The sequence below is a fragment of the Trichosurus vulpecula genome, chromosome 3 (genome assembly GCF_011100635.1).
Source record: "Trichosurus vulpecula isolate mTriVul1 chromosome 3, mTriVul1.pri, whole genome shotgun sequence".
Lineage (NCBI taxonomy): Eukaryota > Metazoa > Chordata > Mammalia > Diprotodontia > Phalangeridae > Trichosurus > Trichosurus vulpecula.
The window spans coordinates 298,665,740-298,737,828 of NC_050575.1; the positions used below are offsets into that span (position 1 = coordinate 298,665,740).

General features: G+C 39.6%; 1 protein-coding gene across 1 annotated transcript; it reads right to left on the reverse strand.

Annotated features, from left to right (window-relative positions):
• Nucleotides 1-598: 598 nt before the first annotated feature.
• LPL (lipoprotein lipase) lies at nt 599-36,084 on the reverse strand. The gene is made up of 10 exons (XM_036751182.1): nt 35,823-36,084; nt 16,870-17,039; nt 14,021-14,200; nt 12,884-12,995; nt 11,450-11,683; nt 9,655-9,897; nt 8,692-8,812; nt 7,905-8,087; nt 5,999-6,103; nt 599-2,704 (listed from the first exon to the last, which is right to left on the reverse strand). Coding segments are annotated over exons 1-10 (1,443 nt in total). The 5' UTR covers nt 35,917-36,084; the 3' UTR covers nt 599-2,703.
• Between the last annotated feature and the right edge of the window lie 36,005 nt (nt 36,085-72,089).

Genomic DNA, 72,089 nt, shown 5'->3' on the forward strand with positions numbered 1-72,089 from the left:
CCAGATTTGAACTCAGGTCTTCCCGACTCCGGGCCCAGGCTCTATCTACTAAGCCACTGAACTACCTCCAAGGCAAATGAGGTTAAGTGACTTGCCCAAGATCACACAACTAGTAATTGTCTGAGGCAAGATTTGAACCCAGGTCTTCTTGGCCCCAGGCCCAGCACTCTATCCACTGAGCCATCTAGCTGTCTCTGCCTCGTACACAGTAGGTGCTTAATTGATTTTTGTCAGGTTGAGTGGGCTGTAACTTTATACACATGAGGGTTACTGTGCCAGAAACCTCTTTTCTGAGGTTGTATTTCTTTTATTTCAGAGGAAAATTATACCAATTCAAAAATTTTTTCTAAATAAATAGAAGTCTGAACTTAGATTTTATGGCAACTTAAAAGTTTTTCTAAGTAATTTTGAGGAGCATATGTTGGAGAAGGCTTTGTGTAGGTATCACTATGGCATATTTTTGGAAGCTATGTTTCCTAATATATCTGAGCACAGAGAAGGTGATACACAAATGTGGTTGAGTCGAATCAGCTCTACAAATCAATGAATCCCCCAATGGGCAGAATAACATTAAGGAAAATAATGACTTGCACTGTGGTAGAATTTTGTCCATTTTTATTAAAAGCAGGATTTACTTTTTCACAGAGTTAAGAAGGTCTCTTTAATGAAAAGCTCAGTCTACGGCATTATTTCAGAAGGCTAAATTTGCTTCAGTGAGACAATGTCACTATTAAAAAGTATTTACAAAGTTAGCACCCCACATATATAAATGCAGATAGCCTTGATATTCTTGTCAAAATATACAAACTACCTTGGCACACACACACACACACACACACACACACACACTCACATATTTACAGCTAATAAATAACATATAAAGCCAAATCATATCTTGCATGAATAGGCACCCTTAGAAGCTGGAGTTCCAAGTGTTGTAGACTAGTTCAGTATAGGTTTTAACTCAAATTTATTCACCTTTGCTAAAAAGTAGGCTTTGCTCCAATTAGTCAGTTATCAGTGAAGGGGAATGCCAGCAGCAAACCACTCCTCCCTCTTATTTGTGCACGACTCATCCCAAACCAGTTCTTAACAACTTCAGCCTTACCCTACATTACTGAGGCCTGACTGTGTTTCTGAATGGAGACCTAAGACCCGACAACTCTCAAAAGCATCTCCATTCTAAGACATTCAGTGCATCAGCTTCTTTTTAACCTGCCATACTGTAGGAGTGGTAAACATAAAATCCTATGGGGACATCTACCTAGGTGGAGGGGAGAGGTTCATAAGATGAATTCCCCAGCAGCCATTTCTACCTTTGACCCTTCTCTCTTATTGTACACAAAAGCCTTTTTAGAAAAAAAAAGAGATCTAGTTTACACATAATTGTTTATTAACTCTCTGCTGATGATTTGAAAACCTTTGGTGGCATTCGTAGGTGGCTATGGTGATACAGAAGCATCATCTTCTCATACAGAGCATTTTTCCTTTTAAAAAAAACAAGCGCTTTTTAATAGTCCTACTTATTGTAATTAGAAATGAACAATTTAGGGAAAATGGCTTTTCAGAGATTTGTGTGAGTGCAGACCACAGAGACAATATGGGGTCCATCATCAGAACCAAGGAACAAAGAGTGATTCATCTTTATTAAGGTTCTCATTTATTTCCAAAATGCTGATTGAGATGTGCTTGACCCAATGCATTTTTGGAAAAAAAAGCTCTTATCTAATGCTCTCTAATCAGCATCAGAATGGACAAAACCATCACATTCTGAATAATTTCACTTTTGCAAAAAAAAAAAAGGTAGTAACACAATTATCTTGCCATCTTCCTTCTACGCTCAAGTTCTGAGTGACATCAGAGGCTTCGCTGGCTGTTTCCAAAAATGACTCACTTTATAGTCTAATATAAGCTAAAATATAAAATTTGTACAAATATATATCCATGGAGATACATATATATGTATATATATATATATGCACACATATATATTTTGTTCAAGATAAACCAGGTAGCCCAATAGGAAATAAAGTAATCAGACTTTTTGAGAAGCCCTTTGAGTGTAGACTGAAGATGGATATATGAATAGTTTTCAAAAGGTCCAGCGCTCTCTTAATTAACATTCTTAGTCATTCTCTCTCTATGTTCACTTAGTCCTGGTTGATTCATGAGCCATATCCCTTCAAGAGTCTTTCATATGGGGGGCGGGGACTTTTAGTCAGGCAAACAGATGGGTCTGAACCAGCTGTGAGCAAACCACAGGAAACCCTTGGTTCTACTCCACGAAAACGTTAGAAAACTGCAAAATACCTCACATACGGAAAATTTACAACAGACTAGTACCATAGGGTATAATTCATATTTTATCTCAGTGGTCCAGATTTCACATCTTTCACAATATGGGCTGTCTTTTCATCTAAGATCAAGTGCTATTTGGCCACTGTATTCCTCAAATTAAATATATTGTTTTTGATTTTTGTTTGGGGGTGGCTGTTTTTTGGATGTTCTGAGACTGTCTCCTCTAATAACTAACAAGGAAAAAGAGCTAATGATAATAACACAGCTGGCATCATAAATACTTGGATGAATCCATTTCCGAACACCCAGACTGGCATTAGGACTTAGTTTAAAATACGACTTTCTTCATTTGCTTCGTTCCTTGCAGAATAAGTACAGTTCTTCTTCCTTCAGGCTAGTACTGTTTCTGAAAAACAAAAGGAGGGAGAACTTCTGGTCATATTCAGTAGCAGAAACATAAATTTACAATTGGAACCAGCATTAAAGATGATCTAGTCTAATCATCTCATTTTTACCAATGACAGAAATCGAAGCCCAGAAATGGGGAGTTTAATGTTACCCAAGCAGTGACCTGTTTGCTATTCCATTCTGGAAATATTTATTAAGTGCCCTCTGTGTGCTAGACAAGAAAGACAGTGCGGTGTGGTGGACAGAATGATGTAACCTTGAAGTCACAGAAACCTGAGTTCAGATCCAGCCTCTGACACCTGCTGGCTGTGTGACCCTTGAAAAGTCATTGAACCTGTAGGTGCCCCCAGGCAAGTATCCAAGAGCAAGCATCAATCTATGCTGTTAGAGAGAGTACTTCAGTGAGAGCTCCCTAGCCTGGAGAAATCACAAGGGTCCAAAAAGAGATGTGAAAGTTAATGCTTCACAACTTTCTGTCGTGGGATAAAACAATGTTCAGCTCAAAGGCTGCATGGGAGGTGGCTCCCACCTACCTTTCAAGGCTTATTCATACTTTTACACGTGTTCTGTTTCTGTCAAAGTGATCTGCTATCTATTCACTGTCTATACATCACTACATTTCCACCTCCATGCTTTTGCAAAGATGGTCCCCCATGTCTAAGATCTTCTCCCTCCTCCCCACTGCCTCTCAGGGTCCCTGGCCTCCTGCAAAGCATTCCAATCCATGCTTAACAAAATACCTTGTGCATAGCAGGTCCTTAAGAAAATGAACTGAAGGGAGAAGGGTATAATTAATGAGTGATGAGTCCAGAGCACAAAAAAGAAAAAGGGCTTACAGCCCTTCAGTTAAGTTCCTACTAGCAAAGAACACTTCTTAGAGAATAACATCATGTTAATTTATGCAAAAATTTAGGAAGCACTTCTCATCTTTATGCATAGACTAATGGTTAGTGCCTAATTCTCTGTCTGAGCTGGAAGATAAGACTTGTGGTGAGGTAGTTCAGTTCAAGGAAAACTAGAAACTTAAAATTCAAGATAATTTTAGTTAAGTTTCTTGGGGGGAGGGGGAGTTTGATTCAATTACTTTCTAGTTCAAGTTCAGATGCTTCAGTGGAGGTGTCTTTAATGTATCTAAAACTCCAAGGTCTAGAAATAAGATAGGGGTTTTTACTAACATCAAACTCTCTAGAGTGCCCACAATGCTTGAGCTCAGCGTGGCAATTCCTGATACTCTGTAAATAACTAGAAAGATAGCATCAGTCTCTCTTGGATTTAGTTAGATTATTAGAGAAAACTTCATTTGACCCATTCATTTTTACAGAAAAGGAAACTACTTTATGGAAGTTAAGGGACCTGCCCAAGGTTATATGGGTAATAATCTAAAGCAGATAGATACAACGGAAAAGCATGCTGGCTCTAGAGCCAGACAACCAAGGTTTAAATCCCAGCTCTTTGAGCTATCACCTGGATGACCTGGGAAAAGTCATGCAAATTCTCTGAGCCTCAGTTTCCTCATCTGTCAGATGAGCGAGTTTTAGATGAGATGCTCTGTAAGGTCCTCTTATAACCCTGTATCTATGATCCTATGATGAGAACTGTGATCCTTTGACTCCAAAGCCCAAAGGTTCTTTCTGATACACAGTACAGCCTTTTCAACTAACATCTATTCACCCCTACTTGTTTTTCTTCAAGCTTCTATAGATGTCTGCTCTTTTAGTCATATGTAATTCTTGAGAGAAAAATGTAAATGTGTATATCGTGGCTCATTTAAAGAAACCTACAGATAGGTGCTTGTTTCTATAAATGACCGTGTGGCTGATGACAAACTTGAAGAACCATCTAGGGCTGTTTAAAAGCAAATATGGAGTTACCTCTGGCTTTGATAAGCAGAATAAACAAGACAATGAACTCATTATATTTGTTGAGTGAATGAATAAATCAATCAGTGATGTGATACTAGTGGCACATTCCCACTTTGAAAAAGAATGTAATTTATCTACCCAAGTCAACAAGGTTATTGGCATTACTATCAATCCATATTGATATAGTGGTTGTTTTGAAAGGCCTTACATAGGGCTCTTTGACCCATATGATCCGCCCCCCATTCAAAGATAGATATGCCCATATGCATATGGGATAGCCAAAACAACATATTTAACCTGCATGCAGTTTTCATTCTCTGCATAAATGTAGAAGGAGAAGGAAGGCAGGTGAGCAGTGATAATTTTAGGGCGGGGCTGGTATTTCCCATTGTTTGTTAGGTCATTGGTTTATGTTACATTTTCTATACTCTCTCCCCTTTAAACCTGCATCAAGGGTGCGCTAGAGCCAACTCATACTGGCTTGTGGGAGTTGATTGTTAAATTTTCAGTCTGAGCATTCTCACATCAGAAAACCCTACAGATTAGGGCTTGGTTTATTTTTGTTGTTGCTGATTGTCTAGACTTAAGAAAGTGATGGGAAAAAATGTTAAAAATTCAGACTAAACTTAAAGTGTGTGGACTATATTCCCCCATTTACCAGCATACTTCTGCCTGTGGCCCACAAGGATTTGGAAACTGGCAGGAGAATATATAGGAAAAAGAAAATAGTCTATGTCAGGAATTCAATGGCATTGTTGGGGAAGGTCACGCATTTGATCTACACCTAAAATGGAAAGTTCTTTCTGGAAAGACTCTGTTGATGACTCTCATGTAGATTGTACTTAAAGATAAATAAGAGGAGAGCCAAAAAAATTAATTTGGCAAGGAATGAAAAGAGAAAACAAATAAGACTCTACCACTTCCGCCACCTTTGGATATCTAGAAGAAGGGACTTGATGGCTATTCCTTTGTGTCTTTCACTGTGGCTTAGGGCAAGAGATATGGTGCTATGCTCCTCTTTAACATGCTATTTGAAGATCAGCCACTCACATTCACAAAATAAGCTGGCTGGGCCTTGCTACCCACCCAAGGGTATTCCTAAAGTACCTTGGAATTTGTAGAGGAAAAGATATTAGTATTTTTTTTTCCCTTAATGACATCTATGAAAATGGTCCTAGAGAAGGAAGGTAGAACAAGAAAAGAATTGGGTGGGGTACAGTACAGTAAAGAAGGAAATACTAAATGCTAGTAAGAATATTTTGGAACCTGGGCAAATTAACAAACCATTGCCATGACTAAAAAGCTATGGTGTCCTTGAGAGGTCAAATGAAGAGAATTCCAGAGGGAGGTTTGGTCAGGGAAGTGGATAAAACTCTTTGGAGATTACAAAATGTAAGAAAATTCTCAGCAATATATTTTGTGGCACTTACCAGACAGCCTTTTTGTTCAGTGATTTGTCATAGCATTTCACAAATACCACGGGTTCTTTTCCTCTCTTCAGATGGGAAGTTTTTTCTCTGGAACAGAAAACGACCCTACAAAGGAAAGAGGAGGTGAGTGCGTACTACCCATGGGAGCCCATGAATTCCACACAATGAAATCAGCCCAAAGCAGTCAAGTCAGCTTCTACAACCATCACAATAATCACCAGTCATCTAGGCAATAGGCTTCTTTTGTTTTTTCTCATTCGAGTTGGGTTATCTCAACAAATGAGCAGATCACAGAACTACCAAATTCCAGCATGGAGGATTCCAGATATTTGAATATAGGCTTTTGGCTAAACAAGACTTCCAGCAAGGGGTGGATGGGGGCAGGGGGAGGGGGGACCTCCCACCTCCCAAAGCAGACCATTCCATTTTTAGATAAATGTAATTATCGTTAATGGTTTCTTCCCCTTTGACATACAACATTAGTTTCTTTGCAATTTCTACCAACTACTTTTTGTTCAACGCTCTCAGGCCAAGAAGAACGAGTCTATTCTCTCACCTGTGTGACAGTCTTTCAAAAACCCCAATACAACCAAGTCTTCTCTTCTCTAGGCTAAACATTGGCAATTGCTTCTACTGCTGCTCATGTGGTGTGAACTGGAGGTCCCTAGTTATCTTGATTGAGAGTCGAGTTTAAGTCTTACCTCAGATACATTCTGGCTGTGTGACTTCGAGCAAGTGACCTTTAATTGTTTCCTTTCTGATCACTACCTCCTGGCTTCCCTGGCTTCCTTCAAGTCCCAGCTAAAACTGTACCATCTACAAGAAGCCTTTCCTGATCCCTCTTCTTTCTAGCGCCTTCCCTCTGTTGATTATCTCCAAGTGATTTCGTGTATATCTTTTTTGTACAGTCATTTGTATGATGCCTCTTCCATTAAACTGTTAGGTCCTTGACAGAAGAGACTTTTTTTTTGCCTTTCTTTATATCTCTGGTGTCTCAATACCTGGCATATAGTAGGCATTTAATAAATTCTTGTTGACTGACTTAATCATTCAGTAACCCATATAACTCTTGAAGACTACAAGTTGTAGAATGGGCACTGATTCACATTGGTAGAGGGAATTTCCTCACCAGAAGTTCTCTCGTCTAATGAAATCACAGGTGTGAATTATTTTAAAAAAACATTAAAATCCTACCACAAGTTCATCTGAAAGTGAAATTGTTAGGGATAATTATGCTATCCTAAAGTTTCCAAAAGTTTTATGGAAAATGTTTGTTAACTACATGAAATCTTGTAAAAAATTTAGCTTCCTACTCTAGCCATTGCAGATACAGGGGAAAATCACTGGATTCCATCTTTTCCACACAGTGTCTACAAGGAATCACGTGCCAGAAAAAGTAGGACCATGGAGCAGGAAGGGAATCGGGGCTTCTGGATTTTTAAGTCCGACTCTCCTATCGATTTGCTGGACCAAACTCGTGGTATAGAATTGGGAAATACAACCCCTTTCCCAGCATGTTTGTGAAGGAATCATTCTAAGGAGGATTTTTAATGAAAACAAACCCATTTATAGTACTACTGAATGCCTGGGCTCTAAGATCATAGAGTATGAGCCAGAAGAATTCTTAGGTGTCTCACCCAACACCCTCATTTTGCAGATGAAGAATGGAGGCCCAGAAAGTTCAGGTGACTTGCTCAAGGTCACATGGTTAGTGGATGACAAAGCCAGAATTCAAAAGTAGGTCTCTTGACCATAAAGTCACTGTTCCAGATCACCTTCAGGATCAACTGCCTATCTCCCTAGAATGAATGCACTCGATGGAGTAGATAATCCTTAAACACCTTCCCCTTCACAATAAAGTTAAAGGGAGCTTGAAATGAAGTCTGATAAGATTAAATATAGTTACTTTTTCTGAGTTTCTCCTGCTTTGACTCTGATCTTCTGGATGCCAAAGCCAGTGCTGCTCCACCAGTCAGACCAGCTGAAGAAAGAATCACTTTTCCACTGTAGTTTCACCATGAGCAGTTCTCCAAGGTCTATCTCCGTGTAAATCAGGAAGGAGTAAGTCTGGTTGGTGGACATTTCAGGCCTGAGTAAAAATTCAGCACACACTAGGTTAACACATGCTTTGGGATCCATCTTCAAAGAGAAAGACATCTGACCTACTAAATTCATGGGCAACACCCACTACATTTGGCGTATCTCAGGCAGCATATTTAAAGGTTTTATATTTATATAGATTTTTATACTTCAGCTGCACAAGCCTTAGTTTGTTCATCAGTAAAATGGAGATAATAGTATATAATATATTTGTATATTATATATATTATATATATAACTTTACAAGATTGTTGTGTCTCAGATATGATAACATATGCAAAATATTTGGTATGCCTTAAAATGACAAATATCAACTATTGTATTATTATATAAAGGTAAGAAATATATTTAAAGTAACAAAGAGAAAACAGTTCCTAGTTTTTGGAAGAAGTACTCTATATAAGTAAGTAAAAAATTAACTTCACTCAGCACAGAGCAGAGACTAAAATTCTAGTTTCTTGAACCAGAAGTTGGGATTTCCTGGTTTACTAATACATTTTTGTTTCTCTGGACCATAGTTATACAAGGGAGCTCTCTGGGATTATTTATTTGTATGTGAAACAAGTTTACATGAAAAGAAGTTTGCTACTTACAGAGTGACAGAGATTTCCTCACTCTCTGCTATGGTGCCATACAGGGAGAGCAGCAACACCTGGTTTGTCTGAGTTATACTTTCAGTCCCAAGAAAGTGTAACTTCACCTGATAGTGGAAGACTGGATGGGAAGAAAACAGAGAAGAATTACTGATTAAATGTTCCTGAAGGGCCCACAGATAGACAACTTGGAATTAGACCAAACATACTACTGATAATGAAACAGGAAAGATTTATTAGCATGTATGTGGAATTCACATCTGTCTGGATTATCGGTGATATGATAAGGAAAATGTAAAGAAGAGGTAGCCAGGATGTAGGTAAAGAGTATGGAATTTGGAGTCAGATGACCTGAGTTTGACTACGGGCTTAGACTTTACTACCCATGTGACCTTGGGCCAGTTGTCTATCCTCTCTAGTCTCAGTTTCCTTAATTGTAAAATTAGTGGGCTGAATTAGATGACACCTCAGGTGCCTTCCAGCTTTAAATCTATGATCCTTGAAGGCATAGAGGCAAATTTTCGAGAGGAAATTCCCCTATAAGGAAAAGCTTTTCAAAATGGGTTTATTTAAGGGAATACACTAAAATATAACAAATATTTGTTGAGTTCCACGTGAGAAAGGGAGGAATGGAGGAAGGGGAGGAGGGAGGGAAAGGGAGAGAGAAAGAGAGAATGAATATACTTAATGGTTATCAAGTATAGGAAGGAATAACGCATGAATGACAGCAAGCTGGCTTTGTGTCTCCATTGAGGAAAGGTCAATGCTAAAATTTTGGCAAGAATTCACGTTATACCGTAGTGGAAGGATGACACAGGGCATATTCCTTATTGATGGGGTTTGAGATATATATACATACATATACATATAGATAGATAGATAGATACACACACACAATTGAGTAAGATGGCCAGAGATGATGATGACTTGATGTTATCATTTCTTAGGAAGAGCCTAAGCTACCTTTGTAGGGCATCTGAGAACGAGTCTTCAGGTACATTTTGCTGCTTCTCTTGGCTCTCACTTTATTGATCTCATAGCCCATGTTGTTGCAACGGTTCTTCCTACAGCTCAGGCAGAGCCCCTTTTCAAAGGCTTCCTTTGAACTGCAGCGGTAGGCCTTGCTCGGATTTTCTTCGTTCAGTAGAGAGTCAATGAAGAGATGAATGGATCGCTCATGAGAACATTTCACCAGCTGATCCATATCTTGAAAAGAAAAAAAAATCATGAAAAAAAATACTATTTGAAAAGAAAATCTCACTCTCTAGAAAATCTATGCATCATGCACTCCATTTGCATGTCTAGATTTGTTTGTGTGTGGTGCTGGGTAAGATAACCTCAGGGTCCCTCCTGTAATTACCTGACTACATCTATCAACTTTCAGTGCCCAACTGACATTTCAATTTAGGAAGGAAGAGTACTATTCATACAAGGATGGAAGTAAGTTTTACAGAATTTATCATTATTTTACAGGGAAAATCCCACCTTTTCTTTTCTTTTCTTTTTTTTTTTTTTTTTTTTTGCTTCAGGACATTACTAACAGTAGAGGCAGTGTGTGCTAGCGGATAGAATACTGGGCTTGACATCAGGAAGATCTAGATTCAAATCTTGCCTCTGAAATTTTCAAGCTGTGTGACCCTGGGTAAAGCCATCCTCTAGTTAGGTAACGACCGAGGTACAGCAACAGAAAGAAGGCTGGACTTGGAATCAGTGAACATGGGTTTGAATCCTGGCTTTGCTATTTATTACCCATGTGACCTTGGGCAGGTTGCTTAGCCTCCCTGGGTCTCAGTTGATCTGACAATCCTCTGTACCATAATGAACTCAGAATCTGAATTTTAGACGTTAAGGGGACCTCAGAGGCCATCTCAGGCCTAATCTACTCAATAACAGCTGGATAGTAATTTGTGCTGGTCCTATACTGGGAGTTCCCTATACCACGGATACCATAGATCTTTCATGTCTGTTCCCAGAAGGCTTAACAGAGCATGGTGCAGTTATATGACTCCATGCCAAGATGTCAAACTATGCCTCCTTCTTCTGCCAAAAGTCCTGAGTAAGGCAGAACCAAATTGAAGAGTAATTGGGAGATGCTTAACAAAATGAATAAAAAATACAATACAACATAGATAATGTTAATCTGTGATTTTCTAAGTCAACGTGTAGCCAGCAAGGATGTTTCTATTTGAGTTTTACACCAACGCCCTAGAGAACTCCAGAGGCAATAAGAGCTTCTCCCTATAGCAATAGTTCTAAAGGAGATGATTGAAGGTATTATTAATTTCATTTTGCAGGTGAGTAAACTGAGATTCAGATCAGTTAAGTGACTTGTCTGAGGGCACATAATCAGTAATTGTTGCAGGTTGAGAAAGCCTGTGAGGTGAGAGTCCAGAGAAAGGAGATCGTTATGAACTCTGCCAATGAATGGCTATTGGACTTAACTAATAAAATGGGGTGGAAAACCAGAATTCTATTTCCTGCTTCACCACTGTGATCCCTGTTAGCTTAACATTCCATGATTCTGCACTGTGCAGAATTCAGTTAAGACCCTCATTTGACCACATTAAGTATAGAGGTTGGTAGATGGTACAAGAAACTGGATTGACCAAGCATTCTTCAAGAAGCTATCTTATCCCATCTGAGCTGGCCCTGGATAACAAAAGAATTCACTTTCTAGAGGATATGAAGGATACCCTTGTCACCAAGGTAAAAAACAAAAATAAAAGATAGGCTTAACCTGTTTCTGGTTGACATTTACCTCCCAGGCCTTTTGTTGCAATTTGATTAATAGCATCAAAAAGATTACACCCCGGTTGAAAGAAGCCTCCATTAGGATAAATGTCAACATGCCCCACTGGCTTCTGGATTCCGATACTTCGGCCAGGCGATCCACGAGTGAAGGTGTGCAATACATCTACAAAATCGGCGTCATCTGGAGAAAGGCGACTGGTAGCTTCAGCGTATTCAAAAGTAGGTCCAGCAGGATCTAAGCCTAAATGAGATAAAACCAAAAGTCACCAACTATTCAAATTTGTTTTTTTCCCCCCAAGACTGCTTTATTTTGCAATTAAAGTCGACAGTGAATCCAAGAATTAAAATTTAAGCAGCAGCAGTGTTGAGGGCACCAGTTGAATAGTCAGTCAAAGGACCTAGGCTGGAACCCTGGCTGTCACTGGTACCTCAGGTAAATCAAGAAACCTCACTGGGCCTCCATTTTCTCATTTAGAGGCAGCTGGTTGCACAGTGGATAGAGCAGTGGGCCTAGAATCAGGAAGACCTAAGTTCAGATCTGGCCTCAGATACCTACTAGCTGTGTAGCTCTGGGCAAATCACTTAACTCCTGTTTGCCTCAGTTTTCTAAATTGCAAAAGGGGATATTAACCACACTTTCCTCATTAGGTTGTTGTGAGAATCAAATGAGACAATGTTTGTGAAAATTGCTTAGTGCAGTGCAGTAGGTGCTAAATAAATGCTTATTCGCTTTTCGCTTTCCCTCTGCCATTAGCCATGGCCCAAATCTGACAGTACATCTTCCATCTCTGTGCAGATGGAACAGACGACTCCTTCCCCTCTCCATCCCTCACCTCCTCTGCCTGGAAGGCATTCCCCTCCTCACCTCTACCTTCCAGAAATGATGGCTACCTTCAAGCCTCCCTTAGGTCCTACCTTCTACTCAAGTATTATCTTAATCCATACAGTTGCTAATACTTCCTTCTCTGTGCACATATTATTTCACAAAAGTGAACTGTCCATTTTAAGTGCTTGATAAATGTTTGCTGAATTGGATAATACAGACTCAACTTCTATTTAAAAATAGAATTTATCTATCATTTGTCTCTATAGCAGGATGACAAAGTCTGGCCCATAATTTAAAATCCAATTCAAATGCTGCCTCTTCCAATCTTCTCCCCCTCCCCCAATGAAAAAATCTTTGCTTTCTTTTGATGTTTTTGTTAGATTTTGTTCTCTGGTTTCTTGTCTGGGCCCTCCACAATAAAAGATAAGCAAGGCAAAGCAACCCATGACCCACAGCACTGCTATAATAGAGTGTTTCTGCACAACCTTTAACATGCCCTCCCCATCTCAACCCCCAAAATACAAATGATCATGGCCTCTGCATTACTCTGACTCTCCTAGGGAATGATTCCCATCCCTGCACTTAGGGCTCAATCAGAGAGGGCCGACTCCTTACCAGTAATTCTGTTAACTTTCTTATTTGTTAGACTTCCTGCAATGCCAGCAGCATGGGCACCAAGACTGTATCCCAAGAGATGAACATTATCCGATGGGTAGTTGAACTGTTCCTTTAGAAAAAAGAAGAAGAGAAAAATATGAATTCCCAGAGCTCTTGGTAAAATCACAAAGCCAAAGGAAACATGGTATGAACAGCCATGGCAGTGAGGAAAAAAAAATGAGAATTAATCCCAAGTGAATTCAATTCTTTTTAATTTTATATGTCACAGATGAAAGAGATAAAAACTCCTCTTGTTAGTTAGGACTTAATCCTTTCCCCCAGGGTTGTCCAAATTTGAGGAAGCATTGGTTGGTATCTGTTTTGAACTTTTTTTTTCCTCTTTAACTGGCTTCCTCCTAAAGCCTTTTCCCTCTTCACTTCTCTAGTTTAGACCAATTACTTGTCATTTCCAACAATGGTCCAACCTTTCATTTTTACAGGGGAAGAAGCTGGGTCCTAAGGAGGGAAAATGTCTGACCCAAGAGCACATGGCTAGTTAGTTGCAGGGCTAGAACCCAAGCACCCAAGTCTCCTGACCCCCAATCTTTCACTCTCCTCCATACTGCACGGCCTCTCCTGACTCCAATTGTCCACCCTGACTGGTCCTTTCCAGAGTGTTGCCATGGTGTTGACCCCAAGGTGCTTAGAACAGAAAGGCTGCCAAAGACCAGTCTAAGGTAAATTTGTGAAGGAAAACAAAATGGCCCTCTTTCCCTCCCAAGGGGAATTTGAAATTTAACTATGGAATTTTAGGCGTTAAGTCAATGAATAGGGTATGGGTTGAGGTCAGTAGTGGGGAGGTTCTTTCCTATGTCCCTGAAATGACTCCATGTAGGGGAGAGGGGGCTGCCTATTCCACCTACTTAATCTCAAATCTGCATGCTGGGCAGGGAAGGGCAGGACAGAACTACATTTTTATCAAATAGTTTCACAAGGCTGAAAGATGACAAAAAACTTGAACTTTTAGAGAGATTTAAATTGCTCTTGAGGGATATAGGTACAAATGAAAAAGGAGGAATACTGACCAGCGGTCAGCTCTGGCACCCATAGCTAAGAGAACTGCATGCCATATTATATCCTTTTACATGTGCTTACCGCCAGCCAGTTGATAAATTTGGCAACATCTTGTCCCACCAGCTTTGTGTAGCCAGCAGATATTGGATAATGCTGCTGGGCTCTTGTCAGCCAATCGACTACAATGACATTGGAGTCTGGTTCCCTCTTGAACAGAGCCCCCACAAGTTTGGGCACCCAGCTCTCATACATTCCTGTCACCTAGAAAAGAAAACAAAGGTTACCCATTAATATGATATCTTCTTAAAATATCAACAAAAAGGGTGATTCATTTTAAAAGTTACTCCCTAAACATAAGCAGTAAATAATTTGTACGTGATATGATATGATACGATATACTATAATAGAATATAATAGAATATATGATAATTTGTCAGTAAATGATGTCAGGTAAAATAATGATCTCGTATCGGTTGGTAACTCGTGTGACTGGCTTGTATCATGCTAAAATGGCTTTCATTTTTTCCTATGGTACAATCAGCTCTTAAAGGAATCAAGAAAGCTGTGTTCTAGAACCATCTCTGCCACTAAATGGACCCATGTGGCCTGAAGCAAGTCCCTTCCTCTCTGGGTCTCAGTTTTCTCATCTGTAAAGTGGAGGTAATAAAACACGCCATACCTAACTCACAGGGCTGTTAGCACCCTAATATCATAGATTTAGAGCTGGAAGAGATATCTAATACAGATCATCTAACACAGGCTTCCTTATTTTACAGATGAGGAAGCTGAGCTCCAGAAGAGGTAAAGAACCGTGAATGGTCATATAACCTGGTGTTATTCAGGGACGAATAGAAATCTTATTGAACCCTCTCTCCACAATCTGCTGATTGATTTTCTTTGCATTCCCTCTGAATGAGCACGTTCAGCTTCTTAAACTTAGTTTTTAATAGGCCTGCCCTTCCCTTGTCCTCAGTCTTCCTCTCAGATGGGGCAGTGGTACCCTCTGCAGCAAAGCTGCCATTCAGGAGGGGATGATGTCAGACTTGCAGAATGCAAGGTTAATCATTCCCAAAGGGGATGAGACTCTTGTCCCCCACAAAGAGGTCCCTGTACTTCGGTGCTTGTCAGGCAGAATCCAGGCGAGTGGCTGGGCTCCAATACAGCTGCTTCTAAAGGGCTTTCTGTGCCTGGTTGTGTGTGTGCTACATACTAAGCATTCTTTCAGCTTCTGCATGATAGGGCTGGCAAGATCCCTTCAATTCCCTGCTTTGCACAGAAATCAGCTTCCCTTTATGCGGGTGTCAAGTCTAGCAGGAGAATCCTGTCTGCCTGCGCTTGACCCCAAGGTGCAAGAGGTTCCTTGAAACAATCAACCTTTTCAGATCAGATAACCAGTAAATAGTAAGCAACTCACCAGACATTCCCCATGCCCAAAGTGTCTGATAGAGAGGCCCTTATCAATGGAATGGGCAGTGAGGTCACAAAATGGGTAGAGAAATGGGTCTGGTGTCAGGAAGACCCACATTTAAATCCGGCCTCAGACATTTACTAGTTGGGTGACCCTGGGCAAGCCACTTAACCCTATTTGCAACTCCAGTATCTTTGCCAAAGAAAACCCCAAAAGGGGTCATGAAGAGCTGGATATGACTGGACACGAATGAACAACAAAATCAATGGAATAATGATCAATCCAGTCTCAAGGTCATGCAGTCATATAAGCAGGGGCTCATTGTGGTTATTGCTCAGTCGTGTCTGATCCCATTTGATGTTTTCTTGGCAAAGATCCTGGAGTAATTTGCCATTTCCTTCTCCAACTCATTTTACAGATGAGAAAACTGAGGTAAATAGGGTTAAGTGACTTGCCCAGAATCATGTAGCTAGTAAGTGTCTGAGGCCGGATTTGAACTTGGGAAGATGAATCTTCCTGACTCCAGGCCTGGTACTATCCACCGTGCCACCTAACATACAGTAAACATTTAATGTGTTTGTCGATTGACTGTCTGAACCTCTGTTTGCCTTAATCCAATGGAGAAGGAAATGACAAACAAGCCTCCATAGACAGTATAGTCCATAGGGTCACAAAGAGTCTGACATGACTGAACAGACAATCTCTATATTATTTTTTGCAACCCCTTTGTTTTACAGATGAGGAAGCCAAAGGACAACAAGTTACATGGCTCCTGACTCCCAGGAGTCCCAGTGCTCCCTTGTTTGGATAAATAATAAAAGTCCCAGGGCTCACTTGTTTGGATAAATAATAAAAGCAGTTTCTGTCAATTCAATGAAATTAATTCCTAAACATCAAAAATTCATCTTCTACCTTAAAACTATTTCAAGGTACACGTTCATATTTAACAAGTTAATATATTTTCTAAAAATGTAGTTTATCCTGTTAACAAGATATTTTATGGTAGAATAATAAACCTACTATATTTGTGGACTATGTTGACCATTCTCTCTTGCTCACACAAAAATTATTACAATAACATTCAATTTGTGTTTATAGGAAAGGTTCTGAAGTTCTATAGTGAAAGAAAAGGTGACCAGACCCACATTTGTTCATTCTCCTGGCTCTATTTTCCTCATAACCTTTTAGTATCAATTTCAAGGACCATAAGCCTTGAAATTATGGAGAGATTGCCTCATAACTTAAAAAAAGGATCATCACATAAAAATCATTTTAAAATGGGCAATGAAATGGCCAGGTGTCTTGAATTAGCAAAAAACAAACAAATAAAAATTAGTGCATGGCAAATTAAAGTGCTTATTCTCTTTTTGGGAGCAAATTTATGAGCATGTAAAGAGTGCAATTAGCACATACTTGGAATATGTCAGAGTGTTCACAAAACAGCATGCTTTTTTGGTTATTTACTTTGACTCTGGGGTTGTAGCAGCTCGGGAGAACCCCTTCCCTGGGTGTGTTCTCTTACCGTCCATCCATGAATCACCATAAAGGTTTTGCTGCTATGATTGAAGTTACAGTCGGCCACAGAATTGATGTCCCCAGGAACAAGGTGGCACCTATCCTCAGCTATTTCTTCTGGGGTCCTCAGTGCAAACTTGCTTTCAATGTCTGCAAAATCCTCATTTCCTCTTCTTCCTGTCAGTGGAAAAGAAAAAAGGATTAGCATTGTGTTTGAAAGGACCTTGATGTGAGCCTAAGGACAAAGAAATGATTATTAATGGTGTCACTCCTCTGCTCAAAATATTCATGGTGGCTCTCTACATCTACTCAGAAGAATGTGGTGGAGTAATGGATCGAGCGCCAAGCCTAGAAGTCAGGAAAAGCAGAGTTAAAATCCAGCCTCAGACAACTTACTAATTATATGACCCTGGTCAAGTCACTTAACTTTTGTCTGCTTCAGAGTTATTGTGAGGGGCAAATGAGATGTTTGTAAAGTGTTTAGCATAGTGCCTGGAAATAGTAGGTGTTCTACAAATGCTTATTCCCTTTCCTACAAGATAAAAAAATTAAACTCCTTTGAATGATATTCAAGACCCTCCAAAGTCTAGCCACAGATGAGCTTTCCTGAAACAACGTTCGTGGGGCACTCCACCTTGTTTCCGAGGCTCTAAGAGTGACAAGTAAACATCAGCTCTAAAGTTCAACAAGGAGGCTATGGGTTCAAAGCCCAGCTCTGCTGCTTCAAATATGTGCAATCTTAGCGACGCCCTGTCCCCAATATGTTTCCTGGACTAAATAATCTTTAAAGTCTGATCAGATACAAAGTCTTTTAACTTACCCAAACTCTGACAGCCATCACGAAGCAGAGCTGGAATTAGGGTGCCCTAATTCTCTGACTCCAAAGCCAGTGTCCTTTCCACCACCATTATCATCATAACCGTGATAGCTAGCATTTATATAATGCTTGAATGTTTGCAAAGCACTTTACAAATATCATCTCATTTGATCCTCACAACAACCCTGAGAGGTAGGGGCTATTACTATCCCCACTTTACAGATGGGGAAACCGAGGCAGGCTAGCATCACACATATAGCAAGTGTCTAAGGTTGGATTTGAACTCAGGTCTTCCTGATTCCAGGTCCAGTGCTCTATCCTTTCAGAGTATCTGGGTGAGTCAGAATGGTTGAAGGTAAAATCCATTCACAGGAAGTTTCTTCGTGGAATCCACCAATTTGAAAACGATGTTTTGAAAACAAACAAAAAAGGAAAACAATTATTATTTTGTTAATTCAATTAAATTAAAAACGTTTATGGAGCACCAAGACAGGCATGAAAAAATCAATGCCTTTAAGAGCCACAGGAGTCATTTTATAGGGTTGAACCTGGTCCCTTTCTCAAAAACTAACAGTTATGCCTTTCCCCCTAAACATCCTTTCATATTTCTACCTATGCAGCCTTCCATAGGAGGTCAAAATTAAGGGAAAAGAAGTTATCATTTCTTAGTAGTTAATACAAAATGGAGGCACCTGGGAATGAGAGACTATTGGATGCATCTTCTGACAGGGGTAGGCAATTGAATTAAGTGTCAAGAAAGCTTCCCTTGGTATCAGATAGGAGAGACAACATGGCTTGGTGGACAGGCAGTGAAACTTGTGAGCCAGGGTAACCCAGTTCAAGTCTCACCTCTGATATTTATTGTCTGTGTGGCCTTGGACAAGTCACTTAATCTCTTGGCAATTCTCCAGTTAATCAAAGAACATTTATTAAGGACCTACTTTGTGCCAGACACTGTGCTAAGACTCTAAGTGTCAGGGAAGGTGCTGGCCCAAATCAGCAAAGTTCCCTATATAATGAAATGGCAGGTCCAATTTCTTTCCCCAATGTAGACATAGACAAAAATATACCAAAGTGAAGATTCTGAAGAGGAGCTGTCAAACCCCTGACCTGAAGTTTATAACCCAAGGTCAGGTAGACAGAACCAATCACATCGATAGGGGAAATCACAGACTTTTTTGTCATCTGTAGCCAAATGATTCCTTTCCATTTATTGCTAAGCTGTTCTCCAAGAAGCTAACAATAACTATACGCTCAAAATCCACTACCATTCCTGAGCTTTAGCAGGAATAGTGGCCTTGGAATTCGAGTAAGCACTATGTCAATTCCCATTTATTTTTCTAACAGGAACAATAGAATACTTGTTAATTTAAAACATAATTAGACTTGTAAAGAGAGACCTGACCAAGATCAATAATCGCTCTGATAATAGAAACCCAAAGACTACCAAGGGATCTCAACAAATTTATCTTAATGTTATCTTAGGAAATGTCCAGTGTTTTCACTTGCAATAATCTATCACCCAAGTCTAATATTCTAATACGTGATTCATGATCGGCACCAAATTTCCACTTGAAAACCAAACGCAGCGTTTAGCATTCAGGGTCAAAAGCCATTCTTGACAAAGAGATACCCACATGGCAAGATCTGGACTTTAAAGAGGACTCTGTTCTAAACCATGGTGAAAAGCCAATCTTTAACACAATCTTCATTCTAATAAAGGCCCCAACAACATACTTGAAATAGCTGCATTCAAATTCAACAAACATTTATTAACCTCCTCCTGCCTACCCATCAGTGTTGTTGATAAGAAAACTCCTTTTTCCAAGCTTCATGTAAATAAGAGTCTCCAGGAAGCAGTGGAAAACAGAACTGGCCTTGAGTTAGGAAGATTTGGGTCAAGGTAGATGTCTGAAACTTACCAGCTGTGTCTCAGAGCAAATCATTTAACTTCTTAGAGTTCCCAGATAACTCTCTAAGTGTGGCAGCTGTGCTTGAGTGAGGGGGAGAGTTCCCATCAAACCAGAGAATTTGTTTAATTGAATTCAGGAATCAGGAAAATAATGGGCACTGACAGGATATATTTGGATGTGGAGAGAATTCAGTAATCTCCCTAAATAATTTATCAACATCCAAATGAAGGGCATGTTCCATAACATAGTGCCCTCTACTACTGTGTGGGCTCTCTGAGCACAGAGGTCATGTATTATTTCATCTTTGTACCTTCTCAAGCTATGAACACTGTGCTCCGTAAACAAAAATAGTCCATGGTTTTCCATGTGTTAGTAGAACATTCCCTGCATTCTGGATCTAACGATTCAGATTTGAGTCTCCTTTCCCCAAACCAAAATAGATCGTAGCCATGCTCACTTGCTTTCCTGAATTCAGTTGGTTTGTTGGTTGGTTGTTCTTGAAGAGGACCAATGACATCACGAGCGTGATCCTATGGCTTTATAGAATTGGATTTAAGTGTACAACAAACCTATTAGGTGCAAGGCTCTATGTTAAGTTACTGGGATATGATACTTACACAGGCAGGAAGCCTAGAGACTTTTGTTTGGCCAGGTTTAAATCTGTAATAAACATTACATATTCTGGTAATCCTTCGAGAAGCCTGAAATCCAACTGCAAAACATAACTGCCCCATCTTTGCTTTGGCACAAAGGAAGAGATGAATTTCTTCTGGTGATAGAACAAAAGCCAAAGGGTTCCATTTAATCCATTACCTTAGGGAAGAGATCTGGGACTTGATGTCGTTCAGTGATTAGAATGAGGATACAAACTTAAGCAATGTACACTAAATCATTCTACTTCTCTGTGCCTCAACTTCCTCCTCTGCCTAAAAAAGCATAAGTTGGACTGCCTGATCTTTAAGATCTTTTCCACCCATAAAATCTACGCTATGATAGTCATAACCACAACAGGATGATTAAGGGAATGCTTGCTACAATATGAGCTCTCTAAAAGCTGAATGGCCACCTCAGAAGGGAATACATGTCTCCCTTCAAGCAAGAGCTAGATGGCCACTTGTCAGATAGGTACTTGGAAAGGGATATCTGTTCAGATAGGGGTTGCACTAGATTGTCTTGGAGGTCCCTTCCAACTCTGTGATGCTTATTCTGTGACTATGACTGGTTCTTGCCTTTCCCCCTAAATAGTTATACAACCTGTATAGGTCTTGTGTGTGATTGTATAAATGGATAAACTACTTGGAAGTTCAACATCTTATGATCCACAGAGAAAACTTTCTGCCTTAAAATGTTTTAAAAACCTTACATAGAAATGTTGCCTTAAATTTTTCTTTGAAAATTATAAAACTATGGACTATTTTTGTTTATGGAGCATAGTGTTCATAGCTTGGGAAGGTACAAACCTCTCCACTATTAAGTTTTAATTCTATGCCATTACCCCTAATCATCAAACTATTTATGAAAAAAATGCTCATTTTTTTTCTTGAAAGTATTTATTGGATTTGAAGTGTTGGTAGGAATTAATCTGTAAGTATTTATTAAGCAGTTGCTATGCATTTGACATTGTACAGGAACTAGTGAAACAAATATAAAATCTACCCAGTCTCTGCTTTCAAAGGGCTTACATTCTACTGGGGATATTTACAACAACATGTGCATGAGTAATCAGAGAATATAAGAGATGAGGTATTTTGGAGAACACAACTATCTTCCAGATGATCATTACTATAATTCCTTAAAGATATCTTAGTTGCTTAAAAGAGTGAAATACGCTTCCCCAAACCTTCCATAATCCTAGCTTAGGCCATGTCTAGATAAAAGGAAGGAAGGAAAGAAGGAAGGAAGGGAGGGAGGGAAGAAGTGTTAAAAATGAATATTTTTAATCATGAGCTGTAGATGTAGAGCTGAAAAGGCTCTTAGAAGCCATCCATTTCATCCCCATAATTTTACAAATGTGGAAACTGAGACTCAGAGATTTTAAGTCACTTGCCCAAGTTCATATTGAGTGACAGAACTAGAACTTGAACCCAGGCCCTTTTACTCCAGATCCAGGGAGTTTTCTCCTGTACCACAGTCTCTAATAAGTTATATAGTAGCTGAGTTAGTTCTGCCACCAACTAATTGTGTGACCTTGGGCCAGTCACTTCACTTTTCTGGTCCTCAGTCTCCCTGTCTGTGAAATGGGGGAGTTGGACTAGTCAATGTTTAAGTTTCCTTCCAGCTGGGTCTCAGACCAAGAATGAAGCCTTTCTACATAAAATGATGAGAGCTTTCTAGCTGCCTTTTGTAAAGAGCAGAATATTAGGGTCAAGAAGTTTGCTGATAATCTGATTCCAAATTTGTTTGGACTAATTTTCATTCAACCTCTAACAAAGAAAAGTGAGGAGACCATCTACAGGAGAGGACCACTAGAGAGAGAGGTCATTAGGCATGGTTGAAAATCTGGCTTTTTAGTGACTGACATTAGGGCTGCTCCAGACCTACAACATCCCCTATTTCTGAAATAAGTAGCTAAAGGGTTAAGAAAGTTAATGAAGATAAAATTCTTATCTCTAGGCAGACAGTAATTCAGAGACAAGAAATGGGGTTGATATATAAATCTAAGTAACAAGGAAGTTTAAAGAGGAAATACCTAATTTATTGGAGCTTAGTATAAGAGCTGGAATGAACATTGGCAGTTATTTGGTCCAATTCCCTAATTTTACAGGTGAAGAATCTGAGGGTCACAGATATGAAGTGTCAGGTGCCATTCAAACCATTCTCCCTCCCTTCCCCCTACCCCACTAATTCAAATTCAACATTCTTTCTACTAGGAGAGGGGTTCTCAACCCAAGGCCCATAAACTTGTCTTTAAAAAATATTCTTGATAGCTATATTTTTCAATAAAATTTGTTTCCTTTTTAATTCTATGTGCTTTATTAAGAGCATTATTCTGAGAAGGGTTCGATACTGGACTGCCACACAAAAAGGTTAAAACCCCTGAGCTAGGGGGTACAGGAAACCAGTCACTGCTAGGCTTCCAAGCCCTGGATGGCTTAGTTGGGCTATAAGTTCTTTTCAGTGAGAAAGAGAAATGCAGATTGCTAAAATCGCCATTCATCTGTAGCCTTTTGGATACAAAGGTCATTTAAAACACAATTTCTTCTTGGGTTGCTATGACCTCTCTGGTGAAGACAAAGTATTTAAACAATAAACAATTTTTTTATTTGCTGTGGCTGAATTCATAATCATTTACACAGACTGTATCTGCCACTTGCCAGAGTAATAGAGCAGATAACTCCAAATAAAGGGATAACTGGGGGATGACAGGGAAATCAGTCCAAATAGGCATTTGATGGAATTGGCTTCATGAATTCAGCACTGTCTCAAGGCATCAAGAGCCCAAATTAAATATCTGTTTTAATATTAATTATTCTTTTTTTCCAGAAAAAAGCAAATGTCTATTAGAAAGCAGCAACAAGTCAGTTCTTCACCAGTTAAATCCTTAACAAGTTGAATTACCTAAGATTAAATTTCTTACATCATTGGAGAACAGGGAAGGGATAAAGAGTGAATTAAGATACAGATTTTAAATCCTACTATATTTATCTAATGAAAAAGAAGGTACTCATTCTAATGCTTCATCTGTCTCCCAGATTAAATACGAGAAACATGTTTTAAAAATCCAAGCCAACATATGCAAACTAAATAACTCCATTAAGAATGGATTTTTATGATTGGCAAACCTTCTAAACTCCTTTCTATTTATTATCAGATCACCCACCATCTGGAAAAAAAAAAAAAACTTGGATGAGAGTAGAGGGAGGAAAATGGGAAAAGTCCCATCAGAAAAATTGAAACCCAAATCTATTTATTCTCTTGGGTCAGCAAACCCAAAGAAAGTCTGAAATTTTTCATATAAAATGAAAAAAAAATCTAGAAAGCAAAAATGATTTTTGCCAAAAATATAGGCAGAACACTAATTAATTTTGAGTCCAACAGGTACTGTCCCTACTTGTCTATATAAAATCAAATAGTCATGGAAGAGGGGAAGCATATATAAACTAGGGGGAGGGGAGTATATCTATATATGGCTCTGGAATTACCCTGTAACATGGCTAAACCAGTCTTTTCATCCTTGAAGAGACAATATGGCAAAATGTAAAAGGAGCTGGATTTGGAGTTCGAAGGCATGGGTTTGAAAATTGGCTATCCTTAAAACCTGTGTGACCTGGACCAAGTCACACAACCTCTCTTGGCCTCGGTTTTCTTATCTCTAAAATGAGGGTGTTGGCCTCCCTTAACTGAGATCCTACGTCAGTCCTTTATCCAATCAGAATCGTTGAACTCAGAGTCATTCAAGGTTGCTTCCAAAAGCTAGGTCCACTCTGCTGTAATTTAGGGCAAATGCCAGTCCAATGTTAAAACAAAGTCATCTTGAGCAAGTCTTCACAACAAGGTTTCACATTCCCTCTTTGGTGGCAGACACTTATTTCACCACCATTATTAATAAGTGTTCACAAGATCTTAGGTTTGTTCTGAGACTGTAACCTTCTTTGGGGTGGGGGTGGGGAGTCCTTTTTTCAACTTTGTATCCTCATTGCCTACAACATAGTGGGCACATAATAGCTATAGTTGAGTGAAAAATGAACATGTTGGCTCGATTCAACAAGCTCCAGGAGACTTACGCCTACATATATGACCACCAAAATAACTAAGTATATCTAGAAAGATTAAGCATTCAAGACTGTGTACTCCTGCTAATTATACCCAATTAGTCATACATGTAGTAAGATGTGGTCTATACCTTTAAAATAGCCACAGACAACAATACACAGAATTAGTCGTGCAAATTCAAATTTGTTCAGAAAAATGCTGGAGAATGGAGTTTTCACACTGATGGGGCCATCAAAAAGCTGCCGACAAAAATCAGGGGCCAGGAATCAAGAGATGTAATAACTATGGAAATGTGTAACCCTGGGCAAGTCATTTTCTCTTGACTTCAGGTCCCTCACCTGTAAAAAATGAATAGGTTGCTTTGTATAGCAGGATGGTCACTGAGCGTGAAGTCAAAAGAGGAGGATTTGAATCTCAGCTTGGACACTTACTACCCGAGTGAATGTAGGAAATCACCCTACTTCTCTAGTCCTCAGTTTTTTCATCTGTACAATGAGAGGGTTAGACTAGTTGAACTCTGAGGTCCCTTGAGGCCTCAAGTCCCACGAGCTGATGAGCACTTCTATAAGGGCTCTCCCCACTCTAAAATTCCGTGGACATTCTTGAAATAAACTGGACCACCATCACTTACTTCAAAAGCCTTCCAAATATGTCTCCCACTTTGGGAACGGAGGCACAGTGCAAATGCAAGCATAAAAGGGAAATGCAAACCCACACAGAGTTTTTGACAAAGATTTGTTGTTCTTCAGTGGGGTCTGACTTTTTGTGACCCCATTTGGGGTTTTCTTGGCAAAGATACTAGAGTGGCTTGCCATTTCCTTCTCCAGCTCATTTTACAGAAGAGGAAAATGGTTAAGTGACTTGCTTAGGGCCACAAATGTCTGAAGTCAGATTTGAACTCGGGAAGATGAGTCTTCTTGACTCCAATCCAAGTACTCTATCCACTGTGCCACCTCACTGCTTTCCTCTCCTCCTAAGGATTTATAGCCAAGGTAAAATGCCTTATTTGAATAAAGGGATTTCTGCACACTAAAATAGGCTACGATTATTATATATCAATACTCTAAAACCTTCTCACTGACAAGAATTCTAAAGTTATGGGACCCAGAATGTTGCCATCTTCCTGGTCTGCTCAACTATTCATCCTCTGATGTCTTTCTCCCCACAGTCCTGCAAAGAAGTGGCAGTATTATAAAAATAATTAGCAACTGTTACCTCATATCTCAAATGGTCCTTCACCTTTTGAAATGAGGCCCAAAGACATTTGGCTAACTTTCATTTTGAGTGCTTGAATTCCTTAAACGTTAAGGTAAATTACAGACGGTCTTCATAGTAATAAAGTACATGTTTGGAGTTGGAGGAAAAAAATAAACTTTCGAAAAGTTAATCAAGTTATGAGAGCCTTAAACAAGAGTTTTACAGAACTGGGAATGGATCTTTCTCTAGATAGTGTGGAACATTTTATATTATTTTATATCATCTTTGTGATTTCAATCAAGGGCCAGGGCCTGAATTAATGATCAGCTGGAGCTGGGCTTCTTTGTTCTCTCAAGTTTACTCAGACAATATCTTTTCTCTGTCAACAAGGCCAGATATGGCTGACCTAAGAACAGTCTTTCCCCTGCTGACCATTAGGGGATGAGACCCTAATCCTGGCAGACTACCTCGCTTAATATTCTATGCGTATATACTTCAACTGACCCTTGTCAACACTCTTATCTTATTGTATTTACAAATCTATTCCATTAAGGAAAATCCTCTTCTTGTATCATGGTTAAACATACATGGGGGTCATAAAAGTGAGGTAACACAGGCTTGCTGGGTCTGCTAAAATAACATATATAAGTTTTCTTATTTCTTTGTTCAGATAGCCAGAACTTATGCTTTGACTCCTTGTATGTACAGGTAAGCTAGCTTAGCTATGCTTTAAGGGAAAATAATAAACAACACGGATTTTTCTAACACCTAGCTTGTTTGCCTCCTTCAACCAACTTTCAGGTTTAACAGTTATAGTGCCATGACTCGGATGGAAATGATGGAAACGGGACAAAGCAGCCCAACCTTGCCAGCGCTTTAGGTGCCACAGGATTAATTTTTCCTGGAATTTTGGCCTTGACAAGGTTGGGGTAAGTTGTCTCTCTTCCCAGCTTCCAAAAAGGACTCTCACAAAATTGGCTGAAGTCCAAAAAAATTCCCTTTAAGCTAGCTCTGGGGGCAGGGATCAAATCTGTGGTAAAACACAGATCTGCAGGCAAACGCACATAGATCCCCTGGAAACACTGATTGATCTAGAACATTAGCTATGGATCAGTCAAAAACTAGAAGTCCAACTGTTCCTCCACTCCCTCCACTCTATTTCTCAACCCCTCCCTCCCTTCCTTCCCTTGGAGGCCCAGATCCGGGGGGAGAAAAACTGCACTTTGCTGTTACCCCCTCCCCCTCTGCCTCCCAGTACCTACTCTAACCAGAGAGGGGTAACTCTGTTCTGCTACCATTGCCTTCTCTCTCTCCTCCCTCCTCCCCTTTTCCCCCTTTCCCTTAAGGGCTCTGTTTTTGCCTTCTGCCCTATTCCTGCTTCCTTCCATTAAAGGCTCTAATTATGGGGAGGATAAATGCATTTTATCCTTACTCCTAGTCTTCCCTTACCTGCCCTAGTCCTCCTCCATCTCCCCTTTCCCCCTTCCTAAAGGATAGGATATGGAGAGTCAGAAAAATCAGGAAGGCCAAGGCTTCCCCAAAGACCATAGGGGTGCTAATAGCCAACTCCTAAAAGCTTCTAATTCTTTGTTGTTTAAACTCTGAGCTCAGTCTGTATTTGTTCTGTATTTGTTTTGTTAATTGTCTGTTAATTGTCCGTGTGAGAGCATGTGCTCTATGTCTATACCATGTAAAATCTGAAACACAGGTAGCCAGAGAATTCTAAGGCTGCAGTTATGGAAACAGAGACTCTTTTTTAAAAAATGTCAGGTCTGACCAACTGGACTTGAAGAAAAAATAGAGCTGAAACATTTTAGCAGATTCTGGGATTGATTATTCATTAAAAGTTTGGAAACTGGTTAGTTGGATTTTGGGAGAGAACTCCTGAGACTGCGAAATCACTCCAGGAGCACACTTGCTGAAACACCTCCTCCCAATGCTGATCACTTATCATTCCCACTCCCTCCCCAGAGTTAAGAAGGAATCTTTTCCCTTAGATTTAAGTGCAAAAAGTTTTTAAGGAGTGAGCAAAAGGTGAAATTTACTTGAGTTACAATCATTGAGATCTTTCACCATTGTTGCCCTGTCTCTGACCGAGCCAGGGCTGCAGTAAAAGTTAGAGCAGCTAAAACAAACTCCTTTCATCCCAGATCAGGTTAGGAGAAGAGAATGCAGGAGAACTGTAGGGAAAACTTAAATCACCCTTCCCCACGTGGCAAAAGGAGGAGAAGGGCAGAAATTCACAGACTGACAGTATCATGACAGTCCTGTGCTCCTGGGTACGTTTGTAGCCTATCCTTTTTTGGCAAAGCTTGGAAATGTCACCCAGGTCCTATGCATTCTGCCCACTCTGTCCCCAGCTGCTGCAAACTGCCCTAGGCTCAGTAACTTCTGCAGTTGTGGGGGAAGGGCGAGGTAGATGGATTTGGACTTTCTGCTTCCCAGAATTGTCACCACTGGGATACTAGCTTCTGCTCTAGGTAACTTCACACTTCTTTGTTCCAGTTGCAAAACTGTATTTTAATCTCTGTTTGACCTGTTTCCTGATTTGTAAAGGGAAAATAATAATGATAGTTGTTATGGGATCAAAATGATAATGATTGTAAAATGCTTAACATAAAGTCTGGTATACGTTACACACAACATTATTATCTCTCTCTGATTTAATGTAATTGTTAACTTTTGAAGTGGTTTTTAAATACCAGAAGTAATAAGCTGAATAATTTCTATATGTGGTAATCTGGAAATGCAATTGATATCATCTGAAAACTATTGTTTCTGTATTTCTAAAATTCTCTTAGATAGTGAAATTTGAGAAGACCATTGTGTGGTAAGAAGTGATGTTATAGCAATTTTAATGAGATTTTGATACATGTGAATTGGGTTTTTAAAGGGATGTAAAAAAATTGACAATTTGGAGCTATTATATTTGGTTATAACAAGAAATAATTAATGATACTGATATTTAACCATGAGAATAGACTTTCCATGTGAAAAAGTTTTCTGTTATGAGAATATATCTGGTGATTTAAAGTTATAGTTTCAAATGATGATATGAAAGATTCTCTGTGCAAGAAGATTTAGAAATGCATTCACCTAAACTGATAAATGGGTTGTTTGAAGTTTTAAAATGCATAATTATGTTAGGGCATTATTACATTTCTAAATTGTGTAATTTGGCAAACAGATGTATCAGCAATATTGAAGAAAAATGTGATTTTATAAATAATAATCTTTTACAATGCTAAGAGTATTGGGCCTTAGAAATTAAAATGTTACCACTAGTGATTATAAATCCAGATTTGATTTGCTCATCCAACTAAGTTATAGTCTGTTTTAAGTTTTAAATACATGATAATTGCTTGCGGTGTACTTAGATTTCTAAATTTGTTATATTATGCAATTTGGTTAAGATTGCATTATGTATATTGATAGAGGAAAAACAGTTTCTCTTATAATCCAGATGTTATTAGATTAATAACTGTGCCTAATTAAGAAATTGAGGTTGTTAACTTAAACAAGGACTTTTGGAACCACCTAGCTATGAATTCTTATCCATTTTGTGTAAAGTTTCTGTGTAGAGGAATTCCTATGGAGAAAGTTTTTAAGGTCCTGGTAAACTTTGTTATTGTGATAAGGTTAATTTAATTGGGTATGTAATTTATAGAAACTAAGTGTCCTCCACATTACAACACCTTTTTGACTAAGGAACTTTGTAATATCTAGGAATTCTGTGCAATATTTGAGAATGAGGACATTTGGCACCAACTTAGTTAATGTTAATGTTTAAGGATTAATTTGCTTTAAGGAAAAAGAAGGAGATGTCTATCATTTTAAAACTTTCTAAATAATTTTCTTCAGAAAAGTTTAGTGAGTATTCCTTTTAACATCAGGATAAATTTTAAACTGCTTTTAAGGAAGGGAAATAATTCTAGAAATGTTTTGAAAAATGTTTTTGTGATTTTAAGCAAGAGTTAGAGCTTATCAATGTGTATAAGATTTGATTCCTAAAGTGTTCCTTTCCTCTAGAATTAGTAAACAGGGGACATAAATCCATCAACCTGTGAGGTTGGTCATTAACCTCTTTGCTTTGTTTAAGCTGGAATGGATTCCAGTATAGACAGTTATGTCAGTAAAAAGTGTTAACTTATGAGTTGTCTTGTCTTATGGTTGAAATGTAAAGGAAGACTGAATAATGGGTTTGAAAGATTTGGAAAGGTAAATAAAGGTTTGATTGGAAATATGAAAGGCAGATAAGAAGGTTTGGGGACAAAGGGAAGTTAGCTAAGCCTCTCCTGTCCCAAGAGAATACTAGTTTCAGATGGTTTGAGTAAGTTCAGAAAGAGTGTGAGAAAGTATTTTAGAAAACAGAAAAGTTATGAAGCTTGATTTGATTATTAGCTCAATGAAATTTGGGACAGTCCTATCTGAAGGATATTTATTTGCTATTTAAGATTTTATGGGACTACAATTTAATATTGTTTTAAGCTCTGATTACAGGGATGGGTCATATGAAGCCAGTAGTAGAATGGCAGGTATTACAGGCTGAGAACTTTAAAGGCGGATGTCTGTGCCTGGTAAAAAGTTTTGAAGATGACCTTGGACACAGCCTAGGTAGGATCTTCCTGACTCTATTTCCCAATTCTGCTATTTCCTTTCTGAAAAGGAAAATCCCCACCTACTACTCCTAAGCCGTGCTTTCAGCACCTAGTGACTATATGATTGGCTATCAGGTATGATTCATGCCTGGAATCAAACAGAGCTAAGGAAGTTCTTTCCTTCCGTTAAGATATATGACATTGTCCCTCTTTATTTCATAGCAAATTTATATTATCAAGAAGTTTTGTAAGCACAATGCTAAATCTATTAGGTAATAGATGGATATTGGAATATCTCTGAGTTATTATAACGGGATGCAGGAATGAATAGCTTACAATTTTAACCTGTGTTCATGGCCAAATAAAAATTAAAATAATCCAGAAATAACATCCTCCAAAAGGAGGAAATGATTAGACAAAGTAATAAGATAAAGATGTAATGTGATAAAACATCTAATAAAAAAAAAGGGGATAGCAAATTTTGAGAAAAAGACATAGGATCAGATTGATTACCCCAAGAATTATATACAGATGTGTATGATTGGCTCCAAAATTTATCAATCATGGAAATTCAAGCTAATAAGTGTGTGTTGGTAATAAGATCTTAAATTAGGATTTTCGCACAAGAAAATTGTATAAGATATTATTACAAGTGAAATTATATCTTCTTTATTAAGGTGTCTGTCTGCTGATTTTAAAAGGAAGATGAATTCGATTTATGGTTGGACCTTCATATTTTAAAGGATTCTTATACCAGGTACAAAATTTAGGTAAGGATAGAAACAGCGGATGATATATAAACTGAAATACTCTGAAGTTTCAAAAAACAAAGGAGATCTAAATTTAAGTGATTGTACTAAGTTATATTAAGTAAGAATTATCTGAGATTTCTAGATCTGAACCAGAGAAGCAGAACTCTCTTTTACTATCTAGGGACCAGATAACTACAAAAAAAAAAGGTGCTGCTTTAAATGGACATTGGGAATATGTAACTGGGATTTAAAGTTACTTTATATACAAATTATGCAATTAATTGCTGCAATTAAATCAGAAACATTTTAAGCTTTGTTAAGAATGGCTTGTGGGTTATTTTGTAAATGCCATCAAAGAGACATGGTATGACTAAAGTTTATGATATTATATGTACTGTGTTACTGGGATACAAGGAAGTTTATGATGTTAGTCAACATTGTTAATAATGATTGCATTATCTTGTATGGTTCATGTTTAAGTTTTCTTGGTTATCTAATATGTAAATGTAAAACATGTGACATGCAAATTTCCCCCTCTCAATACCAGTCTATTGTGAGCCATCTAAGTGGTTTGGTCTGTACCTGACTCAATGTAATTGTGCAGTTTTGTGAATTATGAGAAAAATTTTATTGTAATTGTTTAAACTCAGCCCTGTGTGGCTGGGATACTGAACCATTTATTGTATTTGTTTGAACTTAGCCCTGTGTGGCTGGGACCTATGTTGTGCTGTTTTTCTCTCAGTTATCAAATCATATATGTTCTGGGAGCTCCTGTTAGGTCTGACTACTTCTATAGCTGCCAATTTGTGGATATGGACTCCTTGATCCTTCTGTCACATATGAGGACTACCCCTGCTCCCAAGTGGACATCTAAACCCATAGGACACCTTGCCCTCCAGTTTCAATGGAGCCTGAAGGGGAAAGCATCAGACGCAGGCAACTCTCCCAAGAGCCAGGACCAGAACCTGAACGAAGAACTGCTCTTTCCCTTTCTGAGTCCCTTGCGTTCCCAAGACTATTTGCCTATGTCTTTAGTATCTTTAGCCATTATGCTCCTACCCTGATCCCCCTTGCAACTTGCTCCCTCTGCTTGTTTACAATTAGTTTACAATTACTGCCCATCTCTGGGGATGTCCACCCACAGAAAGAAAAAAACCTGAATCCACCTAGATAAGGATTTTTTAGAACTTTACCCCTGAGGAAGATAGGGTTTTTTCCATACCTTAATTGGTCTTCAGATAAAGTTTTCAGCTTACCTTTGACCAAAAGGAGGAAATGTGGAACATTTTATGCCATTCTATATCATCTTTGTGATTTCAATCAAGGGCCAGGGCCTGAATTAATGATCAGCTGGAGCTGGGCTTCTTTGTTCTCTCAAGTTTACTCAGACAATATCTTTTCTCTGTCAACAAGGCCAGATATGGCTGACCTAAGAACAGTCTTTCCCCTGTTGACCATTAGGGGATGAGACCCTAATCCTGAGAGACTACCTCACTTCATATTCTATACGTATATACTTCAACTGACCCTTGTCAACACTCTTATCTTACTGTATTTACAAACCTATTCCATTAAGGAAAATCCTCTTCTTGTATCATGGTTAAACATACATGGGAGTCATAAAAGTGAGGTAACACAGGCTTGCTGGGTCTGCTAAAATAACATATATAAGTTTTCTCATTTCTTTGTTGAGACAGCCAGAGCTTATGCTCTGACTCCTTGTACGTACAAGTAAGCTAGCTTAGCTATGCTTTAAGGGAAAATAATAAACATGGATTTTTCTATCACCTAGCTTGTTTGCCTCCTTCAACCAACTTTCAGGTTTAACAATAGTCAATTTTATTTCATGTAAGAAAGGAATATACAGGACTGTGAGTAAAGGGAAGGGGTAAATTTCCCCCTCTACCCCATTCCAGTCTCTTCCCCTTCTACTCCTCTCCTTTTCAATAAAACTATCAAATTTAATTATATTTCCTCTGCCTGGGCCTCAGTTTCTTCAACTGTCAAATGCAGAGTTAAGCTTGATGATCTCTAAAGTTCTTTAGAACCTTAAGATTCTATCATCTATTATCTAATTAATCATTTGTCCAACTATATAGCAAGCAAGAGAGGCAGCCTAGAGCAGTGAGTGGATGGGCCAGTCGCACAGTCAGGAAGATCCAGGTTAAGACCTGTCTCTGACAAATACCAGTTCTGTGGCTTATGGTAAAAATCCATCAACATCACAGTGCCCCAGGCAACTGTCTAAAATGGAAGTTTTTAATTTGAGATCTGGGAACTTACTTAAAAAATTTTAAAACTATTTCGACATAATTCTTTCGTAATCATCTATATTTTATTTTAGGCATTTACAAACATTCTAAGAAGGGGGCTGAAGGCTTCACCAGACTGTATGATACACATACAGAAGATTAAGAAGGATCTCTGCTGCCAGACAAGAAGTTAAAGATGAGGTGGTGGTCTACCTTGGTTGAAGAAGTTTCCATACTGGGAGCTTCTTGAACCAAAGAAGTCACAGTTCTCCTCCCCCTCCCCCCCCCCCCCCAAATGTAACAAGGGGACATCAGAAGTAAGTAAATACTTGCAGAAAACTCCCCTCCTAATTGGTACAACCTAGATTCTCTGACTACAAATCCCGAGGTCATGCTAAAAGACATAGTGGCTAAGGTGTTGCAGTAGACAGAGCATTGGACTTGGAATCAGGAGGACTCATCTTACATGAGTTCGAGTCCAGCCTCGGAAATTTAATAGCTGTGTGACCCTGGGCAAGACACTTAACCCCGTTTGACTCGGTTCCTCCTCTGTAAAACGAGTTAGAGAAGGAAATGGCAAAACCACTCCCAGTCTTTGCCAAGAAAACCCCATAAAAATGGTGTCATGAAGAGTCCCACTGGACTGAAACCACTGAACAACGAAGGTAGATCAAACCATTATTAAGTACTGGCTCTCGGTCCCCTTTGCAAGTGACTGTTAATTAGATCTATGCACTGAGTGTGGCAGGTGAGGCTAACGTAGCTACTCTGGGGCTGGGGGACAGAGCCTGGGGGGAGTGCTGTCACCTCCTCTGGAACAGCCCCTGCAGCCTTTCTCGGTCCCGTACGAATTTGAATTCATAAAAGAAACACCTTGATATCTTAAATGATTGTTAACACTTTACACATTGAAAGCATTAATGGCCCTTTCAGCAACCTCCTAACCAATTCCTCATTTTACCGAGTATCCCCTGGAGCAGTCAAGAACTTACCAAAGTATTATGATCTTTTAAACCTAACAGTAAAGTTAACAGCTAAAACGGCTGTGAGTTTTAGTACACACACACTTTCCGAATGTATATGGGGGAGGAACCTTGTCATTTTACCAAAGTTCTTATTTTTTGTAGAATTCGAATTCAACCCTGTTTGCATCCAGTACCTTTTCTAGCGTTTTTCACGAGTCAGACATGGGGCTCGAGATCTTTCGCTTACTGTATTACTTTTTGAACGGAGCCAATCACAAAATAAGTTTCTAGCCCTGTTTCTGTCTCTGTTTTTCTCTCTTTCATACATACACATAGACACACAGGGAGAGACACACCACATTCTAAGGCCAGACTAGCTGAACTGGATGTCAGAACTCTTAATTGCAGCACGTGGTCTCGCAGAGAGGGGTGGGAGGGGGCAGTATAAGAAGTAAGGGATTAGGAAGCCTGATTTCCCACCTCCCCACCCCCCTTTTTTTCTTTTCCAGAATAACGCCTCAATTACCCGGGTTGTGTAACTCTCTTGCGGGCAAAGCCTTGAACCTGGAAGAAACACTCCCTGCTTCTATTCAGTTAAAAGACAGACGCTTAGTGTCTTGCCCCAGACAACTCTAAACGTGCCATCCCGTCGCTCTCTAGAAAGAGCAAAAAGCGCTCCGACTTGGCCGCGTCCACACCCGAACTCTGAAACCACTCTCGTGGACCGAAGAGCAAATAGGAGCCCACTTGGCACGCGGCCCATAGCCCACCGGGGTAGCTTCCTGAGCAGAGCTAGCAGGTACCTCGGCTTTGGAAGTCTGGCCGCCCGGAAACCTCTACATCCCTAAGTTGCGGCGGCAGGGCACCCCTGTGATCGTGCTTTTCCTAGCCTGCTGTTAAGTTCTCCTAACAGCATCGTAAGAGTTTGGGTTTGGGGAAACCTCCAGGAAAACTCCCCGTGCACTATCTCTATCTGCAACCCGAAGCTAGTGTAGGATTTCCTGCACATTCTTCCCTTCCCCCCAGTCCACATGGAGTTGGGAGAGCGCGCGAGTGCCAGCTTCTCCTAGAAATGCAGGCATCCTTCCCTGATTCGCCGCGCAGAAACTCCTCATTTTTTTCCCCGCCCCTCGGCTCCTCTGGGAAGACTGCCCTTCCCTCTTGCCCCGAGGCCCGAGCTGAGCTGTGCCGAACTGAGCAGCAGTCGCCAGCCACAACTAGGGTCACCTTGGCGGGCGTTCCTCTCATTCTTGCGCTCCCGGGGCTGTGGGGTTATCGCCGGTCACCACCATCCGGGGCCCTTCCCCTCCCACGTCCCGCCCCTCACACTCCCCCAGACCATCACTGGCCGGAGCTCATTCCGAGCCGCTGCTGTGCAACGCGGCCAAGGCGGCTGACCCTTAAGCACCAGGAGCTGCAGAAGCCGGGGTGCGCCGGCCGCCCAGGAAACCCGGAGCGACGGTGATAAGAGCAAAACATCTCCACCGAGTCTAGTCCCTCAACTGCCAGAGAAAAAAACTGTGCACTTCCCCCCACCCAGCCCCCGCCGGCTCCAGGCGCCCGTCTCCCCGAGGGGCTGCTAGTCAGTGCCCCAGCAAGTCCTGTTCTGTCCCATGCTCCCTTCCCCGTTTCCTTGGTGTGCATCAGGCTCTGTCTTCCATCCTCCTCCTGTCTCTCACTCCCGCAGCCCGGCAAAGTTGCAGGAGAAGCTGGGTCTGCCCGGCAAGGGGCCGGGACTGGAGATGAAACTTACTGTTTGAGGCAGCAGCGGCCACCCCTCCGCTGGACATGGCCAGACTCTGGAACCACAAACCCAGGACGACCAGGAGCAGCGCTTTGCCCTCCATCTCTGCACGCTTCCCTCTCAGCTGGCGCTGGACTGCACAGGCTGGGCTGGGGGAGGGCTGGGGAAGCCTCAGTGCTGGGCAGAGCAAAGTTGCCCTTTAAAGTGGGGAAGGGCTCCCGAGTCAGGAGTCTGACACTATTGCTACTCCGGGGCTTCTTATGTGACTGGAAATATGCAAATAAACCTCATCACCTATTGGCTATAAAATCATAAGTTGGGGGGAGGGCCCTAAATTCACTTCCAAATATTTGAGTAAACTGTAATACGAATCAACCCTGCCAGCCAGAAGAGGGGGAAAGGGCAGGAAGCGAAATTTGTTTTCTGTGAGCATTTGCCCCTTGCTTTTCCTCAGGTGGCCGATTCCCTAGGGCATTACATAATTACTAGTAAAAGTTTTTTACTAGTAATACTAGTAAAAGAGGAATAAATATATATATAATGAATTGGGTTGGTAAGGTTTTTTTTTTTTAATCGTTGTTGTTGCTGAAGATTATACTGTTAAGCTGTGGTAAATCAGAGGCTTTGTCCTGAGCAGAAGGAACCTTTGGCCAATTCTCAACTTTTTAACATTCATTCTACCTCCTCCCCCCACCCCAATTCTCTGGGATTGAGAGGTGATTGTGAAGTGGGAATAAGGTGGCTAGCAAGATGCATTTAGGCATGTTAATGAGAAGGGAGCATCCAACTCTTGCTTTGCAATCCCGACAGAACCTCATTTCTGTTTTTCTTTTGTCCTCTTAAAATACTGGGCCATCAGAGTACCCCTCAAGGCACCCAAGAATGAGACCAAATTCTCAAAAGACTGAATGTAGATATCACATAACTCCAATTCACAGAATTTGCCGATGAAAAGAACCTTAAAGATCATTCTGTACAAACTCCTCATTTTATAAATGAGGAAACCTAGGTACAGAGATGAGCTCTGATTTGCCCCAGGTCACATACAGAGAAAATAGCAGTCCGGGTTTGAACCCAGGCCCTTTGACTTTTTCCAGTGTTTTCTCCACTGAATCACACCATTTGCTGTTAAAATTTAGAAGAATAAACCTATCCTGGATTTAATATTTTGCCAAATTTTTTTCCAAAGAGCTCAAAGTGATTTAAATTTTCTTATTGTTTTCTTAATCTTAAAAGATTTTGGTGAATTTAAAAATTTTGAGGGTAATAATACCAACTTAGACAAGAAAAAAGCACTAATTCCTCTTCCCATGGAGAAACTGGCCCGTGATCTGAAACTTTTCAATCCCCATAACCCAGCCATCTGTTTGCTAGAACCTCTGACTCTTGACCAGAACTCCTTCATTCTTTATACAAATGCTACTGTTTGCATTTGTCAGTTACCAAAATGAAAAGCCCTTTCTAAAAAGTGTATACTGTACTTTTGAAAAAGTTCGTACTGCTAGTTGTTATTTGTGCACTGATAATATTTAAATATCAGCCTTTCTTTAGATTTTCTAAATATGAATATCAAGCATAAATTATTTTTAGCTAAAACTACATAATTTGATGTATACAATTCATGTATTGGACATGAATCTTGAAATGTATCCAGCAGCAAATATCTCACTACAAAATTCCAATTGCAATCTCAATGGGGGCGGGGGGGGGGAGGGTGAAGGTGAGGAGGGAAGGAATCAGAGATCAAGGAGATTGCCTGAGATTGGCAAAAGTTAGCTTTAATGTTTAATTTTTTATTTCTTAGTAAAACAGGAATAATGTATTTATTGTCTCAAATGAGATATTTGTAAAGTGTTCTACTAGCCTTATAGCCCCTCTAAATGCCAGCTATCATTATGACATAAAAATAGTACTAAAACTCATTATTACTAAATTTTAAAAGTATAAACAGTTCTGTAATGGCGCTTGATTTGCTAATTTTGTGTGTTGGTTACTTGGACTAATTCTTCCTGGAAGAACAAACTCACGGCAGCTTCTATGTGCTTGAGCTTAAAACTAAAGGAAAAAGAACATGATTAAAGTCCTCTTCTCCAGGACCTAAGTAATTGACAGGTGGGTGTGGAGGCTAACGCTCCTCTCCAATTGGCTGTTCTCCCTATGATCATCAGGTGCCTAAACACGAATGCCTTGGCTCACACGATAGCCAAGCTATTCTTGCAGTGGGTTAAAGATGGGTCTGTCCCAAGCTTTTGCAAGGTTATTTGGAGGATGACGGCAAGAGAGGTTTGGCTTTTTGTAAAAAGGCATTTCGTTGGCAGTAATGTCCTCTTCCAAGTGAAAGACACCCTCAGGCCAGAGGCCTGGGCTTTTATGATGTCTTAATATTATCCTGGAGTTAGTCCTGCTTTCTCATAGGACAGAATAAAATAAAATTTACATGCTCTATGAAATATATCAATGACTTTTAGGACTTTAACTGTGGAGAAGTTTTTTATGACCCATAGTATCATTAAAAAACCAAGTAAGTGTCTTCCTTGAGAAGAGAACAGGGTGTATCGCATATTAATCATTTTTTGTCATTGCATTTGCAAACTGGAGGAAGATAAGTAGGTCCCCAAATGTGTGTTTTCTTCATATAGATATATTTTAGGGGTAAGAGGCAACAGTATTGTAATGTACTTCAGGCTAGATCTAACCCCACTCAGGTGTCTAGCAAGTCCTCAGAGTTTGTGGTGGTATAGTCTGTACTGACTTGGCTGGAGCCCTGCACTGGCTACATTTTTTCCACTGTTAGGGACCAGTTACTAACAGCTCAGTGTCATTTACCCATTGACAATCAATTAGACTTTACAAAGGGCTATTTACTTCTAAGGTACAGCAAACAAAATATAAACATTTTCCCCAATACCCGGGGGACACATTCTCCTCTACACAACTGGGATCAGTAACTTTGCTCAGTTCCTACATAGCATTGCTCCCACTAAGTTCGTGTCCAAAGGTGGCAGCCCTGCTAGATGAGTCCTACTTTCAACTACTACAGGGTTTGAATCCTGAGGGTTACTCCTTGCTCCACTGGCTATGAAACCCACACTCTGGAATGCCAGGATAGCAGAGCATCCTTTTGACCTTTCAAAACTCATGGGGTCAAGTCTCTGATCTCCTTCACCTATAATAGAAAAGAGCAAATGCAGAGGCCAAGGACCAAGGCCATCTCAAGCTTTAGAGGGGGTCAAGATCCCAGAACTTTCTTATCAGTCTCCAAAAGTGAAGGCTAAAAAATGACAACAATAATAATTCACATTTATATAGCACCTAGCGCCAAGAAGGACCAAGCATTTCTTACAAATCATCACAACAACCCTGGGAGGAAAGTGCTGACATGATCCCTATTTTTACAGATGAGGAAACTGAGGCAAAGAGCGCTTAAGTCATTTTCCTAAGGTCATACAGCTAGTAAGTGAACATAGGTCTTCCTAACACCAGGCCCAACTCTCTATTCATTATGCCACCTACCTAGACCAAGTCTAACAGGCCTATCAGAAAGCCTCGAATCAGAGAGTTTCTTCTTCACTATGTTTAGCTATCTGGGACTGCTTACAGAATATCCATGAATCCTACACAGTTTGTGCAAGGTACATCATCAAGGCTTTCCTGAAAGCAAGGTCCCGAGCATCCTCCACTTAGACAGAGATACCCTCTAAGGCACTCTGTTCACATGCCTGACCTGTCTTATACTATCATACAATTTCAAAATAAAAAATGTAATAAAAAGAATTTTAAAAATTGATCTCAAAGTTTCAAAAGATTGAGAGATAGAAAAAAAAACTTTCTAGATGATAAATTTAGAGGGATAAAGGTCCATAGAGTTCACCTAGTTCAAAGTCTTTAATTTAAAAATGAGGAAACAAACCTCAGAGAGGTTAAGTGATTTTCCCAAGGTTACACAGGTAAGGGACATATGGGGTGTTCAGAGAGGACTAGCACCTCTGGTGTGAGGGGCTTGCTGAGCCCTTTTCGGGGCTACTCATTCACCTTTGGTGTCTACTTGATTCACCCAACTCTCATCTGTGCTTCCAAAAGGCTGTAGTGTGCATGGCCACCACATCCAGGTAAAACTGTCTCTGCAGATGGGGCTAAACTAGGTCAAGGGTAACTGACAGGCCTCAAACCTTCAGTAAGTTAAGGGAATGTCTACCCCAAGCCTATGAAGACTTTCCCTAAGGAATGGGCAGATGAAAACAATCTGTTCTAATAGCCACAAAGGCGGCTGAAGCAGGCACTGTGGAGCGCTTAGACCTTGATCAGACATCAAAGACGCCACGGTCATCCACTGCATTCCAAGCCATCACCAGTCATCCCAACTTTTGTCTTGCCACTGAACTTAGATGACCCTGGAAGAGAGAGTGAGACTGATGACTTTGTGTAACTCTGCCTCACTTAAATCCAATTCACTAGAGAGTCAAGACATCACCCTGTGATATCATTGGTCCTCTTCAAAAATGAGGGAAGAAAAACACCACCACGTGGGCAATAAATGGCAGTGCAAGTATCTGAACTCCAAGGCCCCTGACTCTGGTTCCATTACCCAACATCGTCCTAGTCTATTAACGCATTCAGAAAGGAGTATCTTGAACTGTTTAATATTTAAGAGACAAGCTCTGTGGCACACAAACATCGAATTACTTACCCAGGGCCAAGATCAGAGCAAATACCAGAGGTCAGATTTTAATGTAGGACTTCCCGGCCCAAATTCAGAATGCTATCCCCTCTACCATAAGGCCTCAAAAAAAAATCTAGGCAGAGGTATAGATCTGTGGTTTCACTGGCATAGGGGATTGGCAAGTAAGAAAACTTCCTCAACCAAAGCAGATGAGCACCTTCTCTGCAATTTATCTTCTTCCAGAGTTGCCAAGAGATTGAGAGATTGTCACTCGCCCATGGTAACACAGCCTTCGTCAGAGGCAGGATTTAACCCTGGTCCTCCTGGCTCTGAGACCAGTTCTCTGTCTACTACAGCTTCTATTTACCACAATGGCTCTCTAAAAAATAGATAAACAAGTAAAAATGTCTAAAAATGAAATTATAAAGGAGAAAAGTAAAAAACTTTTTGAAGAAAAAATTTATTTAAAAAAATTTTATAAATGATAAAATATAGAAGATAGTTACTGGAAAAATATTTAAGTACCCCACTTTGCCCAGAAAATTTTAAAGACTGAGTAAGTGGCCATGCAAGTCAAACCTGAAGGTAGACAGTCATTTGAATAAGAGGCTAAGGGTCAGTAGGCTTGGGTTGCCCTCAGAATACCCTGCAATTAGACCCTGTCTGCTGGTGCATGAGATTGGAGCCACTGGGTTGGAATACTGATGAATGGATTTGGCTATTCATTCAGGTCTCCATGTTTCCGCAGTACGATGTAGCTACAGCAGCCAGGCCTGCCTGAAGAGTTTAGCATTCACAAAGGGCCGTTCTAGGGTAGTTCCAAGGAGCTGGGTTATGTGAAGATTTAACTGCAAGCATAAAATGGATGCACCAGCTTTGAATAGCAATGTCTGATCATCGTTATAAGTGACTAAGATGCAATGAGAGACTGCTTGGGTAAGCAAGCAGGGATGGATTTGGGGGAGGGGTGTTTCAAACAAATGGTGGGAGTGGGGGAGAATTTTAAGAATGTTATGTAGATAATCCAGACAAATTCTTAAGCTTTACTGAAATCTTGCTGAGGTTGGGAGCACTCAGGGGGGAAAACACCAACACTTTCTAAGCCAGTCATAAGACCCACAGCCTGAATAATGAAAGTAGTGTTTCAAAGGAGAAAAAATAAAGGAAAAACGATGAGAATGTTAAAAAATAAGTTGAAAGCAAATCACCAAGCTAGTTTATATAGCCACGATATAGGCTATATATTAATAGGCCTAATTAATGGGCCAGGATGTGAACAGAGAGATAAGCAGGGTCACTTAGAAAACACTTACATACATACAGCCACTTTGTGGGTGACTACATTCTATGGGGAGGGAGTAAGGGAAGGTTGCCTTGAGGTAGCTAGGTAGAGCATGGGCTAGAGGACTGGGACTGAATTTGGGACAAATCCAGCCTAAGATAGTAGCTGTGTGACCCTACCCAAGTTATTTAATCCCTCTCAGTCTCAGTTCATTTGTAAAAAGGGACTTATTATAGCATCTACTTCCCAGATCAAATGAGAATACTTCTAAAATTCTTAGCACAATGTTTGACACATAGCATCCACTTAATAAATGCTTGTTCTCTCTCCCCACCTCCAAAAGAACTTATAGTCACTTAGGGAGAGGTATACATTTCTATGGCTTTAGAGACCTATGATTTCATTTCATTGTTCTTTATAATCTAAAGAATCAATCCCTCCTGTTTAATTTAGAATCTTCAGGAGTTACTTGAAAGAATAAATGATTTCCCTGTGGTCAAGCAGAATTCAAACCCAGGTCTTAGTGATTAAAGTCCAATTGTTGTGTTCACTATTCCATATTACCTTTCAGAAATATATAGTATCCATAATATAAAACATCATATGTGTATGTATATATATATATTGTTTCTCTCTCTCTCTATATATATATATATACTCTACACACACACACACACACACGCACGCACACACACACACACACACACACACACACACATATATATATATATATATATATATATATATATATATATATATGTATATGCATATAGACAGCTAAGTGCTGCAGTGGATGGAGTGCTGGGACCAGAGCCAGGAAGACCTGAGTTCAAAACTGGCCTCAAATACATACTATCTGTGTGACCCTGGACAAGTCACTTAACCCTTTTTGCTTCAGTTTCTTCATCTGCAAAAGAAGCTAGAGAAGGAAATGGCAAACCACTGCAGTATCTTTGCCAAGAAAACCCCAGAAGGGGTCATAAAGAGTCAGACATGACTGAAATAGCTGAACAACCAAAAATGTATCTGGATAGAGATTTGTCTTTCGTACCTTACTAAAGCCAGAAAAATGACAAGTACATTTGTTGCACCTCTATCAGACTCTAATCCTTTTTAAGGACAAAGACTCTATCTTGTTGTTTCTTATTCTTCTTTGTAGCATCTCCTCACCACCACCGCTGACTCTTCCGAAGGCCAGCCAATGCCTTGAACTTCAGAGACTCTCCATACATGTTTGTTGAATAAATGCCTCCCACATTTAGATCAAAAGTGTCTTTTTTTCCTCTTTGTTAAGTATTGTAATGCAAGGAGAAAAGATGAGTCACTGTGATCTTGAAAGGTCTATCATAAAAATGCAAAAAAATCTTTATTGTGATGGCCTGTTTCTCTATCAGTAGTATTTTCAATAAAGGCCATTTGGCCTTTATTCTCCTAGCTACAGTTCAGGTGCCCCCTGCTGGCTTCATGGTGATACCGTAGCATCTCTAAAGAATTGTAGCTTCTTCAAGAGGCTCTCTCTAACTCCTGTATTGTTTGTTATTTAATTTTAAATGTACATCCCTTATCTCCCTGATTGAAATTTAAGCTTCTTGAGGGTAAAGGTGTTGCATTATACTTTTCTACCTGCACAGATAGAGCACAATGCAATGCAGGTAGCAATCAAAAGGAAATGAGGGTAAGAGATTTAGAGAAGGAACCTTAGAAGCCCAACCTTTCATTTCACACCTGAGCAGACAGAGCCCTAGAGATGCTGAGTGACTTGTCAGAGGTCACATAGGAGTAAGTGACAGTAAAAAAAGTAGTCTTTAAAATCAGGTAAATGAAGTTATATATATATAAACTTCTTTCCTGGCATTTTTGAAATATTCACTTTCCCCCCTTTTTAAGGGCAACGTAGATTCTATCTTAATCTATCTTAATACCTACTCAAATACTTTAGCCTGTGGGGAGGTGACCTTGGGTTCTTTAAGTTTCTGCTTGTAGAGCATAAGGTGTGGCAGGTCATCTCAAACTGGAATGGACATGATTATAGATAGGACAGCAGATGGACAGCAGTGAGGACCAGCAGGTTTTCTGAGCTTGAGTATGTCCCATCACACTCTTCCACCTCAGTTCTGCCAATCCCACACCCTCTCTTCTCCTTAAATCTTACCTTTCCATCTATGATCAGTCCTCGCAATGGCAGGGTATTGCTTCAGCTTTCATTATTGAATTATCTGGATATGTTGCCTTGAATGACAGGAGGATTTGATACATAGAGTTGTTACTTTTTTCTTTTCAATTAGAATTAACGTATAACTACAGCTAGTTGCCATCTTACTAGATTATTTTGGAATTCACAGGATCACCCCCCAGGAGGGCATATATTTTGTGGCATTCGTAGAGGGACCAACCACAGCAATGAAGCCTGGGAGATTTTGATTTCAGAAGCATTTAAGTAAGCAAAACTTCTTCAAACCCCAAATCAAGGAGACTCATAGCACAAAGGGCCTAGGGAGAGACTAAGATAGCTCTTTGAAGATAAACACCCTCTAATGAAAAAGTTCCTCCCAAAGGTCTGGATAGAGACTCTAGGCTTATACAATCCAGCCTAGACAGATCTCCTAGCTGGTGATAGTTGTGGTTCTCTTCAGCAGTTTTAAGCACGTCCCAGCAGAGGGAGTCAAGTGTAGAGAGAGAGGCCTGCTGAGCTCTAGCTTCACAAATTTTTGCCCTAGTGAGCAGAAGACCCTCTACTCTCCATCTCTGAGAGTATCCCAATCATTAGCACCATGTTCAGCTAGGGGGAATAAATTTTACTTGGTGGTGGTTGTTGTTTCTCCCCTCAGATATCAAGGAAGAATGTCCTCTGCTTAAGTGAACACTCTTCACCTGCTCAAAAGCTCTCAATTTTCCCCTAATTGTCTCTTTGAATCCCAAAAGATCTCTCTGTGACTCTGAGGAAGTCACTTAACTTTTTCTGTCTTCCTCAGTTTCTTCATTCAGAAAATGGGGATAATAGCAGCACCTATCTCTCAGGGTTGTTGTAAAGATAAAATGATACTCGGAAAGGCTTTTGTAAACTTTGAAGTACTATAAAGATAAATGCTATGTAGCTATTATTAAATGGGTGGCATTATCCAAATCATTCTAAGATTACCAGCCACACCTAAGTTGGAGGTGAGGGTGATGGGGAAAGGGGTTCATTTTTAGGTCTTCCATTATGCCTTCTCTTTTAGAGTAAGGATGGGGGTGGGCAAGGGTCCTAACCACCTAATATATATGTAAGGAAACTTTCTTAGGAAGAAAGCAAGGCAATTTTATGATATCCATTCATCTAGTGAATCATAGTGGAAAAGACAGGATTCATTCCACCCTTTCATTTACAGACAAGAAAGCTTAGAAAGAGACAGGTAAAGTAACATGGCCAATGACAACATCTAATCCCTATGCAAAAGGAGACAGGTAGATCTTACGTCTCCATCTATGACCAGCCCTTGCAATGACAGGATATTGCTTCAACTTTTATTACTGAATTATTTGAACATGTTGCCTTGAGTGATAGGAGGACTAGGTAGGCAGGGCTTTTTCCTTTCAGTTGGAATTAATGTATAACTAAAGTAACTTGTCATCTTACTAAATTATTTTGGAATTCAGGTTCACAGATTTAGGGCTGAAGGGACCAGAAATATCTTTTAATCTACCCTTGTGGTTGTACCAAGGAGGAAAGCCACCATCTCTTCCCTGTGTTGCCATCCCTTCCTCTGGCCCCTTTCTACCATTGAAACTTCACCATTGCATTGAATTCCCCTACAATTCCTGAGAATTCTTCATCACCCCTGCTGCAATTAGAATTCTGTTTTTGCTGTATTAATATATTCACGGCACCACTCAATATAAATACTGATGCTTTGTGCTCACTCAACACTCTCAAACCCCTCACAAGAAGCTGAGTCCTCTTGCTTCTGACAACCCCTCCCCAAAGACGCTTGCCAGTTCTGACATAGCTTTCTTCTCTTCCTCCAGCCCCAGGGCATGGCCTGACTGCTCCCTTGGCCTCTAGCCATTGCTGCCACACTAGGCCTCCAGCTGGTGTTAACTTCCTGGGACCAAGTTTCATTGGGGATTTAACACTAGCAGGAGGCTCCATGTGTTCCCACAGGCACTGTGTGGTAGGACACACAGGGAGTTTTAATATTGAGATGGTATTAGAACCATGAGCATGGAGAGTCTATTGGGATAGAATTAAGGGGGCCTCAGGATTTAATAAGTATCCAGAGGATTTTCAGTAAAAATATTCATAGGAGACAATAGATGAACAGTATATCAATTGTTTTTCCTGACTGTTCACAGAGAAGCTTAATCTTAACAAGCTTGAATTTAACAGGCCAATGAGTTGGACTTTGATTCTTGGCAAAAGTCTAGCATGCATTATTAAAAGGATGGTTAGTGAGGATGTCTAAAATCACAGGGTGATTACAATGAGACACTACGGTGGGCCATGCCTGACTAACCTTATTTCTCTTTTGAGAAAGTTACCGAACTGGTATATTAGGAGAAAGCCATAGGTATGGTTAACCTAGATTTTAGCAAAAAGCTTGATACAAATCTCTCATGCTAGTCTTGAGGAAAATATGAAGAGCTGTGAGCTAGAAAATAATGATTGTATAGCTTTAGAATTGCTCAAATGGCGGGACTAAAAGAATATTCGTTGAGAGTTTCCCACCCTAGATTGTAAGGTCCTTGAGGGCAGAACTATCTTTCACCTCTTTTGCATCCTCAGCCCTTAGCACAGTGCCTGACACATAGTAGATGCTTTTTAAAAATTATTATTTATTTATTCAATATTTTTAGTTTTCAGCATTGATTTCCACAAGAGTTTGAATTACAAATTTTCTCCCCATTTCTACCCTCCTCCCCCCCCCCACTCCAAGATGGCATATATTCTGATTGTCCTGTTCCCCAGTCGGCCCTCCCTTCTGTCACCCCACTCTGCCCCATCCCCTTTTCCCTTACTTTCTTGTAGGGCAAGATAGATTTCTATGTCCCATTGCCTGTATATCTTATTTCCTAGTTGCATGCAAAAACTGGTTTTTTTTTAAACATCTACTTTTAAAACTTTGAGTTCCAAATTCTCTCCCCACTTCCCTCTCCACCCACCCTCCCTAAGAAGGCAAGCAATTCAACATAGGCCACATATGTATCATTATGCAAAACCCTTCCACAATACTCATGTTGTAAAAGACTATATTTTGCTCCTTCCTATCCTATCCCTCTTTATTCAATTTTCTCCCTTGACCCTGTCCCTTTTCAAAAGTGTTTGCTATTGATTACCTCCTCCCCCTATCTTCCCTTCTTTTTTATCTCCTTCCTCCTTCTTTCCTGTGGGGTAAGATACCCAACTGAGTGTGTATGTTATTCCCTCTTCAGGTCAAATCTGATGAGAGCAAGATTCACTCATTCCCCCTCACCTGCCCCCTCTTCCCTTCCTACAGAACTGCTTTTTCTTGCCACTTTTATGTGAGATAATTTACCCCATTCTGTCTCTCCTTTTCTCTCTCTCTCAATATATTCCTCTCTCATCCCTTAATTTGATTTTATTTTTTTAGATATCAACCCTTCATATTCAACTCACCCTATGCCCTCTGTCTATATCTATATCTATCTATCTATCTATCTATCTATCTATATCTATATCTATGTATATGTGTGTATGTGTGTGTGTGTGTGTGTGTGTATTCCTTTCAGCTACCCTAATACTGAGGTCTCATGAATTATACACATCATCTTTCCATATAGGAAAGTAAACAAAACAGTTCAACTTTAGTAAGTCCCTAATGATTTCTCTTTCTTGTTTACCTTTTCACACTTCTCTTGATTCTTGTGTTTGAAAGTCAAATTTTCTATTCAGCTCTGGTCTTTTCACTGTGAAAGCTTGAAAATCCTCTATTTTGTTGAAAATCCTTATTTTGCCTTGGAGCATGATACTCAGTTTTTCTGGGTAGGTGATTCTTGGTTTTAATCCAAGCTCCATTGACCTCCAGAATATCATATTCCAAGCTCTTCAATCCCTTAATGTAGAAGCTGCTAGATCTTGTGTTATCCTGATTATGTTTCCACAATACTCAAATTGTTTCTTTCTGGCTGCTTGCAGTATTTTCTCCTTGATCTGGGAACTCTGGAATTTGGTGACAAAATTCCTAGGAGTTTTCTTTTTGGGATCTTTTTGAGGAGGCAATCTGTGGATTCTTTCAATTTCTATTTTGCCCTCTGGCTCTAGAATATCAGGGCAATCCTCTTTGATATTTCCTGAAAGATGATATCTAGGCTCTTTTTTTTGATCATGGCTTTCAGGTAGTCCAATAATTTTAAATTATCTCTCCTGGATCTATTTTCTAGATCAGTGGTTTTTCCAATGAGATATTTCACATTGTCTTCCACTTTTTCATTCCTTTGGTTCTGTTTTATACTATCTTGATTTCTCAGAAAATCACTAGCTTCCACTTGCTCCAATCTAATTTTTAAGGTAGTATTTTCTTTGGTGGTCTTTTGGACCTCCTTTTCCATTTGGCTAATTCTGCCTTTCAAGGTATTCTTCTCCTCATTGGCTTTTTGGAGCTCTTTTGCCATTTGAGTTTTAGTCTATTTTTTAAGGTGTTATTTTGTTCAGTATTTTTGGGGTCTCCTTTAGCAAGTCTTTGACTAGTTTTTCATGGTTTTCTCACATCACTCTGTATTAGGAGGGCAGAGTTTATAATCTCAAAGAGGATCATATATCTGTCTGAAAGGTTCGGAACTGCCGGATATAAGAAACTCTCAAAGTAGGAGGCAGAAGAATCAAAGCATATATTTAGGCTCCACAGTAATCAACACATGAACCAGCATCCCCATTTTGACATATTGATCAAAAGCTTCCAGGCCCAATAAGTATGCCTTACAAGAGTAACCAGGAGGCTACAGAGAAGCATGATGGTGTAAAACAAAATCATGCTTCCCCCTCTATGGTAAAAAGATTACCCACTGGCTTCAAGTCCTTGTTCAGCTTCCTCCCGTAGGTCAGCTCTGTAAAAAAGGCTAATTTAGACTCTCTATAAAGGACAAATTTTCTAAAAATTAGTGCTAACCAAGAGAAGAATATGATGTCTTATGAGATCATTGGTTTTTATTTTAGTTGATCCTCACAACAACCCTGAGAAATAGTGGCTATTATTACTCCCATTTTTTTGTTGAGGAAACAGAAGCTAAAAGAGGTTAATTTACTTCCCCAGGGTCACACAGCTAGTAAATATCTGAGGTCATATTTGAACTCAGGTCTTCCTGACTCCAGACCCAGTGCTCAATACATTCCACCACCTAATTGCTTAAAGACTGAACTTTTTGGATGTTGAAGTCCTGGCCATTCTAAAATCCCATGATTCTATCAACTGTATCTTTGCAAAGGGATTTGACCTCTAAGGTGAGGACTGAGACCAAAGCAATAAGGGGACAGTGCTAATTACAGGTTTTTTTTAACCACCCATGGCTATTAATTTAATTGTTAGCACTTTAAAAGTGACTGCTTTGTCCAAAGAGCAACACATTGACATTACAAGAAGAAATGAACTAGAAGAACTAAGAAAGCCCTCGTGAAGAAAGATGCTAGCTGCATCCAGAGAAAGAACTGATAAATAGATATATAGAATGATATTACACACACACACACACACACACACACACACACACACACACACACATGCACAATTTGTGTCTAATGGTAGCCATCTTGGGGGGTGGAGAAAAAAAGGAAAAAAAGAAATTTACATGACAACCTTATTATATATTTAAAAGGAATAGCAAGTTGTGCATAATAGATTTGCAGTTTGATGTGCAATCATTTTTTCCCCTACTATGTTATGGAAATGATTGTTTTCTTTCATAAATTAAAAGAAAATAAATAAAAATTTTTAAAAAGATCATCCATATTCAGACCAGCTCTTGTATTCCCCTCTTTCCTCCACTCCCACAGGCTCCCACTCTACTTGAGCCCCTCATCCTCTCTTGTTTGGACTATTGCAGTAGACTCCTGATTAATCTTCCTGCTTCCAGTCTCTACCGCTTTCTAAGCTGTCCTTAGCACCCATATGCCAAATTGATATTCCTGTAGCAAAACTGACTGTAACTTGTCTCTTCCAGAATCTTCAGGAGCTCCGTATAGCATCTAGATGAAAATGTAAATTTTTTTTCTTGAGCATTTAAAACCTTTCAGAATGCAATATCTCATTCTAATCTGATTTCATTTTACTCACCGCCACTCTATATTCCAGCCAAATTGGCTTACTTGACATTCCCTGTCCATAGCATCCCAGATGCCTTTGCCCAGCTGGAATGCCTGTTCCCTTCTCTTCTGCCTCTAAGAATCACTTCAAAGCTCAGCTAAAGTGCCAAACTCTACATCTGTCTTTTCTTGATCCTTTCAGTAGCTAGTGCAATATTCCTTAAACATACCAAGAGTATTTTGCATTTAATACATATATGTATATATGCATACATATGTATATATATGACTTATCTGAGTACATATTATTTCTCTGTAGCAAAATATAAGCTTCCTGAGGGCAGATACCTAAAAAAAATCTTTCTATCCTTAGTGCCTAGCAAAGTGCCTTGCACACTGTAGACACATAGAAGAGCTTGTCGAATTGAATTGAACCTATTATTATTGTGTAATAAGGAAGGGATCTATAAGTTCATCAGTCTAGAGAACCCTGTCTTCTATGATGATACGATACATGAATCTTAGGGACTTTCATGAGACACACAGAGATTAAACAGCTTGTTCACGGTCACAGAGCTAAGTGTTTCAGGAGGGATTTGAACCTGTGTCTTCCTAAATCCAAGTATAACACTTATGACTATCTATCATTGCTGAGGGTACCACCCTCCTCCCGCTACCCATGCTCACAACCTGGGAGTCATCTTCTATTTCTCATCTCCCATAGCCAATCTGTTGCCTAGGCCCATTGATTTTACCTCCATGACGTTTCTCACATATGTTCCTTTCTCTCCTTGGATGCTGCCACCAGCCTGGTGCAGTTGGTCTCCCTGCCTTAAATCTCTCCCTATTCTAATCCCATCTTCTACTCAGCTGTCAAAGTGATATTCCTAAAGCACAGGTCTGAACATGCCAAACACACACACACACACTCTCACATTTAGAATAAACAAACTCTAGTGGCTCTCTCTAGCCTCTGGAATCAAACATAAAATCCTATTTGGCATTCAGATCCCTCCATAACCTAGACCCTGCCTATATTTGCAGTCTTCTTACATCTTACTTACACCCACATAATCTTGTTTCTTTATACAATATACTTTATCTTCTAACTCAAGGCATTTTCATTGATTGTTCTCCCATGCCTGGAATTTTCTTCCTCATCTCTGCCTCCCTGGCTTCCTTCAAGTCTCAACTAAAATCCCATTGTCTATAATAAGCCTTTCCTGATCCTCCTTACTGTTAGTGCTTTTCTTCTTGGACTCCCCCTCCCCACATACACAATTTATCCTATACATATCTTTTCTATTTGTACTTTGTTATTGTCCTATTATCTCTTCCATTTAACTGTGAGCTCCTTGAAAGCAGGGACTGTCTTTTATATCCCAAGTGCTTAGCACAGTGCCTGATACATGGTAGGTGTTTAATGAATTCTTGTTGACTGACTGATCTCATTATAAATAAAACCAGAAGGCATTAAGAAATGACAGATAAATGGAAATACAGTTCCCAAGTTCACTTTGAAGAGGCAAACAAGGAACCTAGTGGAGTTGGTTTCATCATCCATTAAAAAAATGGAAACAGCATATCATGGAGATCTTGGAGATTTTGCTTTGCAGCACTCAAAAGCATATAGAACACCAGGGAGATAATTGAAGTATATTATTCAACATTGTGGTAGAGGATAAAGAAATAGAGAAGATTTTTTAAGGAATGTGAAAAGTTATTATAAACTTTCTGCCTGGTGTCTTCAAGGTGAAGGTGGATCTAGGGGATAATGTTGAGAAATATGTTGGAGAATGTGATTTATGCTTAGAAAAAGAGAGAAACCAAAGGCTTTGTAGAGTTCATATAAGTCTTATGCCTCCATATCATTAAACACTGTCTTCAAGAAGAGAAACAACTATATCCTAAGGGACAGAAAATGATTCTGTACAACTCATTGCTAATTTGGGAGTCACTTCAGAATCAGCTTTCTGTGACTAATTAGAAGGAGGTCAAAATCAAGAAATGAAAAAAAGGATATGGATGAGGAAAAGATACTATAGGGCAGCTTCAACCTGATCTATTAAAACATAATGTTGGTTTAACCAAAGAGGAAATGAAATAAGGTTCAGATAATGACCTTGCTAATGTCAATTTTATAGTGGATGTAAAACAGTCCCCTTAGTGAAGATGCCAAACATGCACAGAAAGTACCCTAGCCAAATAGCTGATCTTGCCAAGCAAAGAATCACAAGAGCCAAAGACATGCCATACATGATCTAGAGTAAAAAGTCATTTATAAAACATTACCAAGAAGGATGGTGGGAAATGAGCTGTATCACTTCATAAAACTATAAAAAGCAGTGGAAGCAAAAAGAAGTCTGCAGAAAGCTTGGCATGAGACTCAGCCAAACCCAATCATCACAAGAGCATTTATAGACAAAGCTGGAAAGAGAAGAACAAATAGACAAAAATGGAATAGATTTGTGAGTGTTTCAGTGATGATGTGTTTTGATCATAAATGCTGGTGGAAGCATCATTGTAGACTCAAACAGCTTGGTACCTAATGTAATATATAAGAAAGTAGAAATGATGCAGACAAAAGTAGGAAAGAGCAGATCGACCAAACCAACAACATGCAGAAGACATCTGTGTGGGAGGTGGCACAATTATGAAATATTGAAGGATCATTTTATATGATATATCAGGGAGGGGAAGATTCCAAAAGAACAGATAAAATTATACGTCTTATCATTACCTCCAAAAAAGCAATCAAGAAGATGTAAATAACTACTGATTCACATGACTACTTTCTTTATGAGAATGATATACATGTGGACTGAGGATATTCTTGATCCAGATATGAGATGAAAATTAGTACTTTTTTAAATTGAAAATTTTAATTTCAAATTCCAGATTCTCTCCCTCCTTCCAGCCATGGAGAAAGTGAGAAATACAATGCCTTTTAAATATATGAAGTCATATAAAATGTTTCCACATTAGCCACTTTGTGGGGGAAAAAACCACAAGAAAAATAAAGAAAAAAATGCTTCAATCTGCACTTGGAGTTCATCAATTCTCTCTCTGGAGGTAGATGGCATTTTCCATCATAAGTCCTTTGAAATTGTTGTGGGTTATTGTACTGATCAGAGTAGCTAGGTTTTTCCCAGTTGGTTACTGTTGCAATATTGCTGTTATTGTGTATGTGTTCACCTGTTTGTGCTCGCTTCATTTTGTATCAGTTCATATAGGTCTTCCCAGGTTTTTAGAAAATCATCGCCTTCATCATTTCTTACAGTACAATAGTATTCCCTCACAGTCATATACCACAACTTGTTTAACCATTCCCTAATTGATGGCACCTCTTAAAAGAAGCTGGTTGATGTTGGCAAATAATTTTTTATAGCAGACCATGCCTCCATAGTCATACAACTAGCAGAAAGATGTGGAGAATCCTGCTGTTCATATGCGTTTTTGATCACACACACACATTGAGAGAGACAGAGAGACAGAGACAAAGACAGAGACAGAGTGAGAGAGTGAGAGAGAGAGATATAGAGAGAGAGAGAGAGAGAGAGAGAGAGAGAGAGAGAGAGAGAGAGAGAGAGAGAGATGCACACACAAACGTACTAGAGTCAGTAAAATCAAGAATAGCCTTAAAGGATCTTCCCAAAAGAGGAGCTTCTCATGCATGTGTTAAGATCATATAAGATCCCTTGACATTTCCAACCCAGAGACCCTCTGATTATCAATGTCAAGTGCATAACACAGGGACATATGTTTTCCAAAGGTGTTCAGCCATGGATATGTCTACCACAGAGTCCAAATGGAAGGAGGATTCCCTATAGATCAGGAGTTTGTAAATATTTTCTTTTATATCTTTGGCCATGTAGTGAAGCCTATTGACTCCTCAGAATCATGTTTTAAATGCCTAAAATACAAAGGAAACCATTCCATTGTAATACAGTTAGGATTTATATATAGGTGGCTGTTGAGGTTCCTTCTAATGCCAAGATTCTGTTGTTCTGTGTGATTTTGTGATCTGCCAGAGCTCATATGTTGAGATGCTATATGAAGTAATATCTAGAGAACTGGATTTGGAGTCAGGAAGAACTGGGTTCAAATCCTAACTCAGACACTTATTAGTTATGTGACCCTGGCCAAATCACTTTATCCCTCTGAGCCTTAAATTCCTTATCTACAAAATGGGGATAACAATAATACGTCCCACACAGGATTGTTGTGAGAATCAAATGAAATCATATATGTTAAAGTGCTTTGCAAACTTTAAAAGTGCTATGTAAGTACCAACTATTATTACAATGAGTTTGATCAAATAACATCGTGGAAAAACCTATAATTCAGCAGAATTATTACTTTATCTTATCAGATGCATGCATTAAAATAACTTTATGTACGGCAAGGGTGGTTGTCCCAAGTACCTTATGCCAGACTCAGAATTTGCCACAAGCCTTCATCTACTGATTTTTCTCTCTTAAGTGATCTTTCCCTTCCTTAGAATTTTCTCAAGCCTTGCTCTTATGCCACCACATACTTGCTTATGTGGGATAAATACCACTCTATCTTGTATTCTAGTAATTTATCTAGACATTCTTTCTAATGTCTGCCTCTGCATAGCAACACAACAGCAAAGACTATTTGTAGCAGAATGGTTCACATTATTGCAAAGTCAATCACCTTCTGAATCATAAAAATAGGGAATTATTGAGCATAGTATTAGTCTTGCTATGTTTTATTCTAATTCTTCAAAAATTAATAATCCACATGTCAGTTATAGTAACTTTTATTAGCCAGTATATTTAATGAATAATTTTGCAGTCCCCCCAGGCCCTACTCTTCCAACTCTCATTGTTCTAGAAAGTTAGTTTTATGGAGGGTAATTGACTATTACTTTTCTCAGGGTTCTAAGGGTAACTCCTGGAGAACCCTGAGATTTCTAGTGCTATTGATCATAGGCCCCCACCAGTGTGTTATTATTGTTTAGTCATGTCCAACTCTTCATGACCCCATGGACTATACAGCATATCAGGCCCTTCTGTCCTCCACTATCTCTTGAAGTTTGTCCAAGTTATGTTCATGGTTTCAATGACACTATGTAGCCATCTCATCTTCTGCCATCTCCTTCCCCTTTTGCCTTCAATCTATCCCACCTACAGGATCTTTTCCAATTATTCCCATCTTCTCTGTTTTTTTAGTACACTGTCCTGATTTGTCATAGTTTTTCTTTCAAAGAGCTGCAGTTGCTGTATGCAGTGATCGTTGAGCCCAGGAATATAACATTTGTTACTACTTTCATTTATTCTCCCTCTGTTTGCCTGGCAGTGATAGGAGCATTTGCCAAGATCTTAGTTTTTTTATGTTAAGCTTCAAGCCAGCTTTTACACTCTCCTTTTTCACCCTCATCAAGAAGCTTCTTAGTTTTTTACTTTCTGCCATCAGAGTGGCATCATCTGTGTATCTGAGATTGTTGATATTTCTCCCAGACACCTTAATTCTGGCTTTTGATTGGTCCAACCTGGCATTTCACATGATATATTCTGCATAAAAGTTAAATAAGTAAGGTGACAACATACAGCCTTATTGTACTCCTTTTCCAATCTTGAACCAATTAGTTGTTCTGTGCTCTGTACTGTTGCTTCCTGACCCAAATACAGGTTCTTCAGGAGACAACTAAGATGATCTAGTACTCCTATCTCTTTGAAGACTTGTCACATTTTGTTGTCATCCATGTAGTTAAAGAGTGTAGTATAGTGAATGAAGCCAAAATAGATGTTTTTTTTTAAATTCTGGAACTCCTTTGTTTTCTTCATAGTCTAGTGAATATTGGCAATTTGGTCTCTAGTTCCTCTGCCTCTTCGAAAACCAGCATGTTCTTCTGGTAATTCTCAGTTCACATATTGCTGAAGTGTAACTTGTAGAATCTTAAGTATAATCTTGCTGGTATGTGAAATGAGTTCAATTGTTCAGTAATTTGAATATTCTTTGGCGTTGTCCTTCTTTAGGACTGGGACATAAACCAATCTTTTCCAATCCAGTGGCCACTGTTGAGTTTTCCAAATTTGCTGGCATACCGTATTCAGCACCTTTACAGCTAAAACCTTTTAGGATTTTAAATAGCTCAACTGGAATTCCATTAGCCTTACTGTTAGCAATGCTTCCTAAGGCCCACTTGACTTCTAGGATGTCCAGCTCTAGATCAGTAACTACACCATCATGGTTATCCATGATGTGAAGATCTTTCTTACATAATTCTTTTGCGTATTTTTGTCATCTCTTCTACTTCTGTTAAATTCCTACCGTTTTTGTCTTTTATCATGCCTATTTTTATATGAAATGTTTCCTTGATAGATGTAATTTTCTTGAAGAGATCTCTTGTCTTTCCCATTCTATTGTTTTCTTCTTTTTCTTTGCACTGCTTATTTAAGGAAACCTTTTTATCTCTCCTTGCTATTCTCTGGAATTCTGCATTTAGTTGGGTATATCTTTCCCATTCTCCTTTACCGTTCACTTTCCTTCTTTCCTCAGCTATTTGTAAAGCCTCATCAGACAGCCATTTTGCTTTCTTGTTCTTCTTTCTCTTTGGAGTGTTTTTTGTTGCCACTTCCTGTACAATACTGTGAACCCTGTCCATAGTTCTTTGGGTACTCTATCTACCAGATTTAATTTCTTAAATATATTTATCACTTCAATTTCATATTACTGAAGGATGTTATTTAGGTCATACCTATACGGTCTTATGGCTTTCCCTATTTTCTTCAACTTCTCTGAATTTAGCTGGAAGAAACTCACAATCTGAGCCACAGTCAGCTCCAGGTCTTGTTTTAACTAAATATGCTTCCCATTAATCATCAGTCCAAAAATTAGTTTAATAAAGGGGTATTTATTAATTTGATTTAGAAGAAAAGTTGGTATAAAACATTTCCCCTCTAAAACTGATGTGCCATCTTTTACAGCAACTCACTGAATCCAGGAGGAGAGTTTGGTTTATACTTGGAGAACAAAGTTAGTGAGGCACGTATGTTAAGGATATGTGTGGTTGAAGGGTAAATTCACAATTCCACTCTTTTGGAAGTCTTTTATTGAGTCTATAGCCAGCATCCTGGTTCAAGGGATCATATGCTTTGAAGTTGATTTCTCTCTAGAATGGGTATTTCTTTGCTTCTGTATTTGTGTTTATCCTTTGTGTGTCTCTGGGTTGGACACCTTTTCTCTTGCTGGTCTTTTCCCCACAAAGGCATGACCATTAGAAGAAGGGAAGGAGAGAGGAAAAAACTTCCTGTCAAAAAGCAGTTCCCACTCAGGGGCTAGGCTCAAATTGGAATCCACAGCTTCAGAGCTGTAATCTTCTACTGCTTGGCTGGATCTCTCTGGACTGACTGAACTCACTGATGGACTGACTGCTATTTTATACATGAGCTCAGTAGCTGTGGCTTATCCTCTTGGCCAATCACAATAATTTCTTAGTTGACTCACAGAGTCACAGCTCATAAAGAAATCACAGGGTATAAGCTGTGCTTTTTGTACATTTAAAACTTCTTGATGTCCATAGAATAATTGATGGGGCAAGAACACCATCTTAATAAAAACACTTGGATACAGGAGGCTCTCATTAATAGATATGTTTGAGGGACAATATTTTTAAAACGATCATCAAAAATCAAATTTTAAAAAATTATTTTAATATCATTTCTCAATATGTCAATGGTGATACTATAAGCAAATTAGGAGAGCAAGAAATAGTTTACCTGTCAGATTTATGGAGAACAGAAGAATTTATGACCAAACAAGAGATAGAGAACATTAAGAAATGCAAAATGGATAATTTTGATTACATTAAATTTAAAAGCTTTTGCACAAACAAGCCAATGCAAATCAAGATTAGAAGGGAAGCAGAATGCTGGGAAGCATTTTTTTTTACAGCCAGTGTCTCTGATAAAGGTCTCATTTCTAAAATGTATAGCGAACTGAGTCAAATTAGAATACAAGTCATCCCCCGATTGATAAATGGTCAAGGGATATGAACAGGCAGTTCTCAGATAAAGAAATTAAAGCTATTTATAGTCATATGAAAATATGCTTTAAATCACTATTGATTAGAGAAATGTAAATTAAAACAACTCTGAGGTACTACCTCACACCTATCAGATTGGCTAATATGACAAAACAAGAAAATGATAAATGTTGGAGATGTGGGAAAATTGGAACACTAATGCATTGTTGGTGGAATTGTGAACTGATCCCAAGCATTCAGGAGAGCAGTTTGGAACTATGCCTAAAGGGCTATAAAACTGTGCATACCCTTTGATCCAACAATGCCACTTTTAGGCCTGTATCCCAAAGAGATCATAAAAAGGGAAAAGGATCTACAAATACAAAAATTTAGAGCAGTTCTTTTTGTGGTGGCAAAGAATTGGAAATTGAAGGGATGCCTGTTATTTGGGGACTGGCTGAACAAATTGTGGTGTTTGAATATAATGGAACACTATTGTTCCATAAGAAATGATGAGCAGGAGAATTTCAGAAAAACCTGGAAAGACTTACATAAAAGGATGCTGAGTGAAATGAGTAGAACCAGGAGAACATTATATACAGTAACAGCAACATTATATAATGAACAACTTTGATAGACTTAGCTCTTCTCAGCAATACAATGATCTAAGACAACTCCAAAAGACACATGATAGAAAATGCTGTCCACACCCAGGGAAAAAAAAACTATGGAGTCTGAATGTAGATGGAAGTATACTATTTTCTCTTTTTTTCATTTTTGTTTTTTCTTTCTCATGGCTTTGCCGTTTTGTTCTGATTCTTCTTTCACAACATGACCAACATGGAAATATGTTTAATACGATTGTACATGTATAGCCTATATAAGATTGCATGCTGTCTTGGGGAGGGGGAAAGGGAAAAATTTTAGAATTCAATATCTCATAAAAGTGAATGTTGAAAACTAAAAATCAATTAATTAATTAATTTATAAAAATTCCTGGTTACCCTCAAGGCCATACTCAAGTATTATCTCCTCCAGAAAATTTTCCCTTATTCCTCCATCTCAGTTTTTTGTGATCTTCCCTCCTGAAATTATTTTGAATTTACCTTCTATATATCTGTATTTATGGATACATGATACTAGGACATGCTTATAGGAACTTGTTTTTATTTTTGTCTTTGGCTACCTCCTAGCATAATGTTTGGCACATAGTAGGTACTTAATAAATTCTTATTGAATGAATGAATGAATGGATTGTAGAATCACATAGACTTAGAGTAGGAAGGAACCTTGGAGTTTATTTAGTTCAAATCCTTTATTTTACAGAAGAGGGAAGTGAGCTTAAAGAGGTTAAGTGATTTGTAGAGGGAAGAGCCAGGAATTAAATCAAGGTCTTTTGACTCCAAAACCAGCTACTCTTTCCACCCCACCACGATGCATCTCAAAGGCGAGGGTCAGTCAGTCAATAAACATTTATTAAGCACCTACTATGTGCCAGGTACTATGCTAAGTGCTGGAGGGCTTGTGATTCTGTTGCATCTTATACAGTCCCTGGCTATTGGGATACAGTGACAGGAGTGCTGAATTTGGAGTCAAAAAGCATAGTTTTTGCTATTTATTGTCTTGGCGCTGCCAGTTACAAGCTGTAAGTCATTTTAACCTCTCTGTGCCCCATTTTCCTCATCTGTGAAATGAGGTTGATAATAATAGCTGCCCTTCCTCCCTCCTAAAATTAGGATCCAATGAGATGATATCGTTACTATCTCTACTTCGCCTAGATAATTTCATACTGAAACTCTTCCAAATCTTTTACTCTTATTTAATCCTGGTTTTTGAGCCCTACCAAGGATATCTACATGTATTCTTTTCCTGGTTTTCACATTCCTCTTCCCTTTTTCATTCTCATAATCAGTTCTGTATCATCATCATCATTACCATCATATTTCCTCATTCTCATTTTCTAATTTCTCCTTTAGCCTTGCTGAATCTCCCCATCTCCTCTGGGCAAGGATTGAAATCTACATTTTGCAAATTGCAAAACTAATAGCGTAAATAAAACTGGAGGAGAAGGAGCTGGGGTTATGTGGGGACTAGAATGTACATGGGCTGACCCCAAGCCTAGTGCTCTTTCTACCAGAGTAACTCCAGGAGTGTTTTGAATGAAGTCCATGTTCAGAACAGTAGTTAGGATATGGTGGAGAGGTGACCAAAGGTGAACACCCTGCCTTTACAGGACAATGTTGAATATGGAAACTGCTGGCCAGGAGTTATCTCTGAAATGCAAATTAGCTCCCCTCAGTCCATTGTAGAAACCAAAGACCCAAAATTATTTGTTGTCTGTAGTTCCAATGGAAGGGGAGGTGGGGCATGGATATAACTAAGTTTTCTGGAGCCATTTAAAAAAATGTTTGTTGAAATGAATTGAATTGTGGAGGTGGGGGACGATACAAGAAGTTGTGACTGTGGGGAGGAACTAAGGCAGACTTTCTTTAGCAAGTAAGGGAGAAAATTGAGGACCTACTCTGAACACATAACAGGCCTTCCATGGCCATTAGTAGGTCAACACTTCAGATGTTTTGGTACATTTTTCATTTCTCACTCAAATTAGGCCATCATTTGGACACTCTCTAAGCTTAGTCATAGTAGGTGCAAGTTTTAGAGTATTGTCACCAGAAGACCTTGTTTCTAAGAGATTTTAAGATATTCCCAGTATTTCCATTGCTGAAGTGGTACTTTTCATAAAAGTTTTGATTCATTTCTTTTGTATCTCCTAGGTGGTTGAGCATTGACTTCCTTGTTCACAAAATTACAGATCTGTACAATTTTAGGGCTGGAAAGGGCTTCAGAGATAGTGTAATCTCATTCTCATTTTACAAATAAGGAAACTGAGTCCAAAAGAGAGATTGAACCACTTGACCAAAGTCATGCGACTAGTTAGGAGCAAAGCTATGTCTCCTCCTACTTGGAGGTCCAGTTACTTATTTAATTACACTTCCTCCCAAGTGTCAAATTGTTTTAAACTTCCACAGCAATCCATTTTACACACAGGTGTGCATGCACACACACACATACACACACACACACACACACACACACACACACACACACCAGACAGCTTCCAAGGCTGATTTTCTCAAATCTAGTTTCAAACATGGAAGGACCACTTCTGATCAATCATAGATTTACCACTTTCATTTCTCTAACCCATTGGGTTACCTCTGAAAGTAGGTGTTGAAAGGATACCTTCGCTGAACTCCTATCACTCACAGTTTGTTCTCTGTTAGGGTCTGAGAGTTTCTCCTTATCCCCAGAACTTTATCTGTGAAAAGTCACAGTTCTTAGAACAACTCCAGGAAACAGTTTCAGAGCAGAGCCTAAGGGATCCTTCTCCAGATGGAGACTTGCCCAGTGAGAAAGTGAGGAAACTGAGTTTCTTGGGAGCCAGAGTACTGTAAGCCTTCAACAGCTTTGCCTTTGTTTTCCCCTGTCATCCCAGAGGCTAGTCCTGGTTCTTGAATGAAGTGATTTTCCAGAACCCTGAATTTTCACTCAGATGAGAGGCCTGTTGCCTGTTGCTGGTTTGGTTAGGATCTTTTACTTTTGGCATTCTGTTCTGGTGGTCTGTAAGGATATAGTGGCTCTGAATGTTCCTTGCAGTGATTGTTAACCTAGGTGGCCGGGTACTACGTTTCATTAGTCCTGGCAAGCCTTTCTTCTAATGTCCAAAGGTCTGGATTGAGGTGAGAGGTGGACAGCCCTGGACTGACTTTTGCACCAGATCCATAGAAAGACAAGGGGGCCATAGATGAGGACTGACGAAGAGGTCCCAATATGCCTCTTCAATCACCCCCTTTCTTTTTGGTTCATTTATAAAGCAACTAACAAACACAAGTAGCCCAACCCTGACATTTCAAAAACAAATTCACCCAGGGGATCAAAATGGATTATTCATTATTCCTTGACAGCAGCAGCCATGTGCCTTTTAGGCCTCTTCTTGGGTGCTTATTCCAATTTTGAAAAACCAAACAAATCTGTACTGTCTTTTTCTTTTAGTAGTATTTTATTTTTTTCCCAATTAAATGTCAAGACAATTTTTAGCATTCATTCTTACAAGATTTTGAGTCCTGAATTTTTCTCCCTCCCTTTCCCCCCCCTTCCTAGAACTGTAGGTAATTTGATATAGGTTATACATAAGCTATCATATAAAACATATTTCTATATTAGTCACAGTTATGAAAGAAAAAACAGATCAAAAGGAAAAAAACTATGAAAAAGAATAAAATAAGTGAAAAAGTATACTTTGACCTGCATTCAGAGTCTATCAGTTCTTTATCTGGATGTGGATAGCATTTTCCTCTGTGAGTCCTTTGTATTTGTCTTGGATCATTATGTTGCTGAGAAGAGCTGAGTCATTCACAGTAGATCATCATACAATGCTGTTCAAACCTATACTTTCTTAAAATAAAAGAAAATGAAATTAAACACTACCCATAGTCTTTTGCTTTAATTGAAGGAGGAAATGTGGTGTAGTAATTGCAGTTCTAGCTTGGGAGTCAGAGAACATGGCTAGTAAGCTGATAAACATTTGTTAAATACCTGCCAGGCTTTGTATTAAGTTCTGAGGATACAAATATGAAAAAAGGCAATTTCTGCCCTCAGGGAGATTAAAATCTAATGGGAGAAGACAGCACACAAATTAAAGCAGAATGGGATGGGGCTGGAGAATGGGAAGGTACCCAGAGGGACGTGACATGAAGTCAAAGAAATCCAAAAAGAGTGCAGCAGGATCAGAAATGAGGAGATGGATTTCTTAGAGTCCCGTCCTTCAATGGTAGTTTTGGAGATCCTGGGCTCCACCCCTCAATCGGAGGGGCAGATGGTACTGAGGAGATGGGAATACCAAGGTGGATTTGATCTTGTAGGATGATGAGATTTCCCAGTGATGACAATCCTGAAGGCACAGTGGGGAAATTAAAGAAGTCCAAAAATAGTGTAGCAGTGTAGGAGGAAATGGGCTCAAATCCAGATTTCGTCACTTTCTACCTAGCTGTGTGACATTGGACGAATCAGCTAACTTCTTTGAGTCACAGTTTCCTCATCTGTAAAAGTGAGGAGGCTTATACTAGACTAGCCTCCAAGGTCCTTTCTGACTTTAAGTCCGTGACTTTGGAAGAAGAAAAAAACAGAAATTAAAAAAAGATTAAGATGTTAAATTCTACATCATTCCTTTGCTCCCCTTAGATTCCCCATTATGCACACCTAATAAAGGCATGTTATTGTTGTTTGGTCATTCTTAAGTCATGTCAGACTCCTCATGATCCCATTTGGAGTTTTCTTGACAACGATACTAGAATGGTGTAAGGGCAACCACACTGGCATACTCAGGATGGCTTCTAGCACAGGTTCTCAGATCTGCTTTACTAGGAAAGATAGTTGTTTCGGGGGTCAACAATCTTCTTTACTTACATGAAATACAAACAGAGAAAATACAGAGAAGAGAAATAAAGACCAACAGACAGGGCTCTACTGCCTGAATCAAAAAATATTGCTATATATACTTTACATTCACCCCTGGATCGAGCGAGCCTTTGCCTCTGAGCAGTCGGGGAGCTCTGAACCTGTGGCCACTCAGAGTGTCAATCAGGGAATCACAAGATCCTTCTTGTAATTGAGCCCCCAAAGCAAAAGCTCACCATTCAGAATACATACTCTTCCAGCTAATAGGCTCAGAGCCAGAAGCATCCTGAATCAGTGCCTAATTAGAAATTAACAAAAGGTGTGTAAGCCTTCCTACAAGTAAGCAAGCTTCCCTTAATGGGCTCCACATGGGGCCTATTGATGGGCAGGTAAGATCTTATTCCCCATTAACCTTACAAGTGGTTTGCTATTTTCTTCTCCAGCTCATTTTACAGATGAGGAAATTGAGGCAAACTGTGTTAAATGACTTACCCAGGATCACACAGCTAACAGCTGTCTGAGGTTAGAGTCGAACTCACAAAGATGAGTCTTCTTGAGTTGAGGCGCAGTACTCTATCCACTGTGTCACCTATCTGCTCTGAAATAAAGGCATAGGGCCGTCATTTAGAAGTCAAAAAGAGCCATGCTTGCTGGAAGCATTTTTCCTGTAATTGTTTAAGAAGGCTGCAGCATAATACAATAATAGCTTGCACATACAAAGTGGCATAAAAGATATTATCAGTGACATATTACCACTAAAGGAGGTGGCCCTGTCATAGAGCAAAAGTGAAGGAGAGGAGATGGACAGACCAGGTGCTAATTTAGTGTTCATGTTATAGCCAAAAGAACCCTGACTTCAAAATTCATTGGGTGCATCCCTTTTGGAAAGACATGGAAAAAAATTGCAAAGGCTGAGAAAGCATGGATAGGCTGCTATATATAATAATATGGGGAGGACCTACGCCACTGAGATCTTATAATAAGTTTATTAAATAAGTTTAAAAAATAAACATGGTTAGCATCAACAATAACCATCTGGAGGTCAGATCTGGCCTGTGTTAGATTAAACTTTTAGGTGTTTTATTTCTGTCCTGGCCAATTATTCCTTAAACTCAGTTTTGTCTTTCAACTCCCATAAGGTCTCTGGCCCCCACCTCAATCCACATATATCACCTTGGGAACTGCATTTAACAACACTGAAAAGGCATCTAACAAAGGATCTAACAACTTTTTGTTCTGCAGCTCTGTCAGAAACAAAATTGTTGCCACCTTTCTAGAGTTATAGGCTTGTCTTTTCCATGCCTGCTAAACTGTGACTTCCATGAGAGCTGGAAGGATGTCTTATATAAACTTTTTCAGCATCTATCACAGTGCTTTGCAAATAGCAGGTACTTAATAAATGTCTGTTGTATTCCTTTTTCATTTCTTCATTTTGAAATGAGAATATAAATTATTTTGGACCATGTTGCTCCCTTAAAGAACAGCATGGGTTAAATCCAGTTATAGGGAAAAGAAGCTATGCTGTCTTTAGCACTTTTCCATAAGGTAGTCATTTATTAAAATCCCCATTTAATTATTTAGTATAATAAGTAACTTTTGGCAAGGATCTTAAGTTGGGAGCACTTTTGAACTTCACAGAGAATCAATGGAGTTAATACTAGAGAGGAAAATGAAATAACTCCTTAGCCTCCTCCATTCTTTCTCTTGGGAGAAATACAGGCAAGTAAGAGAAGAGAGGGAGAAGGGACAGAAAAGGCATGGGTTGTTTTCCCTTATTCTTCAAGGAAGTAGAGATTAAGTAAATGGTAAGCGTTCTTAATGCCATGAAACATGTAATTGCTTTTTAGCTTCTTCAAGTAGCACTTGGTGGGTAGGCATGGCCCAACATAAGGAAATCCACCGCCATTGCCATACTGCATACCATCCCCCACCTTTATCACAACTCATGGTGACATAAAAGCACCTTGCTGATCATGTAATGGAACACTCTATCCACAAATTTCTAGTTATTAGAAACTTGAGTGTGCTTCCCCAATCTTTGCACAACAGATGAGAATAGAAGAAAGATAAGTAAAAAAAAAAGTAACATAGATCCATACCACTTACTCTCAAATTTCCACCAAGATATTTTAATACAAGTCCAGCACAAGAACTGAGTGAATGAGGAATCCCAAAATGGAGTTGGATGAAAGCTAACACAGGGAGAAGTTCAATCACTGTATCTGGGAGAGTCTCAGAGTTGGGGCTTCGTTAGAGGAGGTCTTAATCATATTGTCCTGCTTCAGAACTGAATGGTCCTCTCACGCCATGACTGTTATCGTATTCAGAGAGGCAGGACAATTGAGCTAGGAGAACAAAAATGTGGTGATGATTGTGCATGCCCTAACAAAGACACCAGCCCTCTCTCTCCTCTCGATCTCTCTCTCTCTCTCTCTCTCTCTCTCTCTCTCTCTCTCTGTCTCTCACACACACACACGCGCACACACACATCTCTCTTTCACACACACACACACACACACACTATCTCTATCTTTCTTCCTCTCTTCTCTTTCATCTTCCTCTCTCTCTCTCTCTCTCACACACTCGCGCACACACACACACACACACACACACGCGCACACACACACATCTCTCTTTCACACACATACACATTATCTCTTTCTTCCTCTCTTTCATCTTCCTCTCTCTCTCTCTCTCTCTCTCTCTCTCTCTCTCTCTCTCTTTCTCTGGCTCTCTGGCTCAAGGGTGAACCTAAGCTTCTGTTCTAGTATTACTTAAAGTGCCCTTTATAACATGACTGTAAGATTGACTTTGTTGTGAGGAGGGAGAGAAAGAATACCATGAAAAATCTCTGTCTGGCCCAGCATTGTGACTCCCGGCAACCTGGCTAATTGGGTGGCTTTCCATGTGCCTGCATTCATGTCCCCTGTATATATGTCCTTGGGGGGAAAAAGTTTGTGCTTCAGATTTACTGTAAGTTGCTTAAGGCTTTAGGTGCACAGCACACTTAAAAGCTGAGAAATGCTGACACTGTTTTGGAAGGTCAGCGAATACTGTGTCTTCAACAATGTCTTCTGAGCTTATCAGCCACCGACTATAAGGCAGGCTCAGTGCTAAATGCTTTACAAATATTACCTCATTTGATCCTAGAAAGTGGTGCAATTATTATCCCCATTTTACATTTGAGGAAACTGAGGCAGACAGAGGTAGAGAGATTTGTCCAGGGTCACACAGCTAGTAAGAGTCTGAGGGAGGCTATGTTTGAACTCAGGTCTTCTTGACTACAGGGCCAGCACTCTCTCCAACTGATAGGGGTTTGAACATGTGGCTGGGGAACATTTGTGTGTGTCCTTGAAGTCTTTGATTGTGACCAATCTGTGCACATTATCTAGCCTGACTCTTCATCTGTGTCCTAGTGTCTATTGTCTGCCAATCCCAAACTGGCACCTTGTTTCTTTTTATTCACCATCTCAGACCATGTTGTGAATAGTGACAAGGACCTTGGCTCTGGAACCTCAAGACCTGAGTTGAAGTACTGTTTCTGCCACTTGGACTAGATTTTCCAGAAGGTCCCTTCTACATCTATGATCCTAATTTCGGGGTGGGGTTTGGGTTTTTTTTTGCCTTGCTTCTGTCTCCAGTACCATTTCCTGCCTCTGACTCTTTACAGTTCATTGGTCTATCCACTTGAATTCCGGTAATGGCTTATTATATTCTACTTCTAGTTTCTGTTTAGGAAGTTGTACATAATAGATTTGCACTTTCACGTGCAATCATCTTTTTTATTATACTATATTATGGAAATGCTTGTTTTATTTTATAAATTAAAAAAAAGAAATCCCTCATTTCCTTTCTCTCTTCATTCACTAGCCAGGCTGCCATCAGATCCCAGTATTATTCAGACAGTGCTATGAACCATGCCTAGGTATAGTCTTCATCAGACTCTAGTCAAGGCTCTATATAGCTCTCTTTAGACCCTGTTATTCCCTCTCCCCACTAGATGTAAATTCCTTGAGGAGAGGAAATGTCTTGTTCTCTTATATGTGTGTCCCTGAAGTGCATAATTAATTATCTGTCTACCTATCTCTCTCTCTCTCTCTCTCTCTCTCTCTCTCTCTCTCTCTCTCTCTCTGGATCAGGTGTATAAATAAGGATAGTTTTATTGTAAATCCCCTCACCTCAACTCTAGGGTAGATGTGGTGAGTATTCTCTAGCCACATCTGTGAGAATATCAAGTCAAGAAGTTCCTATAGTGGGATATAGGGTCTATGATCTATGACTAAGAATGCTCCGCTAAAATCCAGCTATACATAGTTCTACGTAGGGGGAGAGGGATAAACAGTTCCCTTCGCCCTCCCCCACAACTCATTGAGCACCTCTGAGAAGCTGTCCAGTCAGAGCAGAGCAGGGGCTCTTAACCTAAGTCTGTGAAATTAAATGTAATAGTATTTCAATATAATTGGTTCACTTTGCAATCCTACGTATTTACTTTAATGCATTTGAAAACGTTATTCTAAGAAGGGGTTCATGGGGTTTACCAGAACAACAAAGGGTTCTGTGACATATTGTACAAAGCTTCAAGAAACCCTGAAATAGAGACTCCCCTGGGTACTTTACTCAATTGAAACTATCATTTGACCTTGGGTGCAAGCTTTTTTTTTTTAATATACTATTTGAAGGGCTACATGCTTTCCAATGAGCTGGGAATAAACATCTCATAGGAAACTATTTGCTGTCAATCAACTTCAAGGGTTTCCTAAGAGAGTTGTAGAAGGCTTTAGAAATCATTCTCAGTGGCAAAGCCTCCAGTAGAGAGGTATGATGGATAGAGTGTGGAGTCAGGAAAACTTGAGTTAGTATCAGGGAAGGAGCCAGTGGATTGGGAGAGATTGAAAATGAGAGGAGTGGAGGAAATGATCAATGTGACAAAGTTCTAGAGGAGTCAGATCAAGAAGGCAAGTAGAGAGGTTTGCACTTTGGGGTCTTTGGAGATTAAAGCAAAGGAGGAGTATGCTGGTGAGGATACGGGGGCCTTGCGATGTGGCCTGGCAGAAATGGAGCACTTGATGGATTCCATTTTCTTAGAATTCAGCTGGATTTCAATTGGCCCACAGAGGACAACAGCTTGGTTATCTGCCCCTCTGAGGGCGGAGCCAAAGATAGACTATATCAGTAAAACAAAAAGACTAGGGGGCAGCTAGGTGGCACAGTGAGTAGAGCACCAGCCCAGGAGCCAGGAGGATCTGAGTTCAAATCCAGCCTCAGACACTTGACGCACTTACTATCTATGTGACCTTGGGTAAGTCACTTAACCCCAATTGCTCTGCCTTCCCCCCTCCCTGAGAGGCAGGGAGAAGAGATTGGGACAGGAGGCTTGAGAAGAGAAAATGTTTAGAATGTTTTCGCAAGGAGGGCAATAATTAATGAAGAATTGCTATAGCATCCAAATGTGATTAGATAACATGAATTTCTACTGAATCTAGTTAGCACAGTGTCAGGCCTTTCTCCAGTAACATCCAGAAGCAAAGAAGAAGGAGAAAAGGGAGTAGGTGTTGGGGTAATGTAAGATCAGCAATTAACTGGATGCCAGCAATAGGACAAGGGGGAAAATGATTGAAGTGTGAATGACAGTGGATAGCTGAAAGGGTCAGCAGAAAGTGAAGGGAGGGAAGTAAGGGAAGAGAAGGAGTGAGGGGCTAAGAGAATAGAAAGAGGAAGTGGAGTTCATGGTGGGGGCGAAGGGGAGTGACAATGGGGAGCAAGGAGTATGCCAACTTCTTCTGGCTCAGTGGGGAGGGGTAAGAGAACAGCACAACTAGTACTAGGTGCCTAGAGATGAGGCATCTTGCCCAAGTGGAAAAGATCTGAGGGTTTTTGTGGACTTCAAACTCAATTTCAGTTAACAGTATGGCATGGCAGGTTTAAAAAGCTGCTGCAAGCTTAGGCTATATTAATAAAAGCACCTTGTCCAGGGTCAGGGAGGTGAGAGGCTCCCTGTATCCTATGTTGGTCACATTGTGCTGGACATACTGCGCTCAGTTTTGGAGATGACAGTGTATGAAGGGCCTTGAGAAGCTGGAGAGCATCCAGAAGAGGGCAATCAGGATAGTGAAGAGTCATGTCATATCATGTCATATGAGGACAAAGTTAAAGGAAATGGTAGGGGTGGGAGTGACTAGGACATGAAAAGACTGTGGTGAGACAGGATAAGTAAATTCAAATATTTGAAGGCTGTTGTGTTGAAGGGGGATTACCCTTGTTCTGCCTGGCTTCAAAAAGCAGAACAAGAAAGAATGGGAATGAGCCACAGAGGAAGGTTTCAGTTTGTTATTACAACAGCTTTTGGTCTTGAGCTAAGGGGAAAAATGCTTAATAATAAAAACAGTAATAATATCATCATTATTATATATTATATTAATATTATTTTTATTAAGCCTTAATCGCTGAATAGGCACTGCCTCAGTCAAACTGAGACCTGTTAAAGACCTTAGCTTGAGAAGGCCAAGGGCTCCTACTACATCCTGGGCCATCTCCAGTTATCCTGATCCATATCTGGCCACTGGACCCAGATGGCTCTGGAGGAGAAAGTGAAGGTGGTGACTTAGCACAGCCCTCCCTCGAAATCCAGTTCACTTGAAAGTCATGGCATTACCTCTCTGATGTCATGGTCCTCTTTGAGAATGAAGGACAAATAGCAAGCAGTGGCAAGAGGAAAAAAAACAAAAACCAACTTCCCTACATTTAGATACCAAGTGTGGCCTTGAAGGCTGAATCATCAAGGCTTCTAGACAGTTTGCTTTTTTTTTCCTTTGGGTTGGGATGAGCAGCTTTTATTTCTTTCTTTTCTTTTTTTTTGAGGGGGGAAGGCAAGGCAATTAGGGTTAAGTGACTTGCCCAAGGTCACACAGCTAGTAAGCGTGTCAGGTTTCTGAGGCCCGATTTGAACTTAGGTCCTCCTGACTCCAGGGCTGGTGCCACTCTCTGTGCCACCTAGCTGCCCCAGCAGCTGTTATTTTTGTGGAAGAGAGAAAGCAACTACACGTGTTCCCTGGGATTAAATAAAAACACCAACATACAATCCTGCTGGCCACCATTAACCCTTTCATATTCATGGAGCTACAGAATTTCAGAGTTAGAAGTATCTGAAGAGGGCATCTGTAGCATTTAAATAGAAATAAAGTAGGTGGGTTTGGCCTTACAATTCAGAGAAAGAGAACTCATCATTCAATATATTGAGGATCTGTGATTTCCTTGGAATGAGTATTCTCTCTACCAGGGCAGATTTTTCCTTTGATGAATATAACTGAAGCCCCAAAGCCCATGTGTATGATGCTCTATCCTCATTGGTAGAGACCAATGTCCTGCCCTCTGGGAGGGATGCAGCTGAGTTGGCAACAGTGGAGAGAAGACAGATCTGGTCTCTTCAGATCTATGGTGCCAGCCTCTTTTCAGGTTGCTGATGGAATAGTGAGACTGGGAAGAAGATGACATGGGGGAAATTGGCAGTCTCTATTCATGTCCTTATACTCAACTTGTTATATTAGAAAATTCAGAAAATTTTCTGCTTGGGTGAGATCTGGGAATCTCTTTCTTGGTTGAGCTGAGATATCCCACTCCCAATGGGAGATCTGCTTTAATTGTTATCTGGTATATATTCACATGTGTATGCTTTTTCTGATTTCTGTTTTGCTGTTGACTTGGATAAATGTCTTCCTTCACTATTTTTCTTTATGTGCTCATTGTAGAAATGGTATTTGGTGGGAAGATAGTGAAGTCTTGGAAATAAAGCTTGGGGCTCTCCTTTCCCTATTAATGAGTAGCAATCGGTTTAGCTTGAACCTTAAAGTCACTTTCCTTAGACTAATAATATTTAAGAGAGCAGATAGATATAATTACAGTGAATGCTCCCTCTCTCTTAGGAGAACATAGTGGTCAGCCTCCAACCCCAATCCCTTTGGCCCTTCCTGGCAGGAGTCAGTCTCTCTTGGAGATGGGCGGAGGGAAGAGGCACTAGAGATGTCTGCTCTTGCTTCCCTGGGAGTCACATCATGACGTTGCTTGTTTAATTCTTTCTCTCTTTTTCTCCTTTTCCCCCTCTTAGTTAAGTAAGAGATAGCTAGGGAGTACAGTGGATAGAGAGCTGGAACTGGGGTCAGGAAGACCTGAGCTCAAATACTACCCCAGGCACTTTCTAGCTCTGTGACCCTGGGAAAGTTATTGAACTTCTCAACCTCAGTTTCCCTTTCTGTAAAAACGAAACCTCTCAAGGTTGTTGTGAAGATAAAATGAAATGGTAATTTTAAAAATTCTTTGCAAAACTGAATGGGCAATACAAATGCTAGAGCTATAAAAAGCACTATGCAAATACTATAAATATTTATATATAGCATTCAAAATTTTCCCTCCTTTCCTCTAACTTCTTTTGTTTTTTTTTCCCTTATCCCCTATTTTCTATACCATTTTCTAAAAAGAATTTCTTTACCTTGTTGTCTCTATTAATTCTCTTCCTTTTCTATTACAAAGTTTTGTTATTTGACCCATGGTATTTATTTATCTATAATTTCTCTCAGGTTCACTTTTCTTAACTGTGAAATGGGGATAATAATACTACCTACTTCCCAGGGTTGTTGGAAGAATCAAATGAGATAATA

Bases quoted from the DNA above. Each gene is read 5' to 3' on its own strand.
- LPL (XM_036751182.1), bottom strand. From the start codon at position 35,916: ATGGAGGGCAAAGCGCTGCTCCTGGTCGTCCTGGGTTTGTGGTTCCAG. The intron at 8,813-9,654 runs GTAGCTTAGGCT...CTTCCCATCCAG, and splicing joins TTCTCAGATGCCCTACAAAG to TCTTCCACTATCAGGTGAAG. The intron at 8,088-8,691 runs GTAAGTAGCAAA...ATTTTTACTCAG, and splicing joins GAGGAAATCTCTGTCACTCT to GCCTGAAATGTCCACCAACC.